This window comes from Lactuca serriola, chromosome 8 (genome assembly GCF_051521515.1).
Source record: "Lactuca serriola cultivar US96UC23 chromosome 8, Lser_US96UC23_V15, whole genome shotgun sequence".
Taxonomy (NCBI): domain Eukaryota; kingdom Viridiplantae; phylum Streptophyta; class Magnoliopsida; order Asterales; family Asteraceae; genus Lactuca; species Lactuca serriola.
Genome location: NC_136415.1, coordinates 10599425 through 10671513, shown reverse-complemented (window position 1 = coordinate 10671513; position 72089 = coordinate 10599425). Strand labels below are relative to the sequence as shown.

The 72089-nt window shown below is 34.9% G+C and overlaps 6 protein-coding genes and 1 long non-coding RNA gene across 8 annotated transcripts; 5 read left to right on the top strand and 2 right to left on the bottom strand.

The window, feature by feature from the left end:
- Nucleotides 1-17264: 17264 nt before the first annotated feature.
- On the top strand, nt 17265-21792 carry MSH3 (homolog of DNA mismatch repair protein MSH3). Its single transcript, XM_079012789.1, has 10 exons — nt 17265-18434; nt 18532-18705; nt 18785-19048; nt 19207-19428; nt 19522-19773; nt 19876-20007; nt 20087-20347; nt 20469-20540; nt 20606-21232; nt 21310-21792. The coding sequence occupies exons 1-10, from the start codon at nt 17397-17399 to the stop codon at nt 21523-21525; spliced, it is 3258 nt and encodes a 1085-aa protein (XP_078868915.1). The 5' UTR covers nt 17265-17396; the 3' UTR covers nt 21526-21792.
- Nucleotides 21793-22198: 406 nt separating this feature from the next.
- LOC145065730 (uncharacterized) lies at nt 22199-23363 on the bottom strand. The gene is made up of 2 exons (XM_079012790.1): nt 23077-23363; nt 22199-22458 (listed from the first exon to the last, which is right to left on the bottom strand). Exons 1-2 carry the CDS (start codon nt 23266-23268, stop codon nt 22384-22386), a joined length of 267 nt encoding a protein of 88 aa, XP_078868916.1. The 5' UTR covers nt 23269-23363; the 3' UTR covers nt 22199-22383.
- Nucleotides 23364-40362: 16999 nt separating this feature from the next.
- On the top strand, nt 40363-42455 carry LOC145070108 (uncharacterized). Its single transcript, XR_013689833.1, has 3 exons — nt 40363-40536; nt 40878-40946; nt 41644-42455. It is a non-coding gene; the product is annotated as an uncharacterized LOC145070108 (long non-coding RNA).
- A 556-nt stretch (nt 42456-43011) lies between these two features.
- Nucleotides 43012-44654, top strand: LOC145068861 (membrane steroid-binding protein 2-like). Its single transcript, XM_079015833.1, has 2 exons — nt 43012-43388; nt 44156-44654. Exons 1-2 carry the CDS (start codon nt 43075-43077, stop codon nt 44484-44486), a joined length of 645 nt encoding a protein of 214 aa, XP_078871959.1. The 5' UTR covers nt 43012-43074; the 3' UTR covers nt 44487-44654.
- A 10744-nt stretch (nt 44655-55398) lies between these two features.
- Nucleotides 55399-56606, top strand: LOC145069049 (chromosome transmission fidelity-like protein). Its single transcript, XM_079016018.1, has 3 exons — nt 55399-55680; nt 55968-56193; nt 56323-56606. The coding sequence occupies exons 1-3, from the start codon at nt 55531-55533 to the stop codon at nt 56388-56390; spliced, it is 444 nt and encodes a 147-aa protein (XP_078872144.1). The 5' UTR covers nt 55399-55530; the 3' UTR covers nt 56391-56606.
- Nucleotides 56607-63700: 7094 nt separating this feature from the next.
- On the top strand, nt 63701-65829 carry LOC145069802 (protein phosphatase inhibitor 2-like). 2 transcript variants are annotated; one of them, XM_079016749.1, is made up of 5 exons: nt 63701-63879; nt 64641-64711; nt 64805-64926; nt 65017-65208; nt 65298-65829. In XM_079016749.1, exons 2-5 carry the CDS (start codon nt 64707-64709, stop codon nt 65465-65467), a joined length of 489 nt encoding a protein of 162 aa, XP_078872875.1. In that variant the 5' UTR covers nt 63701-63879; nt 64641-64706; the 3' UTR covers nt 65468-65829. The 2 variants fall into 2 exon arrangements, with proteins under 2 accessions (XP_078872875.1, XP_078872876.1); XM_079016750.1 differs by lacking the exon at nt 63701-63879 and having other exon boundaries at nt 63893-64711.
- A 1710-nt stretch (nt 65830-67539) lies between these two features.
- On the bottom strand, nt 67540-68390 carry LOC145066630 (hypersensitive-induced response protein 1-like). The gene is made up of 4 exons (XM_079013917.1): nt 68223-68390; nt 68104-68154; nt 67919-68015; nt 67540-67841 (listed from the first exon to the last, which is right to left on the bottom strand). Exons 1-4 carry the CDS (start codon nt 68388-68390, stop codon nt 67540-67542), a joined length of 618 nt encoding a protein of 205 aa, XP_078870043.1.
- Between the last annotated feature and the right edge of the window lie 3699 nt (nt 68391-72089).

The following is a 72089-nucleotide window of genomic DNA, read 5'->3' as shown; positions in this document are numbered from 1 at the left end:
TAGCCTCTAAACTTACGTTATCGAAATGTTGACTTTATTTGATTTTCATTGACTTGAAATAACTGGTTGTTACATGGACCGGGGTAGCAGCAGCAGTAGTCGATTCAACACCTTTTCCTTTCAATCCACTTTCTGCGGTTCTCGGCAAGCCTTGAAGCTTACTCAAGGTGACTTCCTCTTTGCTCAAATGATAAGTCATCTTGAACTGATCATAGCAAAGAGGCAATGTGAAGGGTCCAAGTTGTGGTTTGGGCTAGGCTTTTGGATGTATAGGTCATTTGTACTTTGAGTCTTGTAATATAAGTGTTTTTGTGTGTTTACGGCCAAGAGTGTGTTTACGGCCATAAACAAGTTTACGACCGTAAACCTGTTTACGGCCAAGTCCAGTTTGCGGTCATGTCTATTCCCCTATATATAGGTTCAGTCTGTGTCTGTTAGTTGTTGTTGATGATCCATAGAGTTTACGGCCATTGTCAGAGTTGTACCAGACGTTTTCTAAATAAAAAAGTGTGCAAGATTTGATTCATTCTTCTTCTACTAATTTCTCATCTTATTTTATTGTTAGATTGCTTAATCACTGGTTAAGATCCTGTTTCTAGGACCTTACAATTGGTATCAGAACAAGTCCGGTGTCAAAACATCTTTCAATCACGTTTTCGGTCAAAGGATTTCAGTTTCATCATTCCTCGAGACTGCATTTGGTGTTTTCGTGACATTAAGGGATCAGATCTGCTTACAATTCGTATTTTCATCAAGTTCTGGGCATTTACGGTCAAGTGTTTACGGTCGTAAACTCCCATTCACGACCGTAAATAGGCAATCTTCATTGATCGTATACAGTCAATCTTCATTGACTGTAAACAGGCAATCTCCCTTAACCGTAAACTCTGGTAGACCGTAAACTATCCTCAACCGTAAACTCCTTCCAACCGTAAACTCAACCGTTGACCGTAAATGTTGATCGTAAATGTTGAACGTAATCGTGTGACCGCAAACTATTTTTTTTGCATTTTAGTTTATTTTTCAAGTCATCTTCAATTAAAAAAAATTAAAAAAATGGATTCTCAAGGTCAAGTACTTCATCATGAATTGGATTCCATCATGGGAACAACTACTCGTATTCCCCGATTGTTATCTGTAAAAGGGTTCTCAGAATGGAAATACAGAATCGAGAAATACATCAAAATGAAAGATTTCAAGGTTTGGAGAAGCATTCTCAAAGGACCAGTCAGAATCACTACGAATCTTCCAACTGGACAAGTAATTGACAAGTTATACGCTGATTACACTGATGAGGATTTCGAAAAGGTTGAAGAACAAGAAAGAGCACTGGCTACTTTGACTATGGCTTTATTGCCCGATATTGCTCAAGGTTTCAGAGAATATACTTCAGCCAAAGCATTGTGGGAAGCTTTGATTGAGGTCTACGAGGGAAATGAAGATATGAAGGAAAGCTGTCAGGATACGTTAAGACAAAAATTCAACATGTTTAATTATGTCGTTGGAGAAACCCTGGAAGCTCAGTTGCAGCGATTTACTGCTCTCACTACTGAGATGAGCACACAGCTGGGATTTACTTGGCTAAGTCTGAGATAAACAAAAAGTTGTTGAATTCACTTCTGAAGTCGTGGGATATGAATATAGCTGTTATCAAGAAGACAAAAGATCTCAATCGTCTTAGTCTTGCTGAAACAATGGCAATCATCAAAGCATGTGATCTTGATGACAAGCAACGCGAGATTAATCATGTGAATTCCTACTCTACTGCAAATCTTGGGATTTCTTCGAACAACGCCTTTTCATCCTTTACCTCCTCTCCAAGTCAAGCTTTTGTTGTTCAACAACCTCAGAATCAAACCTTTATTACTCCATCTGTTGCAACATTTGTTGCCTCAACATTTGTTTCTCATCCACAAAGTCAGTCTTTTGTTGTCCCTCAAGTTGTTTCCTCCTCAAATGCACCAGTTATGGTTCCTGCTCCCCGTTCCAAAGAAAACGATGAAAACTTAGCTCTTGCCACTGGACTTGTCAATTGCTACAATGCTTTTGTAGCTGGAGAGCTTCCACCTCAACTCTCATTTGCTGACCTGGATTAAATTCATCCAGAGAATGCGGAGGAAATGGACATTACTTGGCAGATAACTATGGCAGTGTTCATGGCAAAGCAATTTGCTAAGAAGACAGGAAAGAATAATTGGGGAATGAATGCGGATAAGAAAGTAGGGTTTAACAAGGGAAAGTTGCGTTGCTACAACTGTCACGAGTCGGTTCATTTTGCTCATGAGTGTCCCAAACCAGACAAAAGAGTAGGTAGTGATCGAACAATGGTTCCAGTGGGAAATGGTCGCGGAAATGTTGCTGTCAACAGTGAGACTGCTAATCTAGCAGTGGTTGCTCAGTCCTTTGACTGGGAGGACCAGATTCAGGCACTGAATATTTCAGGACCTAAAAATGCTCACTTGGCTCAAATCAATGATACTCTTGTAGAAGAAGCTGAAGTTGATCCTGAAGAAGAGATGATGGAGTTGTCGTTTCCTTTCATGGTATCTTCTACTACAAAACCTGAAAAGAATGAGGTAAGTCAGTCTTCTTGTTATCAAAAATGTATTGATAAAGTTAAAAGTCTTCTTGAGCATATATAATTATTACGTAGAGAGAACGAGGACTTGAGATATGAAGGGTATCAACTTAGAAAAAGACAGAAACCCCTGAAGGCTGAATTAGAAGCAAAAACCAAAGACTTTAGAAAACTTCAGGAAGAGTATAGTACTAAGAGTGTGCATTATAGATATGTGTTGAACAACTTGCTGAGGTAACTGCTGGGCTTGACACATTGAAAAACAAATTTGAAAATGCAGATTTCGCTTTTAGAAAATTTGATGTGTCAAGTGAAGTAGTCGCATCCATGATAGAAACTAATTTGCAATTCAAAAATAATCAGTCAAAGGGTTTAGGATATGATAAAGTGTCTCCTCCTTTTAATCATACTTATACTAATAATCCTTTAACAAAAGAGGAAATTGACAGAGTGTCATTTCTGAAATATGGATTTGTGTTAGGAGGTAGTATTAATGTTGAAAATACTAATGTTTCTACTTCCCATGCAGATCAATCCTTAAGTCACTCAAATCAAGAAGCAGAAGGATGTGTTTCTAAAAATAAAAATGTTTCTGAACCTGATGTTTTGGTTTCAAAAAATGACTCTTTTGTTTCTAATGTTAAAATCAATGATACTTCTTGTGATACTTCTGCATCGGATTATGTTGATTCTATTTTTTTGACATATTTGATGATTTGTTTGATAATTATGATGTTCCTGAATTTGATGTTCCTGTTTAAAGCACATCCACTTCACCAATCACACAACCGGATTCATCCTCACCTATCACACAATCTGATTCTTGCACATGTTCTTGTGGAAAAAGTAAGGGTGTCAGTAAAGAAAGTAAATCAGACAAAGGCAGTACCAGTTACAATAACAATAAGCAAATTTCCTTTAACTGTGGTACTGCCGGTCACATCGCTAGGAATTGTCCCAATAGGGCATTTGTGCATTTTTCGTCTCAAAGAGGAGAGAACGAGTCTCGAGGAAGGTCTTTAACTAGAAAGTCCTCGAGATCTCATCCTCGAGATGATGATCGGAAGGCTAATCAAAACAAGAAAAGGGCAGTTTTTCAAAATAACAAACAGGTTTTCAATAACAAAGTCACAAACCGTTTGCCAAAATAGAGCTCGGCTAAGCCAAGGTCGGTTTCGTCAAAGAGTGAATCTGGATCTTCAACCACTTCTGGTAGAAAATCTGAATGCTCAAAGCAAACTGAAAAGAAAAATGCTTCAAAATCACCCATGATTTTTGAGAAACCTAAATACCAGTGGGTGCCCAAATTAACTTCCAACCAATCATCGTTATCCTCCAAAACTGTTTTACATGATGATTCAAAATCAAAAGGATTAAAAGATAAATCAGTTAATGTTAAGGGTCCATCCAGAAAGAAATAACATGGTTCCCAAAATCTAAATGATCCCGCTCATTTTGCAGGGACAGTTGCGGAGGAATGTCGTCAGTCCATCGTATGTCGACAGCAGTTGTTCCCGGCATATGACAAGAGACATCTCTCAATTGACTGACATTCAGACTTTTAATGGGCGATTCATTTCCTTTGCGGGCGGTGAAGGCGGAAAAATCACTCAGAGAGGAACTGTAACAAACGGAGTGCTAAGTTTCGAGAACGTCAACTATGCTCCCGAGTTAAAGCACAACTTGTTAAACGTATCTCAGATTTGCGACACGGGTTATTCAACGCATTTTACTGATAAAGAGTGTCTGATCTTAAAGTCAGGCATTGTCATCCCGGATGAGTGGATTCTTGTTAAATCAAAGCGGGATGGAAATTCTTATATTATAGACATGAATAGCAACATTCCTGAGCAAAGTCACCTGCCTCTTTTCAAAAGTCTCAAAAAAAATGCTATGTTGTGGCACCGACGACTCGGTCATGCGAACGCTAAGAATCTGAATCGTCTTGCTAAAAACAAAATGGTACATGTCCTGCCTGTCAGAGACTTCATAACATTTGAAAAATGTGTGTCATGTGCCCAAGGAAAGCATCACAGGAAACCACACATGCCAAAGCCAATCAATTCAATTAGTCAGGTGCTCCAATTGTTGCACATGGATTTATTTGGTATGGTCAATGTCCAAAGCATCAATAGAAATTCATACTGTCTAGTTATGATTGATGACTTCTCGCATTTCACGTGGGTTTTCTTCTTAAACAACAAAGTCGGGGTATTTGATCTGATCAAGAAATTCATCGTAATGATTAAGAACCAAACAAATAACCGGGTGAAGGCGCTTCGAACTGATAATGGAACATAATTCAAGAATGCAGTTCTTGATCGCTTTTGCGCAGAAAAGGGAATTGTGCATCAATACAGTTCAGTTTGCACGCCTCAGCAAAACGGTGTTGCTGAACGGAGAAATCGAACGTTGTAAGACGCTGCAAGGACGATGCTGTGTGATTCAAAGTTACCAGTTTTATTTTGGGCTAAGGCGATCAACACTGCTTGCTATGTTCAAAATCGTGTTTTGATCAACAAAGCCCAGATGAAGACTCCATACGAAATTCTATACGGTCACAAGCCATCTGTCATCCATTTCCGCACATTTGGCTACCCTTGTACCCTTTAGTCACCTAGAGTCCAACCCGAAGTTTAATGCCAAAGCTGATGACTGCTATTTTTTGGGCTATGCTGCTCGCACTGCGTACAGGGTCTACAACAAAAGAACAAAGCAAATTGTAGAATCCTTTTATGTGCGCTGGCTGGAGGAGAATGAAACAGATGCTAGAGTGGGTCCTGATTGGCTGTTTGATTACACATCTTTGTTTAAATCATTCAATATGTGTTCTGATAGTTTATCTGGTTCTACCTCTAGTTCGAAGATTATACCTGAAGATGAAGACGAAGACGTTGTTTACAGACAACCGATAGTTTCTTCTGCGATTCCCTCGATGGAGTCATCTGTTCCAATTACTAGTCCAGAATCTCCAAGCCAACAACATGCTCCTGATGCTAATGCCACTCCTCTTACTCCTGATGAAAGAGAGTTCATGTCATGAGATGCTTCCGCTGTTACTCAAACTTTTATGGAACTTCTCTTTCCCGAGCAGATTGATAATGAGTTTGTGGCAGATCCTTCTACCGAGACAGGTTCATCTGAAGTGGATCATTTGGAAAATGATGGAGTTATAAACATTCACAATCTTCCTATTTCATTCAATGACATCAGCCAAGAGATACCTTCACGCATTCAACGCGATCATCTGATCGATAATGTCATTGGCCAGCTAGGTGATGGTGTTAAAACAAGAAGCTAGAGTGGAGATGTTAATACATGTCTCTATTCTTGCTTTATCTCTCAAATAGATCCAAAGAACGTTGAAATGGCTTTGAATGAGCCCAGTTGGGTAAATGCAATGCACGTAGAGTTAAATCAATTTGAAAAACTTGGGGTTTGGAAGCTGGTTGAACTTCCTAAAGGAAAAAAGTCTCTTGACACACGATGGGTATACCGCAATAAGCAAGATGATTCTGGAGTCATAGTACGTAATAAGGCACGATTGGTAGTTCGTGGGTTTAGACAGATCGAGGGTCTTGACTACACTGAGGTTTATGCTCTGGTGGCTCGCTTGGAGGCTATCCGTATCTTCCTTGCATACGCTTCCTACATGAACTTCACTGTTTATCAGATGGATGTCAAGACAGCCTTCTTGTATGGCAAAGTGAAGGAAGAAATCTATGTTGATCAACCCCCTGGGTTTGTTAACTCGAAGCTTCTAAATCATGTCTACAAGTTGGACAAGGCGTTGTATGGGTTACATCTCCTCGAGCATGGTATGCAACTCTTACAAAGCACTTGCTCGAACATGGATATTCTCGCGGCACTATCGATCAAACTTTTTTCATCAAGCATGTGGTTAATGATCAGATTCTAGTCCAGATCTACGTTGACAACATTATCTTCGGGTCTACAAGTCTACAGCTTTGCACAAAGTTCGAAGGAGTGATGAAAAAGCGGTTCGAGATGACTCGTTAGGTGAAATGACCATGTTTTTGGGGGCTTCAGGTCCAACAAAGATCAACCGGAATCCTGATCCATCAAGTAAAGTATGTGGTCGATATACTTGAGAAGTTCGGGTTTCAAGACACTAAACCTGCTTTGACACCAATGGCCAAGAGACCCCTTCTGACTCCAGATACTGATGGCGAATCCGTAGATCAAACTCATTATAGATCAATGATCGGTTTGTTGATGTATCTAACTGCAAGCCGACCAGACATCATGTTTGCAGTTTGTCAATGCGCACGCTATCAGGCTAATCCTAAACTTTCACATCTTATTGTTGTCAAAAGAATCTTTTGATACCTCAAAGGCAGCCCAAAATTGGGTCTTTGGTATCTGAAAAATTATGATTTGATTTATATGCATTTGCTGACAATAATTATGGAGGTTGTGAGCTTGACAGGAAATCTACGTCTAGGGGGTGTCAATTCCGTGGTGACCGGCTAGTGTCTTGGCAGTGCAAGAAACAGCACACCGTCTCAACCTCAACAGCAAAAGCGAAATATGTTTCTGCCTCTGCATGTTGTTCTCAAGTTATATGGATCCAACATCAGCTGTTGGATTACGATTTGAATTACTTAGAAACCCCTATATTTTGTGATAATGAGGTTGCGATTAAGATTGCTAAAAATCAAGTCCAGCATTCGAAAACCAAGCACATTGACATCAAAATTCATTTCATCAAATATTGTTATGAGCGTTCTCTCATTCGGCTGGAACAGGTTCCCATTGCTAATAATGTGGTGGACCTGTTCACAAAGCCGTTTAACACAGCTCGATTCGATGTTCTTGTGAGCCTTTCGAAAATGCTACGTTTTGAGGACTAATTTTTGCTTTAGGTTAGTTTAAATTTGCGCATTTTAATTTCATTATCACCCATGCACAAATTTAGGGGGAGAAAATAAACAAAAACCCAAACAAAAATTAGAAATTTAAAAAAATCCAAAAATAGTGTTATTTTTGTTTTATTTTTTTCAGAAAATATTCCAAAAACATTCGAAAATCAAAAAATCAAAAATATGTTGTTAACAGTTTTTGTTTGTAGGTGATGGTTTGGGAAGTGATATAATCATGTGATAAGACAATCTGAAACTGTGTAAGGTGCCAAAGTCGAATTGTCTAAGCTCTGTGTTCGATGCGCTGGTAGGCACGAAAGTTTTAAAATGGACTTGACTAGGATCAGATGAACTTAAGGAATCTAGAGACCTGACAAATCTTGACCTAGATAGTTCCATTTAGCCTGACAATACGATGCTTGGGTAGGTTGAGCAGAGAGATATACATGAAAATCTGCGGATACATTAAATGATCTATATCTAGAACTGTGGATTAACTTTTCCTCGATGTGCGGACTATGTCCTTAATTCTAGTATTGACGGGACAACTGGAGAATTCCGATAAGTTAGGTCTGTAGAAAATTATTTTATTTCTTTTTATCTGTTAGTCATATGTTGCTTCCTCTACTGATTGGAAGAGATCTTACCTGGAATGCAACATATGCAACTCTATTTCTCTGCATCTTCTATCTATGCAATTCTTTCTACCTGTTATCCATATGTTGTCTCCTTTGCGTGATTTGCAATCTGACCTGGTACACAGCATATGCAACTTTCTACTTTTCAATCCCTCTAAACTCTAGTTAGTCATATGTTTCACTCTCTCCGTGATTGGAAGAGATCCAACTTGAGTGTATAACATATGCATTCTAAGTCTAACTTCTTCCTTAATAATTGTCTGCTCATCTGATGTAAGGAGTATTCTGGAAGAACTTGATTACTAGGGTATATCAGGAAATGGGAAACGCGTTCTAATACAATTAAAATTGAACATTTTATAGATTGTCTGTAGATCTCGCTGTTCAATTTAGGTGGACAACAATACATTTGGTCGTCGTCAACTGAATGGTCTTTTAGGAATATTATCTAAGTTCATAAGATCTAATGACTTTTCATTTATAGTATATCCTAAATTTGTCACATCCTTTCGTGTTTAAGTGGACCACAATACCGGCCATCGACCAGACATGGACATGAAGACAGAAGTATCGATAAGTGGATTATGGTTGTCTAACAACTTTGATCCCAATATCACAAAATTGTTTTTAGTGTTAGAAAGAGGTGAAATTAGTTTTAAATTTCCGTTAAATTTTAATTTCATTTCAATTTTAATTTTACTTTTATTTTTATATTTTATCTTATTTTTATTTTTATTTTTATTTTTATTTTTATTTTTATTCTATTTTTGTCCTCAAAATGTTTTATTTTTATAAAGGTTTTCGGGTATTGGACTTTATCCTTGTGGATTACGGCCTATTAATTTTTTGGACCAAGCATATAAAGAAGAAACAGCTGTGAACCCTAGTTTACTTCTCCTTTTCAAAATCATGGCCGCAAACTCTCCAGATTCTCTCTCTCTCTAAATTTTTTTTGTGAAAATTAGTGAAATTGATCCGATAGCTTCAAAGGTATGATGATTCTGACCAGGAATATGCTATTTTCGCATCAAATCAACATGTTTTCAATGTTTAATCGATGAAAAATCAACTATCGGCGTTTACGGCCAGGCAGTTTACGGCCAAGCTATTTACGGCCGTGAACTCCCTTTTGGTCGATAAAATTGATTTTTCTTCGTGTGTTTCACTTAAAAGCTAATTTGAACTCCAAACATGAGTAAAACATTAATTTTAAATGTTTAAATATATTGTTTTCTCATTTGGCTTGTTTTAGTGCAGATTGATATGGAAGAGCTCAAGTTTGCTAACAATCACAACCTGGCTATCCTCTTGGCTGATCCTCCAGCTACTCACGGAGAATTCAAGTCGATGATTCATGGACTGCAAGAGTGTTGCTTGTCTACTACTCTGACCATTAATCCATACATCTATCAAAGCTTGATCAAGGAATTCTGGAGGTCAGCAAAGGTGAAGAAAGGAAATGATGGAGTTGTTTCTGTTGAGGCTTCAGTCAAAAATTGCAAAATCATCATCACTGAACAGTTCATCAGAAGTACGCTCAAAATTGACGACCAATCAACCTTCTCCTTTGAGATCGAGATTTCCCAAGTTGAAGAATTTCTTGTCAAAAGGGGATATGAAGGTGTCTTCCTTCCAACTATAAAGAAGTTGTTGCCACCGTTCTAGAGATTCTTAGCTCATGTCTTCGTGAGCTGCATTTCCAGAAGAAAGTCTGGCGCAGATGAAATTTCTCTAAGAAACACTGGTGCCATCATCGCTTTGGTTGCGGGACTGAATTACAACTTCTCAAAGTTCATCCTCGAAGAACTGATTTCAAACATCAAAGGAAAAACTAGGGACAAGTTCTTGTTGTACCCTAGGTTCATTCAAGTGTTCATTTATGAACAATTTCCCGATATGGCTAAAGATGGAGAAGTCATCGACATGAAGTTTCTTGGGCTGAACACCGTCGGGTTAATGAAGCAAAACAGAAAGGGAAAAATTACTTTTCAGGGAAAGTTTCCCTTGGCGAAGTTTGGTTTGTTTGCTGATTCTTGTGAGGCATCTGAGTCTCATGTTACATCTGACCGTGTGACCTCTGAAGATGATATCTTTTCTGAAGACGATGTTATTCCGATTTCCGATCACAAAGATGTTGAAGCTACTCTGGTTGCGATGGTAGCTGAAGAGTATGAATTACACTCTGTAAATGTTGAGAGTGATTTCAACAAGTGACAATCAGAGGATGCGACAGAGACCGAAGAAAATGATTCCTTTGAGGATTTGGATCTTTTGGGCTTTGACAAGGATGATATTCCCTTGAATCTTGGAGGCAATGCAAAATTCTTGTCAAATGATGATCTTGACTCTTTCTTTGACACTATCCATGATGTTGCTCATCCAGCAACAAAGATAAGGGAGTCAGAAGACGTTCTTGAGACTACGCCTCCTTCTCCAAAACAAATGGATGAAACTTCAACTCCTATGGAGACATCTTTAGAGATTCCTCCCTCTGAGAATGGACCTCCTACTATTGAGCCAACAGTGAGTGAACCACTGACAACTCAGACTTCCTCGCCTTCATTGAAGAGGAGAAGACTTGATCCTAGACCGGGTGTTCTTGTGCCAGAACTATCTCAAGGATTGTCAACTCCACCAATATCTACTTCTATTGCTACTTCACCTACTCCATCCCATGAAGGACCGAGAACCTTTTATGAAGCTGGTGGTTCATCAGTTCCTTCGGGATCACCTTCTCTTAGGCCCTATCATGATGTTGCCTCTGATAGGCTTGCTCTACATTTGGCCCACGAACAAAGCTCGGTGCCTTCCTCCCGAGCTAAGGGAATTTTTATTGAGGAAGGCCACTCAAAAGAGGATGATCCCACCATAACTGGACTTCAAAAGGAAATCAGCGTGCTTAATCAGAAGAATATTGAGCTTCATATCCGGGTGGCTGATCTTGAAGCAGAAAAGGCCCAACTTAAAATTTAGCTTGCAGATCTTGAAACGAATAAAACTCTAAAAACTCAGCAAATTTCGGATCTGCAAACCCATCTGGGATCCTTGACTGCAAGTTATTTTGATCTTAAGAACAAGCTAGCAGAAGAATTTGGCGACAAATTCAATTCTTCAGTTCAACATCTCAACGATGGCCAGTCTTCTGATCAACAAGTTTAAGACCCTCTGTTGACCCGCCCACTCAAAGAAGAACTACGATTGTCGATCGCTTCAATAAGGAACCAGCTCAAGCACCAAGCGTTGTTGCACTCAAGCGTGCCAAGTTAGCAGCTTCTGACAAGAAAAGACAACTTCTTTTCAAGAAATCCTCTGATCAGAATGCTCCTGGAAATAAACCCACTATCACCGTCACTGGTCTTGAAAAGAAGAAACTTGGACACAGGTACGGTGACAGAACAGGAAGCAGTTACCCATGATTTTGGAAGCTGGATGAAGGTTTATGGCCACCAAGAACTAGTGTGTGTTCTTGGTGAAAGATGAAGATCTAACCAAATATGAAATTTAGGGAATGAGAACATGGATTCATCACCAGTTAAAGCTACGTAGCAACAAATTAAGGTAGAAAACACTTACATCTTTGGGGATCTAGGTGAGAAACTTGATGAAGCTAGAGAGAGAATCCGAATTCTTGGCTTGGAGAGGTGAAAATGTGTTGAAAAATGATTGAGTATCACTTATATAAGTGAGAGTGTACGGCCATGAGGGGGTGTACGGCCGTACACCCATGTGTACGGTAGTACACTCCTCATGAAGGAGTGTTTGGCCCGAAATGCAACTTTATGACTTTAGTAGCACATCCCTTAACCTCAACCTTAATTTTACTAAGCTTAGGACACTCAAACAGACCCCAAACAACGCTGAAAGGTAGCTAAAATGAGTCTAACTTGGATTGAATTGAATGTTGTACAAGATAGGAATTTCGGGTTGTCACATTATCTATCCCGAAGATGATCCTTAGGATAGGTCCCTTGAAATTAGATGTTAGAGACAGAAAGTGAGGATATCGGGAAGGGGTAATCAGGTTGATGATTTAATAATAATAAATAAATATTTAACTATTGTGGGTTGAAAACCATATGTGCTCACCAGGCCCCCAAGCCTGACTCACTCAGTTTTTTTTATATTACAGGTAGTGGCACAAGAGCACGGGTGTGATGATATGATGAAAGATTCATGGATGCCTATAGGCCAGTAGTTTAGACTAAGGGGTTGTTTGATAGTTGTTGACTGAGTAAGATCTGACTGAGTCAGAGCCTGATTGGGTCAGAAGCTCTAACTGTAGATGCTTCTGACTGAAATCATACTGTTTGATCATGCATCTGACTGAATGTGTTGAATGCTGAAAATGACCATTTTACCCTTCTATCTTGTTTTGTTTTGTGCTAAATAAATTTTCTCAATTTGATCCAAAAAATTGAACAAATAATGTAAATTTATAAAGAATTGAAGAAAAAAGTTATCAACTATCTCATTACCAAAACCTTCAAAAAATAATCAATGACAACATTACCACTAATCTAGGGAACATGATGCATAAATAGTGATTTTGTTTTCATTAAACTGATGTATTCTTGAACTATTTCCTTGTACCAGTCATCAAATTTCATTATCCCAGTCTCCTGAGCTGTTATCCTTCATTGAAATTAATCAATAAGTTGCATAAAGTAAAAAAGATTCATTCAGAAACCATTAAACATTTAAAACCAAAATTAAAGTCAAATAGATCTACAATTCCAAAAGTCATAAATTTATAGCTTACATTGTACAATCAACAAAGAGGCTCAAAACAGAAAACCTAAAATTCAAGGAAAGGGTATCAAACATATTCACTGAGAATTATCGTATTCACTCTATCGACTAGATGCTTAAAATCAATTAGATGGAGAAATCACACACATGAAACCAATCAACAACCAAAAATCAACTCTGACGACCAAAAAATTACAAGAAATCGATTTAGATAAGGAAAAAAAGCTTGAAGAAAATTGACCTTACCTAATGAAGACGATGGTGTAGTGACGACGTGAAGCTGCTATGGAATACTGGAGGAAGTCGACGTCGCTAAAGCAGTGGCGAAAGTGAAGCTGCGATAGAGGTCTAGCATTAGAGAGGACGAAGTCGGAGGAGGTTGCCGGCGAGGTGGAGCTGGAAAGGAGGAAAAGGTTGAGGCCGGAGGTACGAGGAGGATCTGGAAGAAATCGTAACGGGGGTAAGTAAGAAATCATGTGTAGGGCTAGATAGAGAAGGCCAAATGTGGGTAAGTTTTCAATCAACCATGTTTTTTTAAAGGATCGAGATAGTTGTTTTTATGGGCTGAGTCAAACGTGTGGCCTAGGTCAGAAGCATATCAAACACCCTGACCGGACCGAGTCAGACCAAAACATTTGACAGGACCCTGTCAGCACCAAATCAAACAGCCCCTAAGTAGTGTAAGGTATGTATTATTTCATTTATGCTTATGTACTGTATCGACAATGACATATTGACATCTCAAGGTTTTAATATAAATACGTTTATTGGAAAATGTTTTAATAATATCATTATCATGTTTTTGGGAACATATTCCGCAATATTATTCTTTTAAGGAAACTTTGATTTCAAAATAAGCATAAATAAATCGGTCTTTTCTGACCGTGAAATTGGGGATGTCACATAAAATCAAAATGAAGACTTCGTTAAATCAAAATCCAAACTCCATAAAGTGAGAAATAAATCACAAAATTTATCAATTGTGGTACATATTTTGTGCAAAAAGAAATAAATCACAAAAGTTATCATCTTCTACAACTAGTATCCATCATACCATAAAGAATTAATCAAAACTATTAAATCAAGGGTGATATATACTAGTAAATTAATACAAGCAAGTTTTTATTATCATTGTATATATGTCATTAGGATACAAACAACTAACGACCTCTTCTTCATCATCTCGCTATCACATTGCTTGAGATAAAACATATTGTAACAAAATAAAACAAGGACCTGCTAAATATATCAACAAGATGACGTTCCATGTGATGCTTCCCACTTGATGAGAATATATTTCCAATAAACATTTGGAAACTAAAGCGCTGGCAAATTGATAGATATTTGAGAACTAAAAATACAATAGTTTAAGAAAAAATCATGCTACCGGGCAAGAGATGGGCCAGAAGACAAAATTGCACACAATGAAATTCGAACTCCCACATTACCCAAAAATAATTGATCAAAAATCAGAACTTACCATCTTCGGTGTTGCTAAGTGCTAAGGAGTAAATGATGAGGTATGTCGCTACCTTGCTACAACAGTGAGGATGTTATGACGCTAGCAAGAGAAAAGAGCGATGAGATCGACATCGTGAATAACGAGAACAGGGGAAGCCGGATGGAAGCTGGAAGTATAACTCGCTTTTAGGGTCAGAGTCATCAAGGGTTTTGTGATGCTGGAGGAGTGGTGGCGGAAGATAACAAATATTCGGAGAGGGATAGGAGCAGGATGGAGGCAAGGCGGCATAAAGTTTTCTGTGGTCTTGAGTGGTTGTGTGGAGTTGATGGGATTTGTTGATTGTTTTAAAGAGGGAAAAAACTAAATTAGATCAATTTCCGTAATTTTAGGAGAGTATTTGTGGAAGTTATATTTCTTTTAAATGAAATTACCAAATTATTCTTATTAATTTAATAAATGATTTATTTTTTCTTGAATTCTTATTGGTTCATTCATCCACACAATACTTAGTTAGAATACTTGAACCTCTTTGTTTCTCTCTCTCTCTCTCTCTCTCTATATATATATATATATATATATATATATATATATATATATATATATATATATATATATATATATATCATTAGAAAGGTATCGACAATGCGGTCGATATAAGACTAATATTGAATACTTTTGACATTAATTTAGTACAAATATCGTTAAATCTATTTAAAATAATATTATAAATGGTCGTTTGGTCGTTTAAGTAACTATAAATGGTGCTTTTTGAAAAAATCAACTACTATAAATATGAGGGTGTAGACTCTCATATTTCTTGCACCAAGTCTCTTTCAAAAGCTTTTCTCTTCTCACCCCCGAGCATTTCGTTCCCTCGTGATTCGCCTTCTATTTCTATAGTTTTAGTATAGTAAGTTGAGCGTTGAAGCGCTGCAATAATCTTTTTAAAAGAAAGATTCAGTGACACAGTTCTGACCACGAAGTTCTAAGTTTTCGCTAGAAAACCCTGTCATTTTAGAGGAAAAACTAAGTCGTTAGTAGCAAATCTTTGGAGCGCCACAGAGCCCCGAGAAATAGATTTTTCGGTATCGAAGTTTTGCTCGCGTAATGTCCGATTTTTTGTCCAATAATTTGTAAGTTAAGCTATACTTCTCGTGCTTTAAGTATAAATTACATTTATGTTTATAATCTTTATTATGAATTTATAATTATGATTTATCAGTAATACCAGTTGTCATATTGATTAATCTACTTACAAGAATGATGACAATATAAGATTAGTGAGGTGTTTAAATTGGATTAAAACTTGTACCATTGCATAACCATTTGTGATTTTGTTTTTTTTTTCTTTTTCGATTTTCATGCAATAACCATATTAAATAAGGAAAATATCATTTTAACCCTACAAATTTTTTTTTGTTTGTTTTAAATAGTCACTTTTTTTTTTGCACTTTAGAGGAACTAAGTCTATTTTACAGGTTAAATAAATCTTTTAACCTTTTATAACATGTAACTAAGAAGTATATAATATTTTGTTAATGTAGAAGACCAAGTATGATAACATTTGGCTGAGGTGGAATGCCATGTGCATTACAAAAACACGTCCTACTAAAATATGAAGAACTTAGGCTTTTTGTGCTCAAGACCTCGCAAGTGTTCCTCGATCGTCCCACCGTCGTACATCCAAATTCATTCTTTATTTTTTAACCGACAATTTAATCTACTCCTAAACTAACAACACCTATGTCACCTATGTCCAGGACTTAAACCCTCGACTTCAAAGAGATAGGACACCACCTGATACCTTAGGTTAAAGTCCTTTGGTATCCAATTTCATTCTCATCTTCAAATAATTCCCCTGTTACTTTCGCAGGTCAAAAACCACGATTCTTTTCCTTGATTTCTCAATCTACTGAAGTGTTGCTGCTAATTTCCTATTCCGCCGATTTTCCTAGTTTGATTTCTCTCACATTACCACGACCCCGTTTCAATCTCAATCTGAAACCCACTTGGAGTTCGTTGAACGTATTGGATATAGAGATTAAACATGTCCGTTTGTTTGCCCCACATTTGGTGAAAACAAACGGGAGTGTCGCCCTTGCAATTTAAGAGAACACCAAAACATTACCGATCATGATTATGGAATTGAAGCTCGAAACGAACGAGTTGCAAAACGAAATGCGTCATGGAATGGTTCGAATCGAATTAGATTGCGATAAACAACAATAAAGAGGGAACCGACGGAGGAGGATTACTATGTGATGGAGACACTTGCGGTGGTAGCGATAGGTGTCGGAGTGTTTGTACTATGCTCAATAGAAGCATAAAGACTTGAACCTAAACTATCCATTCGAAATATTTCTATGGACAGGGACATATCGGTTAGAATCTTTGATGATGCGTAATTGGAGTTGACTCATCCACAGTTTCACTATTTATTTTAGAATAAATCTACCCTAATAAATGAAAATGATTTTGCCACATGTCCTTTTCTCATAAAATTAGTCACATGTCATTTTGTTATAATTTGAGATATATTTATTTTCCACTTGTCATTACTTTAATTTTCATTTTCAATATATCATTAATTTAGTTTCCATAAATTAAACCTACCATAATGACTATTAATTTCAAATTTTAAATTTAAACTTTAAATTTTAAATTTCAAATTTAATTTCAAATAAATTTACAGTTTAAACCTTTATGTTTAACATTTTGTTATAATTAACCCGTTTAGTACACACTAAACACATAATTTTAATTTATTTATTTTTTGCATGTTTTTTTTTTCTCATAATTTGTATTTATTTCAATTTCAAATTCAAATAAAATTTCTATTTAATCGTTCGTACTTAACATTTTGTTTTAATCAACCCGTATAATATACGGGTTTCACAACTAGTGCTATTATATCTGACTAAATTACGAAGAAATTTGGTTATTTTACTAAATTTCTTTTGGTTTCCACTTTCCACCCATGGAGCGAGATTCAGAAAACGAAAAGCGCGCCAATACGTTCACATAACCGCCCTCACTCCAAAATCCTCAAACAAAAAATCCGATATCGCCGTCGCACCGCCACCGTCATGGGAAAGCAAAAACAACAAGCTATTTCCCGTTTCTTCGCCCCCAAACCAAAGCCATCTTCTTCCACAACGTCAACTTCGCCTCCATCGTCACCGCCGCCGTCGCAATCACCTCTACCGAATTCATCAACACCTCCCCCTAAAATCTCCGCCACCGTCACATATTCTCCTCTTAAACGCCTTCGTACCTCCCAGCTCATATCCCCGATCAAAAAACCCTCCAAAACCCCCCGATTATCCCCCAATCCCGACCTTGCGGAATCTTCTCGAACTAAACAATCTCCACCCAGTGAAAACCCTAAACCCTCTTTGTCGAATCCCACTCTTCACGAAAAGTTTCTTAGCAAACTTCTAGAACCTTCTGAAGAAGATACAGCTAATGTTCTTACTGCAGATGCTAAGGCTCCATTAAACCCCAAATACACCCCATTGGAGCAGCAGGTAGTAGAGCTTAAAGCTAAGTACAAAGACGTTCTTTTAATGATTGAAGTTGGTTACAAGTTTCGTTTCTTCGGTGAAGACGCTGAGAATGCCGCTAGGGTTTTGGGAATCTACGCACACATGGATCACAATTTCTTAACAGCTAGTATACCCACTTACCGATTAAACGTCCATGTGAGGAGACTAGTAAGCGCAGGGTACAAAGTGGGCGTTGTTAAACAGACCGAAACCGCAACAATCAAGGCTCACGGGTCAAATAAAATGGGTCCATTTTGTCGTGGATTATCAGCATTGTACACAAAGGCCACACTTGAAGCATCTGAAGATGTGGGTGGAGGAGGAGAAGAAGGGTGTGGATCATGTAATAACTATTTAGTTACTGTCGTTGAAAATGTAAATGTTGGCGACGACAAGGGGAATAATGAAAGTGGAGTTGATGTGAAAATTGGGATTGTTGCTGTTGAAATTTCAACTGGAGATGTTATTTTTGGAGAATTTGACGATAACTTGCTAAGAACTGGGCTTGAGGCTAAGATATTGAGCTTGTCTCCTGCTGAACTGCTTCTTGTTGATCCCCTCTCTAAGCTAACAGAGAAGGTAGTTGATTACTTGATTTCAACTCAATAAAACTTTTACACTTGTGTAAATATTGAATAAAATTGTTTGCTAATTGAATCTCTGTTTTCATATTTAGTTTTTAGTAGCATACGCGGGGCCCGCTTCAAATGTCCGGGTGGAACGTGCCTCTAGAGACCGCTATACAAATGGTGGTGCACTTGCTGAAGTATTGTCATCTTTTGATAAAATAGGTGATAGCCTTCTAAATGATACTCAAAAGGAAAAAACAAAATGTCATCATGCAACTGAGGTGTGTGATTCTTGTTATCTCTTACTATGATGTACATGTGTTACTTTTTTTTTTAAATCTAATCCCTTTTTATGTGTAGGCGATTATGGGTATGCCTGATTTAGCTGTTCAAGCATTAGCATTGACCATTGACCATCTGAAACAATTTGGTTTTGAGAGGATTTTGTGTTTAGGAGCTTCATTTCGCCCTTTTTCCAATGATTTGGAGATGACACTTTCAGCCAATGCAATGCAGCAATTAGAGGTTTTGAAGAACAACTCTAATGGATCTGAATCTGGCTCATTGTTTAGCTGTATGAATCACACTCTTACTACATTTGGCTCAAGGCTTCTCAGACACTGGGTATACTTTAATCTATCTTATTAATCATTAGGTCATTTTGTTGTAACTGTTAAAAAGGTGTCATTTTGTGTTATAGCTATTTGTTATAATCATCATTATTGCTTTTTCTAAGGAATCTAATGTTTGCTAATTGGGCCCCACGCCACCTCATGATCCAGGTGAGTCATCCTTTATGTGACAAAAGAATGATCAGTGCACGTCTGGATGCTATTTCTGAGATTCTTGAATCAATGGGTTTTTCTAAAAAATTTAATGATGGAAGACACACTGATGTCAATCTTCATCAACTTCTTAGTTTAGTTCTTACTAATTTAGGAAAGTTACCTGATATTCAACGTGGAATTACTAGAATCTTCCATCGAACTGCCACAGCATCAGAGGTAATAATGAGTTGTTACTTTCCAACTTAATGAGCTTAATGGGTTAAGCACTTAATCTAGACAGTTAGTTATACATGACTGTTTCCTATACAGTTCATAGCAGTTATTCAAGCCATCTTAGTGTCTGGAAAACAACTTCAGAAGCTTCAAGTTGAAGAAGAGAATGAAGTCAACCATGTTGAAAAGACCATTCAGTCCCTGTTGCTAAAAAAGTTGATTCTGACGGCATCATCATCCAGCATAATTTCAACATCAGCAAGGCTGCTGTCTGCCTTGAATACAGAAGCTGCTGAACAGCGTGACATATCCAATCTGTTTGTTGTTTCTGAAGGACAATTTCAAGAGGTAATTACAAATAAAGTTATATATATATATATATATATATATATATGATCTCTAATTTATCTTCATTTAGTTATTTATAAGTGTTTTATAACTGATTACCAGATTGCTACAGCAAGGAATAAAGTGAAACAAGAAAAAGATAAGTTAGATTTATTAATTAATATATACCGCAAACAACTGAAAAATCAGAAATTGGAATTCATGAGTGTGTCTGGGACGACACATTTGATAGAGGTAATTTATATTTTTTTATAAATTATAATTTTGAATTATCTATAAATATATATCTTTTTACTGAGCTTTACCTTCACAGTTACCAGTAAATGTAAAGGTGCCTTCGAACTGGGTGAAGGTTAACAGTACTAAAAAGGCAATACGCTATCATGCACCGGAGGTATTAACAGCTTTAGACCATTTATCATTAGCAAACGAGGAGCTTGCTATCGTGTGCCGTTCCACTTGGCAGAAATTTCTAGAAGAATTCACAGGATTCTATCAAGACTTTCAGAGTGCTGTTCAAGCACTAGCATCCTTAGATTGCTTACATTCTCTTGCTCTACTTGCAAGAAAAAAGGTTTCTTTCTTTTAATGTTATAAATTTGAGAATGAATTACATTTTTGGTCCCTTAGTGTAACTGATGTTTGCGTTTTTGGTCCCTTATTTTGACCAATTCAACCTGCTTTTGATCTATTAGGATTACACTCGCCCTGTTTTTGTTGATGATAATGAACCTGTTCAAATCTGTATATCATCAGGTCGTCATCCGGTATGTAACATCATTTTTTTTATTTTTTAAATACATATTTATTACCATGAAATGAATATAAACAGGTTATGGAGACAATGTTAGAAGATAATTTTGTTCCAAACGATACAAATTTACATTCAGAAGGAGAGTATTGTCAAATTGTGACGGGACCAAATATGGGTGGAAAGAGTTGTTATATACGACAGGTGGCACTGATTGCCATCATGGCACAAGTGGGTTGTTATGTACCTGCCACGTCAGCAAAGCTCCATGTATTAGATGGGATCTACACACGAATGGGAGCTTCTGATAGCATCCAACAGGGAAGGAGCACGTTTCTAGAAGAGTTAGGTGAAGCTTCTAATATACTTCATGCCTGCACAAACCGTTCTTTAGTGATTCTTGATGAGCTTGGGAGAGGCACTAGCACGCATGATGGTGTAGCCATTGCTTATGCTACACTGCAGTATCTTCTAGAACAAAAGAGATCCATGGTGTTGTTTGTGACTCATTATCCAGAAATAGTTAATATGACAAAAGGGTTTGGTGGGCGTGTGGGGTCTTACCATGTTTCATATCTGACATCATCATCGCAAAAAGACGAATCTAACCCTTCTGATTGCGACTATGAAGATGTTGTTTATCTTTATAAGCTTGTCCGTGGTGTTTCGGAAAGGAGCTTTGGGTTTAAAGTTGCACAGCTTGCACAGGTCAGTTTGACTTTTGAGTTTTGAATTTTGACTTTTTGAGATAGTCAAAGTTAATCTTTTGTTTTGTTGTGTTGCAGATACCTTTGTCGTGTATAAATCGAGGGAGTGAGATGGCAGTGAAATTGGAGGAGGTGGTGAGGGACAGATGTAAAAGCAGGTTGGCAATGGCAGATAAGAATTTACAAGAAATATTTTCAAATTTGAATTTGGCGTTTTTGGAAGATGTTGATCCTGTAAAAAGCTTTGAGTGTTTGAAGCATGCAAGAAGCCTTGCACTTGAATTGAGAAATTAGTAAAAAGAGTTTTTCATTTTGTTTCTGCTTATAATGTTCTTGTAAGGCGCTAGTTCTATGGTGGTTGAGATGATGATGTAACTTAAACTTGGTGTGAGAGTGATCAGATATGTATTTATCTAGTCAAAAACGTCTTTTACCAGGTATAATCACCTTCTATTTGTAACAGGAACAATGTGTTCCTGTTGCTTGAATCGGAATCTGTTACATGTTTGGTTTGGTTGGTGGAAAATGGAATACATTTTAATCATATTTCTTTGTTTTTTATTTTCTATTTGGTTTGTAAATTCATCAGTTAAATTGGAATGTAAACTATGTTAGTCAGTGATACTGTTTTTGTCATAAATTTCATTAAATACTATGAAGATGGCCAAAAGACGTGCAATCACTTGTCATATATTAAGAAAAAGATAAATCAAGAAATAAATATCGATTTTATGAAGCTAATTCTTTCTTGGCTATTAAAGGCATCGATTAGATTAGAGATGGACACAAATGGATAAGGTCAACTCTTATCAAGTGCAAGTCAACAAAGGGATCAAGATCCAATTTGTAGGCTTACAGTGATCTAGTTAATGCTGTATGTTTGTGTGGTCTCAAGTACAAAGTATTCGATTGTTTTGTTTGACTTTTAGGAGAAAAAGAAATTGGTGATTTGTGAGACAAAAAAAAGGAGCAAGAAAATTACAAGTCTTTCTTATTGAATTTAACATTATGCACCAAAACAACAGCAAATTTTTATCTTCAGTAACACAAATATAAAAGCATAACTCCCACAATGTTCAAGAAAAAGGCAACAACATTTTGCCTAACAAAAACTTGTAATGTTCGATGTTCTGATGAAGAAACTAATACAACTCAATAGTCTTTGTTCCCAAAGTTCTTGCACCATATCTGTGATGGAACTGGTCGAACAGGCATATGTGGTCGTTGCTGCAATATCATTCATTATACACACAACGCAGAATCAGAGTATGCAGATATAACAGAGATTAGATGAGACCAAAATGCAACTCCTTTGGTTAAGTATCACATAAACTGAAAGTTGACATCTTGCATTATACAGAAGTACAGAACTAAAAAGTAAGAACCTAGAGTGTAACTGTGAACATGGACAGACTACCATGGTAACATCACAATGATGCAAACCCATATAAATCGGATTTGAATACAAAAGATCAGACTAGGGTGAAGGAGGTGAACCTTTAATGAATAGGTCTTCTTAGTTAAATCGTTGTCTATGGAGCTATTATGATTAGGGCTCTGCTACCACAGGGGACTAGATAGATAGCCAACAGCAAAACCCAGACGGATCAAAGATGAACAAAGTTTGAAATGATGAATCCTAAAAAAATTTACTACCAAGAAATTCACTATAACCACGCAAGCTGGAACTGAGGCCCATGAAATTTCAAACCCTAATTTTTTTACAACAAAGTCAAGGTAAGCCTAAATCCAGATCTCCCACATTGTAAGTACTGAATTTCTATAAAAAGTATGAGAGAAACATGCGAGAGTAGAGAGATAGATGATCGGTATATAGAAACAGACCTCAAGCTCCGCAGATTTCATGGCGATGGGGATGCAAACGAGGAAAATACCAGCCATGGCGATCGCTGTGTTGCGCTTCCAGTGCAAGGGGCGACAGTTCGGACCACCGCTCATAGTCCACACCTTGGTCCTGAAATCCCCTCCGCCATGGCCGTGGGCTGCGTCGCCGTGATGTTCTCCTCCTCCACCCATTTTCTCTCGTCAACCACTTCGATCGAACTTCTGACGAACAAGCAAAAATGGTTTAGTTGGTTTGGTGCCCTATTGGCTATCGGTACATTTTGGGGATAGGCCCTCCACTTCACTGCACAGCGAGCCCATTTGCGACGTTAGTTTATATTTGGTATTTCAATTTTAATTTCTCATTTGTTGAAATTAATTAAAAAACACTATAATACATTAACACTAAAACTATTTCAATCTCATAAAATATAAAATAGGGTAAGACTATAAGTGGGATGTAAGAAATAGATACTCGATTAGTAAACTAGGGATAAGCATAAGTCGGTATCCATCCTAATTATCTTGAACCGAAATTGACGGTTCCTAAAATATTGAAACTGAAACCAGAACCGGAACCAACGAGTAGATGTTTCAATACAAGGTACCTGATTTGTTAAATTTGTTTAATTTTTAAAACTTATAAAAATATATCTATTGTAAGTTTACAAGAAAATTATCGATAACATCAATACATAATTCGCTAAGTATTAAAAATAAGGATTAGAAAATATGAATAACTTGAATAACATTGACAAAAATATGTACAAGTTTCTTAATACCTATAAGTAAACATCATTAATTTCATGTATCTTAAATTCATACTTTTGATATAAAAAATTCATATAATTGAAGTCCATAGCTAAATAAATATTTCTATGAGTTAGAATTTAACTTAAACATAATAGTATATCATGTCTAAACAAATATTTCTATGAGTTAGAATTTAACTTATATTATGCCTACTATCTACAAATTCATTTTGAACCTAGATAGTTTAAATTCAAAATGAAAATTACACATGGACATTTAAAGGTTCAAAACAAATTATACAAAATTCTAGAATTTTAAATGATGTTATTCAATATACTGTATAAAGTATGCGATTGTGATATATATATATATATATATATATATATATATACACACACACACACACACACACCAGGTCTAACGGGTAGTGGTTCTGTAAAAATAAGAACCAAATTGGAACCGTTTAAGGCAGTTCTGATTCCAAAAACGGATATCTAGTTCTATTGCTCATCCCTAAGAAAAAACTGCTTTGGACGATGATCTCCGACATAAAACAACTAAGATATATAATTAAATAAAAGTTGTCTTAATCGAGAGTACACACCAAAATATATCATGAATATGATAGGTAAGCCCATTGTATAGAATAAAACAGAAGTTAAACATTCGTATGTGACCGAAAAGAAAAAAAAAATTACATGCAATAAAGTTTTGGGTAAATATAGCAAAGACAAGCAATGTAAATATTGTACAAATATGTAGACATTGAGAGGATAAACTACACATAAAACCTGAAACGAAAAAACTGGCACTAGAGATTGACATTAACTAATATGGTATATATGCGTGCTAGCATGTATCATATCGGATAGACACAACCCCGTATGTCTTTATATGTTGGAGTTTACCATCTTTCCCAAAATTTATTTTCGGCCACTTGCTTCTAGCTCTAGCATAGCCCAAACTTTGGTGTTATCTCCTCCTCTCGCCTCTCATCCTCTTGCAAAGGAACCCTTTTATATAGAATGAGGTTCCAACACACATATACACACACAAACATATATATATATATATATATATATATATATATATATATATATATAAGATTATTTCGCAGCAATATTATACAATTATCTAACATCGGCCCTCTTGGTGATAAATATTCACTACTATATAATTTCCAGTAACTACTTCTCTTGGTGCTGAATTAGAAGTGTGAACTCAAGAATACTGATGAATTGATTTAACCACAAAGTTATATACATTTGATCGATCAAATAAATCTCTTGGATCATAGTAAAAAATGGAAATGACTTGGTGATGATTTAGGGTTATTTGTGGTAAATTCTTTACACGATTCAAATAAAGCAAACATGCACACTTAAGATAATTATTTTTACTATTGGGACAATTGGGCTCCAATAAAGTGTTTTTTTGTTAGAGGGCATCGATAAATATAATACAATCCAATGATGTATTGTGTAAGGAAAGGTGTGAGTATTTCATCTAGGCAATGCATAAAATAAGGATGTATGGAATGTTGGATTAGTGTCTCAGCCCGTAACTATATTTGGTAAGTACTTGACCTGGTTGTGCATCGTCTTTTTGAGTTGCCTTCACCAAAGTAACATGATAGGATGATTTATCAAGTGAGAGGTTATTATGGTTTATTAATAAATTATATGAATAATATATTAAAGGAGAAATCATATAGTTTAATTAATATTAGACAATAATTAATTATGTGGCTAAAAGACATTAATTAAATAGCGGGGACTTTAAACTGTCAAACGTGTGATAGTTGAATATTGGGCTGAGAAGGCTTATGGACTAGGCATGGACGAAATTAGGGATGTGTCCATCCTAATTTCGGCCATAGAGGCCCTATTCCAGAAGCTTCCTTGGATTGCTTAAGGCCCAAGCTGTCCATTAGGGTTTTGACTGAAACCCTAGCAGCACAAGTATAAATAGACCCCTAGGGCATCAGATTCCGGCCACTGGAAACCCTAACAGTCTTCATTGTCGAAATTGTGCTCATACCCTCTCTCTCAATTAGCATCCTCTTGCTTGTGGTGTTTGTAAGCCATTAGAGGAGTGATATTTGTGACTCTAAGCTCCAAGACAAGAAGATTCAAGCCATTGTAGAAGAGGTAATCATCTAGATCTGATTTCTTATGTTAATTTTGAAATATGTATGCTAGATCTAGGGTTTATAAGTCTTGGATGAATTGCATGTACAATAAGAAACCTAGATCCAAGCAGTAGGGTTTGTATGAGCACATAGGATGTTCTTTTGGCTCAAACCCATCATGGAAGAACTATTAGACCATCTGCTTGTTAAATGTAGTTTTGCACAAAAAACATGGAGTCATATTGCCTCATGGTGTGGTTTGGAACCTTTATACCCTAATAGAATGTCACACCTCGCTAAAGCGGAAACACGAGGCGTGTCAGTACAAAGGGTCTCATAACAAAGTTAAAAGACAACATCAACCATAGTATTAAAAAGTATTACAACTTACAATGTGTTTGAACATATTTTAAAAGAAATTACAATGCAATTGAAATACAACCCATGCGAATGCTCCTAAAAGTGATGTGTCCCTAAGTGTTATCTTATAGACGAGTTCCTGAAAAAGCATGTAAAATGAGCGGTCAACTACCGAGATAGTTGGTGAGTACTCACAATTTAAAAATAATATTTGTTTCATGAATCATAATAAAAGTTTTAATAGAGGTTTCCATAAATAAAAGTACATTGCTAAAAGGTGTAAATAAGTTTGCATAAACAAAGTTCGTTGTCATCATGAGAAATAAAGTATGTTGCCAAAATGAGATGCAAAGTTCATATTCTCGTGGGATATAAAGTTCGTTGCTAAAACTAGTAAACAAGTTTCGTTGCTAAAATGAGTATACAAGTTTCATTGATAAAATAAGTATACACGTTTCATCGCTAAAATGAGTATACTAGTTTCGTTGATAAAATGAGTATACAAGTTTCGTTGCTAAAATGAGTATATGATTTTCGTTGCTAAAATGAGTATACAAGTTTCGTCGTTAAAATGCGATGTAAGATACGTATGTGCATCAAGTTTCCATTCATAAGTTCACAACCCAAGCCTAATGACCAAATCGTGCCCTATTGACTACTATGTGTATTGCAAACATGGAGAATAAAATGATAAAATGCACTTAAGCGAATTGTACGAGTGATGAGTTGTCTACCTCCTGATAGCGATATCTATAATAACCATAGCTCAAAAGAGTTAATGAGTTGTGTCGAATGATTCCATGGACTTAACCGCGATACAATCCTCATGAAATAAAGCAACATACACATACATACAAAACATAGCAACCAAGTTTCATACGATTCAAAATAAATACAACGAACATAAATAGTTTAGGACATGCTTTTCCACCCCAAAACATTTAAAAACCGAAAATAGGGGGAGTCGTGAATACTCACAATGCATTGAGATGATGCAAATGATGCCTTGATCTAAGTTCCACTTGTACCACTACCGAATCATACAATAATATTACACACTAATGAGTTTCTAATTGAAATCTAACACTAGTATACTTACTGTTACAATAGAATTATGTCGATATTGCGTCGAAATTTAATATTGTTAAGTTACAAACATTTTTCTGAAATGGTGAAGCTTTATAACTCATGTGATTAAGTGAATTTTGGATATTATTTTCCAGATTTTTGTAATATTAATTGGAGGTATTTCAATACATTTAAAGATGTTTTTAAACTCCTAAAATCCAAAAATATTATCAAACAGCTTCCAAAATTCATCAAAATTTACATTTTCGTTCCAATTACAGTAGAGGTCTTCCATCAATATTCCCTTGAATGATGATGTGATTAACTATTTTTCCAAAATTTTAAGTCTTCATTACAATATAAATTCGTGAAAACTAGTATCCAGATGATAAAAATTCTCAAACTTTTTATAATACTGCCATTAAACATACTTAAGCTGGGAAAAATATAACAATGGGTTTCTAAACAGTTTAACCCGATTTTATGATTTTTGTACATTTATTCTAACAAAAATAGAAATAAATAGAAGACAGTTTTCAAAATTGCCCAAACTTTTTGTAACACTGTTATCATACATGTAGAAGATGTGAAAAATATAAAAGATATTTTTCAATTAGTTTTACTATTTCCCTTGTTTTATTCTCTTGAATAATCATTAATTGGTGAATAATTATCAAACAGTTTAAGTAAATTACCAAAATTTTTGTAAACTTCATTTACAGTGTACATAATCCGGAAAAAAATACCAATGGTGATTTTTATATACTGTAATCCAATTTTATCGATTCAAGTGTATTTAATCTTAGAAAATAGAAGCAAAATAGCATACTGAATAGAAAAACCACCCAAAATTTTTATCTAGAGTTCTAACATATTATAAGATCTTCTGGTAAATTTTCATGAATTTTGGATTAATAGAACTATTTTTCTCATTATTAGTCAATTATAAATACAAAAATCGGGAAAATATGTATGCATTATGAAAAATTCTGAAAATATTTTTCTAAGTATTCCACATGAGGTAGGATCTAAGAAAAATATTATATAGCCTTTTCACATTCCCTAAAATGGTTTTATGATTTATTTTAATTAAACAAAAAGAAAATTTAAAACCATACCAAACAGTTACTAAAATCGATGAAACTTAGTGAGATGTCATCATTTACTTTAGGGGTCATTCACGAATTTACCTAGGATTTATAGACCTCAGAATATTTTCTTACAATAATAATAATTCGAGAAAAATGAATTACTTTTTTGAAATTATGTAGAACTTCTCATTTTGTTGGTGGAATTCTGGGAAAAATCGGATTTGATCGGAAAGGAAGTTTTAGATATTTATTTGAGAATAAATCATTCATGAACATATTTGAAAGCTTTTAACAACAAACTTTGATCATCAAGCATCTAAGCTTGAAGATCATCACATGCATGTCGTTTTGAAGGCCATTCATGATTTTGAAATGGTAAAAAATCGTTTTGGAAAGAAAACTTAGGGTGCATGTGGTGATTTTCCACCAAAACTTGTAGAAAAGTGCATTTCCATGATTTTGACTTAGGTTTAGGTCATAAGACTTCACCATCTACAACATGCATGTTGTTTTTGGATGAAATCCTACCACTATCATCATCAAAACCATGAGTGTGTGTGTGTGTATGTTTATGTGTTCATGATCTTTTATTAGAATGGAGTAGAAGATGGAGAAAATCCAAGAAAAATAGTAAACTTTGAAGGAATAATGAAGTAGAAATCGATTTTACCTTCAAGAACACCACAAGATGATGAAGATTTCAAGTTTTAGGTGTGTTCTTGGGTTCTATTTTCTGGAAATTTCGTGGTTTACAGGGTGGAGAAGGGAGAAATGGAGTTGTGAAGGTAGAGAGAAATGAGAGAGAATGAAGGAGAAGGTGGAGTGTGAGAGAGAAGAAAAATGATTATGTGTATGTTGGGAAGAGAAGGAGTGTCTTGGGAGAGGGGAGGACGAAATCTTGGGTGAGTGAGGCTTCCTCTCTCTTGTTTCTTTTATAAAAATTCAAATCTTTTATAAAAATATCCAACTTTTTATAAAATGTGCACCTTAACCTAGTTTTATGCATAAAACTCTTGATTTTTGACTTATAAATCAAGGGTAAATGCTAATAACTTAATTTTTATTTTCCTTGATTGTATTTCATACTAATTATTATGATAAGATAATATTATAAGGTTCTTAATTATTTTTATAGGATTTTTAAGGTTAAAGTTTATAAATATGAGTTTTTATGGCTTTTAGGGTTTTGGAGTTTAATACATCTTTGGATATCAAAATAAATTGAATCTTTGAGACTTCAAATTATTTTTGTGTTTCCTAACTCTTATTCAAGTTAGAAATAATGTTTGTAATTTATTTTTATTGGTTTATTGACATTATATGTAGTGATTCTGAGATTCACGGGAAATTAAAGAATCAAGTATACTAGTCTTAGTTTTCAACTTTGACTTAAGTTCCAACAAGACTCAGACCTAATTTCTACTACTAGGTCAAATTCATGATGTGTGTATATGATTCATGAAAAGGTGTCCAAGTCAAGGAATGACCTGAATTTGAATAGTTGTTACAGTTAAAGTAACTATAGAAGTCACGTATCAATGTGGAATCTAAGTACACTATCCTTCAATTCTACTTGTTTCCCAGTTTCTAGTAGGTTATAACTTAGTTTCTAGTTACTAGGTCTAGTATGTGTCGTTTCTACACGTGCAACTAAGTTTATCGATTCTTGACCGACACGAATTTTGACGGTTTTCACATAAAATTATAGAAACTTATCTAGGTATTATTCCTTGCCTCATGTCGGTTCATTTAGCGAACTAGGAATGATGTGAATTTTAACAAACTCACAATGTCATCTTGGGTGACCAATAAAATAAAGGCAAACACAATTTTATGGGTCAATAATAGAGGCGATTAAAACTCATTAGATTGGAGTGTTTAGGCGGATTTCCCCTGTTTCAATTTAGAATTGACTTTGTAACATGCATGCTAACTAATTATAACAAATTGATCTCTTGGTGGTGGTATTTTTTAAAGACGGGGGGGGGGGGGGGGGGGGGTCATATATGGTTTATTTTAGCTTTGGTGCTATATTTTTATCGTGGATATGTGTGTGTTTGGTGTGGGTCTTGAAATCTTTTTAATAGGATTAGTACCTATGTTAGTTTTTTTTTATCCGTGAAAGAATATACCTTTTTGCTTGTTGACTACAATCCTTCATAATATTAATTACATGTGGGTGGATAGTTTTCAGGGTGTTTGAGTTTTCTTTCTTGTATGTATATACTAGTATTTAATTTAACCGAAATGGAAAATTTTAGTGAATTTAGTGCAATGCAAATTACTACGATACTAATTGAGCGATACACGAAAAGTACATGGCTTTTAGCTTGTAAAATTCACGACATAAGATTGATGTTTTGAGTGTTCTTATAAGTATGATGTTGTGTTGATAACCCAAACAAAATACATTTATATTTGGTGTGTAGAAGTCTAAAGAAATGTGCCATAATTTTTTTGGGATCAGTTGGCTCCATTACTTGTTTGGTTTCATTAGTAGTTATCATTTTGGCGGGCTCTTGGATGTTTGTAAAAAATAACAATTTTAACGGTTGCTTAAGTATGTTGTCAACTTTGGTGACCCTACAAACTACAATGTTATTATGGTATTTGGTGACCCTACAAACTGCAATGTTATTATGGTATGTAAAGGATAGACGATTAGTTGAATTTCCTGGCGGTGTATCAAGTTTGAACCAAGATTATTGCACATTAATACTTGTTGTGGTTGTACTTTAGTTATGCATACAGTTGTTGCCTATTTAAAATTACTCTAAAAAATGGCCTCCTAAGTATGTTGCTTTGATGTGTTTGATAAAACTCTAGAACCATGTCATACTTTGTTCTATACATTATACGTTACCTTGTTTTTCTCTTGTTTGTTAATGCTTCCTAGTTCTTTGTTGGTTATTTTAATCAAATATACAAATTTATGCCTTTCATACATGTGAACTTCTTGATTGACCTGTAACACCTAGTTTTAGGGTGTTTCCATTATTAGGATAATGGGTCGTAAATGGATCGATTAATGGTATTGGGCTTCAAGGGAGTAGGGTTTATATCCTATTTGATGTTGATAATGTTGGTGTTGGATTAGGTGTCTAAGCCCATAACTATAATTGGTATATACTTTAATTAATAGAAGCACAATTCTTTTGGGTTGCCTTCACTCTTGCAACTTGACAGGATGACTTTTGGAGAGAATTTGCATTTATTATTTGGAATAATAAATTGATATAAATGATTTATTAATATATTATGAGAATGATACATTAATTAGAAATTAGGTTATTTAATTAATATTTAATCAGATATTAATTTGAAATTAATTTTGGGATTAAATGAATTAATTAGAAGTACATGGGCTATTTTGCAATTAATTGATAGTTGTGAAATAGGGCTCTTGGACTCCTTAGATAGGAGTGGATGAAAATTATAGGGAGGCCCTATTAGTTTTCTTCCAAGGCTTCTAGATGAGGAGTCCATGAGCTGCTTAGGCCTTAAGCAGGAAATTAGGGTTTCCACCTGCAAACCCTAGCTTTGGGACTAAGCAACCTCAAGTATAAAAGGAGCCTAACCCTTGTGATTTTCGGCCACTTGCTTCTAACCCTAGCATAGCCGAAACTTTGTTGTTATCTCCTCCTCTATCTTCTCATCCTCTTGCAAAGAGTGTTTGTAAACTGTTAGAGGTGTCACATTTGAGGCACTTGCTCTCAGAGTTCAAGATCTACAAGGATTAATTGTTATTTCTACACAACAATTAAGGTATGTATCTAAACCTTAGTATTAGGTTAATTTCAATTATTATAGATGCATATTAGGGTTTCTCTTTGTATTCAAGTTTACATGTTCAATTAGTGAAAACCTAGATCCAAAACATTAGGGTTGCATGAACACATATGATTTGTAGTTATGCTCAAAACACATCAGTTGGGTTAAGTGATTAAAGCCCTCAAATTGTGCTTTGAAGAAAAATGGTAAAATGGGAAAATTATATATCGGGCTTCTTGCACAACTTATGGTTTTAGTTTGACATGTATTAAACCAAAAGTAATTAGATGGGGTTTTGGGGCTCGTTAATACTTTTCCGTGCATATAAAGATCGCCTAAAACGGAGTTGAAACGAATAAGTTATGATTGTTTAAAGTTGGAATGAAATTGGGTGAAAATCTGTCATCACGAGGTGAGGAGCATATCCACATGACGTGAGGAGTTTGTCACAAGGTGATAATCAAGTTGTCATGAGGTGAGCGTTGGGTAGCCCAAGCCCACAAATTTTTAGGGTTTTCTTGGTATTTAAAGGGTGGTTCCATGTTTCGGGGGTATTTTTCCATCCTCCATCACATATAAGGCCTCTTTAGAGAAACCCTAGCCTACCTTTTCACCACTTTGAGCCTCCCCTCTCCTCTCTCATTAATTTTGGAGACGTGACGATCAGCTGATGTTGAATTTGACCTTTGACCTTGACTGTTGACTTTGATGATGGTGGATTTCTGGTCAATTTAAGGGTTTTAGGGTGTAGACTGAGAATGTACTTTATTATTTGTTAGGTGTCTCGTAGTATCGGTCAATACTGTGTGAGAGCTGCTGTGTTTAGCTGATATATGCGAAATGAGTTTTCTCACAATATTAGTTATGCCATAGTGTGTGTGCATGTTGACTCGCTGGGTCTTATTTGCTGATTGTTGTTATGTATTACTGAGCTGTTGATAGCTCCAAGGTGTTTTGTTAGTCCATTGAGACTGTTAATAGTCCCAATAGTTGTTGATAACCCACAGGGCGTGCTGTTAGCCCAATGAGACTGCTGATAGTCCCTAGGGTTGCTGATAACTCATAGTTAGTTATTTGGGCTATGTTGTATGTGATATTTTGGGGAAGTTACTAAGCTTCGTGCTTATAGTTTTGGATTAAATATTTTTCACGTACTTATCGAATTGCAAAGGCGTGATTGTACACATACATCAATAGTTTTACAATTCGATATTTCACATTGTCTTCTTTATAACTGTGATTTTTAAATAATGGTTTATGAACAAGTGATTTGACCTGAATGTAACTTTATTAAAAATGAGTGTTTATTCTATTTAAAAATGAAAAAAATTATTGGAAAGAAGTTAGGACGTTACATGATCATTGGAAGGAAGATTAACACTTATACCAACCGACGCTTTAGTTTTCGGATGGATACAATGGAAACATGTATGCATGGATTTAACATGGTTTTCCCATATTTTGGAATTGTAGAGTGAGATTTTCACTATAGAGCATGATGCTTTAAAAGCTGTCTCATGCAAAATGATCAAATATGAGAAAATATGCATTGAAAATTAACAAATGTTTATATCTTTCGTGCAGGGGTGAGCAAAACCACACCGCAACTAAAATTAACCGCAAAAACCGCATAAACCGCAACCGTAATAGAAACCGATGGTGAGGTTTTCTGTTTTCAAAAACCGCAAATTTGTGGTACGGTGCGGTTATTAAGTTTTAAAAACTGCAAAAAGACTGCACCGCACCGCATTTATTATATACAACTTTTTTATTTATTAATTCTTAATTCTTAATATATTAAATATTAAAAATAAGACAATTTTCATGAATGAAATATGAATAAAATACTAGAAGACAAAAGTATGGTTTTTTGTTATGTTTAACTTTGAAAAATGATGAAATTAGACAATTTAAAGAAACTTATTGTTAATTACTACTACCTCCGTCCCAAATTGATAGTCCACTTTTGACTTTTGAAGTCTTTTTTCTTCAATTTTGACCTTAATTAATTTTGTTTTTGATAGATAATACTTCATGCAAAATATATGAATGGATTGCATTTTAAATGTTTTTTCATTGCTGTAAGTTTTATCAAGTAATATATGTAACGTCTGCAGATCCGGGCTAGTCAATTTAGAGGCAATAGGGGTCGAAAACGACTTTTCGACAAAAAGATTATTTAGAATAAATAATCTTAACCAAGTTGTAGAATATGTCACAGGGTTTCCGTACATATAAAGAACACCGAAATCCGAGTTATAACGAAGAAGTTATGACCCGTCGAAGTTTCGCGTCGGAACCGGCACGGCGCCGGGAAGCGTAAATAGTAAATTTATGATAGAGCGAGATTTAGATTTAGCGCTCTAAACGAAAGTCGTAGAATATGTTAAGCTAAGAACTTCGATAAAAAGAACGCCCAAATCTGACTTCGTATGAAGAAGTTACGATTTTTCGAAGTTTCGGATTAGCAGTGTACAGTCCGAAATTCGAATATTAGATCGAGCGATTTTTAGCCGACACAACCTAAACGAGAATTGAAGATCTCATTATTAGTAGCATAACAATAAAAAGACAGACGAAAATGGACATCGGATGAAGAAGTATGAGATTATAACGGACCAATCCTGTCCCGGCCTGTTAAAAATATAACTTTAAAAATAAATTCAAAATTAGCCGAAGGAGTCCAAACGAAAGTTGTAGAGTGCGTCTCCACCTACGCATGGATATAAAGAACGTCAAAAACGGAGTTCGTATGAACGAGTTACAAATTATAATAGCATATTTACGTATTAAAATAAAGTATAAATCATATATACGTACACATATATATACTTATGTATATATCATTAGAAAGGTATCGACGATGCGGTCATTATAAGACTAATGTTGAGTTCTTTCGACATTAGTTTAGTACAAATATCTTTAAATCTATTTAAAATAGTATTATAAAAGGGTGTTTAGTTGTTTATATAACTATAAGGTCATTAAGTAATTATGGGGGGTAGTTTTTGTAAATTCAATTACTATAAATAAGAGGCTTGGGCTCTCATATTTCTTGCACCATTCTCTTGATTCAAGAGTCTTTCTCTCCTTATCCCCCGAGCATTTCGGTCCCTCGTGATTCGACTTCTCTTTCTGTAGTTTTAGTATAGTAAGGTGAGCGCTGAAGCGCTGCACGAATCTTTCTTAGAAAGATTCAGCGACGAAGTTCTGCTCCTACAGAGCCCGACTCCTAGCTAAAATCCCCTTGTAAGTAAGTTATGCTTACCCTATTTTAAATATAGTTTATATTTAAAATTAGTATTGTTATTATAATAAATATTTGAGCTATTATTATGACTTATATAAGTGTCGTTATAATATCTTTTTAACTACTCGCGGTACGGGGAATCTGGTTTAAAGGGCCGCATAGGGTTGTTGGATTTCAGAAGTGCTATATGCCAAAATGGTCCTGCCCTCCGCTGTTTTATGTCTGGCCCCTGTCTGTACATAGTGGTTGGAAAGTATTGTTTAAACGCTTATATAATAATAATAATAAGACTAATAATTAGTCACGGTAAATATTAGACTAAAATCTAGTGGTAATAATACTAGGTTTCGTCGAAGGAAATTATTTTAAAGTAAACGAAGCGCTGTCCGAGTACCGAGCCACCACCTTCTCAAGTGAGTGCATAGTTACTTTCATCTTACACATAGATATGAAGTATTTTATATAAACTACGTGCTATGTGTGCACATTATCTGAATACTTGCTGTCTATGCTGGTTGAACGTTTTATACATGTTTTAAAGGACTTAAACTGTATACGTATTTTATATATACGAAAATGTTGGATATGAGATGGGTAGATGAATGATGAGAGATAGAAGATGACGTGAGTATACATTGGCAGCTACAGACTTAGTGCCTATGGGACAAACACCGGTAGCTATGGACTTAGTACCTTTTAGACGTTGGTAGCTATGGATTTAGTACCTGTAGGAATTGGTAGCTATGGACTTAGTACCTGTTGAACATTGGTAGCTATGGACTTAGTACCTATTAGATAAAGACTGATAGCTATGGATTTAGTACCCGATGAATAGACTATAGCAGCTATGGAATTAGTGCTTTATGAACGAACATTGGCAGCTATGGATTTAGTGCCAGTCCCATAACCCTGGAAGTAAGGGACTTCGGAATAAACGAATGCAGGATAGATGACTCTTAGGTTAAATCCTTAAATAGTAAAGAAGATAATGGGGATGGGTAATTGGGTTGATTGTTTGATTGAACATAATAATTATATTATTGTGGGTTGAAAACCCTATGTACTCACCAGGTTTCCCAACCTGACCCACTCAGTTTATGTATATCACAGGTGACGAAGTGAAGTGACATTACACTGAGAGATTTAAAAGAGATGTAGATCACTAGTGTAAATCATTGTAAGTCTGTTTATGCTTATGTTTCGGTATTAACGATGACATCCCAAACATTTTAAAATGAAATAAATACGTTTCTTCGAAAATGTTCTAATAACGTATTTACCATGTTTTTTTGGGAACAAATTCCGCAACCTTTTTGTAAAATGAAGTACTCTGATTTTTATAAAGCATAAACAAAATCGGTCTTTTCTGGCCGTGATTTTGGGGATGTCACAGTTGGTATCAGAGCATTAGTTTAAGCGAACTAGGAATATGAATTTATTTCTAGACTTAAACTTAGAATGCTAAGCGATGATTGTGAGGTGTGAGCACTAGCTTATTTTAGGAATTGTGCCTAAAATGCTTTGATGTGCTAAATGCTTTGTGCATGATATGTTGTTAATTGTTCGGATCTATGGTCTGTTGCCGACCGGATCTGGAAACCTTATGTGTTTAGGATTCTAAACGTACGACTACGGTATTAGAACTAGCATGTAAATGTTTCGGAGTGATAAGGATGATTTAAACGTCAAGTAAAGGTCTAAATTCACCTTATTCGGTGTATAGATCGAGATGGTAAGGACCCGTAGCGGAAACGTAAATGCAAATGGGAACAGGAACCAACCCCCAGTGGTTCAGCAAATACCTGTTGTAGAAGAAGTTGCGCCTGAGCCAGTCACCATGGCTGGAGTTCAAGCCATGATTCGGGCTATGTTGGCTGAACAAAGGGAAGAAATGAGACGGATGTTGAATAGGGACGAACTTACTATGCCCATTGAGCAACCCGAACTGATTCCCGAGCAATCTGAGGAAGGGAACTACAGCCGCCAAGTGAGTCAAGTTGGGACTCAAGGTGAGCAAAGGGATGGCCCAGAAGGGAGAAACAACAAGGATGGGCGGATGTACAAGAACTTCTTGGGTGCGAAACCAGCAAGCCTCTCAGGAAGCCCAAAGCCAGTTGAGGTTATGGATTGGATCTCTGAGATGGAGATGGTGTTTGAGAGCTGCAGCTGTAATGAGAAACAGAAGACTGTCTTTGCAGTAAGACATCTGAAAACTAGAGTCTTGAGCTGGTGGAAGCTATTGGCAGATACGATGCCACGAGGAGAAGCCTTAAGGATGTCGTGGGAAGAGTTTTTGGAACAGTTGAAAATGCAGTACTGCTCGGAGGTAGATCTGATAGACCTAAACAACGAGTTTCAGAACCTGAAGAAAGGGAAGATGAGTGTTGATGAGTATGCCACCGCATTTACCGAGAGGATGAAGCTATTTCCCTACTTGGTGCCTACTGAACTCTCCAAGATTGATAGGTTTGCTAACGGACTGCCCACTGACTTTGGTCCAATGGTCAAAATGGCAACTACCTTAAAAGCAGCTATTAGGGCAGCTAAGAACGTAGAGGCCCAGATAAGAGAAAAGGGTCTAGAAAAAGATAAGGCAGGAGAGAAGCGGAAGTTTGAGGGATCTTCGAGGTCGAACAAGGAAAGAAAATTCTCAAAACTCGGAGGAGCAGATGGAGGTGAAACAAGATGGTGTGATAAATGCAAGAAGAAGCATGGTGGGAAGTGCAACGAAGAAGTGACTTGTTACAAGTGTGGGAGGACGGGTCACTATTCCAAAGACTGCACACATAATGACAAAGTATGCTACGGATGTGGAGGCAAGGGGCACATGTCCAGAGACTGCCCAAGGAAAAATAAAGCAGCAAGACCAGAAACGCCACCAAGGCCAAGGGCATTTCACATGATCCTCGATGAAGCAGAGAACCATGCGAGGAATCAAGAATGAGGACTTCTTACCCGAAGATCGGATTATGCAGTAGCCATAGTTTCGTATGATGTAGCCTAGTAGAGGCATAGTCTAGGGTGAACTTGAACACCTATGTAATCATTTCAAGAATTAATATAAAACCTTCGTTTTGTTATATGATGTGTTGAATGATTGTATGATTTGCTGCATGGTGACTTGGGAAACTGCGAGACAATACTTGGGACGAGTATGAGTAGGTGTGAATGGTAGTAGAGGCCTATACTACCGGAAGCACAGGACTCACACTTGGATCAGGGAAAGTCACAAGGTTACCAAGAAGCTAGTAATTGATTTCGTTTTATTCAAGTGTGTTGTTACCATCGTTTCGGTAATAACTAAGAAGATTGTTGATATTCCGACCCTAGTGGTCATATCGAATCGAGTCCGACTACGATGAGTATGTTGTATGGCTTAGAGGACCAAGTTTGATGTAGCGTCCGACTTAAACCAAACGGTTGAAATCAAAGCGATCAATAGAAGTATCGCACTCGTTGTTAAAGAAGTTGGTGGCTAGAAATGCCTAATGTTAAAGTGTGATTATATCACATTAAAACATGAAGGAAGGCATAGTCTGTTTTAGAATTTAACTCTAAGAGACCTAAGTCTAAGTGTTGCAACATACGATGATAGGTCATTAGAATATGACACATCGATCTATAGTAGTAATAAAAGAACTTATCTCAAGTCCGTATCCAGCAAGGATCGAGATTGTGACTTGAAGGTCATAATTTGGAGTCTAACCTGAGGTAGAGAGCAGGTGCACGATCGAGTACTCTTACAGTCAATGAGTTTAAGAGATAGAATTGAAGGAATGTAGAAGTTATAATTATTACCTAGGATGAAGAGATGACGTATGGAGTCATTATATGACCCTGTTTCGTTGATGATTCCGGGACGTAATCATCCAAAGGGGGAGATAATTGTAACGCCTGCAGATCCGGGCTAGTCAATTTAGAGGCAATAGGGGTCGAAAACGACTTTTCGACAAAAAGATTATTTAGAATAAATAATCTTAACCAAGTTGTAGAATATGTCACAGGGTTTCCGTACATATAAAGAACGCCGAAATCCGAGTTATAACGAAGAAGTTATGACCCGTCGAAGTTTCGCGTCGGAACCGGCACGGCGCCGGGAAGCGTAAATAGTAAATTTATGATAGAGCGAGATTTAGATTTAGCGCTCTAAACGAAAGTCGTAGAATATGTTAAGCTAAGAACTTCGATAAAAAGAACGCCCAAATCTGACTTCGTATGAAGAAGTTACGATTTTTCGAAGTTTCGGATTAGCAGTGTACAGTCCGAAATTCGAATATTAGATCGAGCGATTTTTAGCCGACACAACCTAAACGAGAATTGAAGATCTCATTATTAGTAGCATAACAATAAAAAGACAGACGGAAATGGACATCGGATGAAGAAGTATGAGATTATAACGGACCAATCCTGTCCCGGCCTGTTAAAAATATAACTTTAAAAATAAATTCAAAATTAGCCGAAGGAGTCTAAACGAAAGTTGTAGAGTGCGTCTCCACCTACGCATGGATATAAAGAACGTCAAAAACGGAGTTCGTATGAACGAGTTACAAATTATAATAGCATATTTACGTATTAAAATAAAGTATAAATCATATATACGTACACATATATATACATATGTATATATCATTAGAAAGATATCGACGATGCGGTCATTATAAGACTAATGTTGAGTTCTTTCAACATTAGTTTAGTACAAATATCTTTAAATCTATTTAAAATAGTATTATAAAGGGGTGTTTAGTTGTTTATATAACTATAAGGTCATTAAGTAATTATGGGGGGTAGTTTTTGTAAATTCAATTACTATAAATAAGAGGCTTGGGCTCTCATATTTCTTGCACCATTCTCTTGATTCAAGAGTCTTTCTCTCCTTATCCCCCGAGCATTTCGGTCCCTCGTGATTCGACTTCTCTTTCTGTAGTTTTAGTATAGTAAGGTGAGCGCTGAAGCGCTGCACGAATCTTTCTTAGAAAGATTCAGCGACGAAGTTCTGCCCCTACAGAGCCCGACTCCTAGCTAAAATCCCCTTGTAAGTAAGTTATGCTTACCCTATTTTAAATATAGTTTATATTTAAAATTAGTATTGTTATTATAATAAATATTTGAGCTATTATTATGACTTATATAAGTGTCGTTATAATATCTTTTTAACTACTCGCGGTACGGGGAATCTGGTTTAAAGGGCCGCATAGGGTTGTTGGATTTCAGAAGTGCTATATGCCAAAATGGTCCTGCCCTCCGCTGTTTTATGTTTGGCCCCTGTCTGTACATAGTGGTTGGAAAGTATTGTTTAAACGCTTATATAATAATAATAATAAGACTAATAATTAGTCACGGTAAATATTAGACTAAAATCTAGTGGTAATAATACTAGGTTTCGTCGAAGGAAATTATTTTAAAGTAAACGAAGCGCTGTCCGAGTACCGAGCCACCACCTTCTCAAGTGAGTGCATAGTTACTTTCATCTTACACATAGATATGAAGTATTTTATATAAACTACGTGCTATGTGTGCACATTATCTGAATACTTGCTGTCTATGCTGGTTGAACGTTTTATACATGTTTTAAAGGACTTAAACTGTATACGTATTTTATATATACGAAAATGTTGGGTATGAGATGGGTAGATGAATGATGAGAGATAGAAGATGACGTGAGTATACATTGGCAGCTACAGACTTAGTGCCTATGCGACAAACACCGGTAGCTATGGACTTAGTACCTTTTAGACGTTGGTAGCTATGGATTTAGTACCTGTAGGAATTGGTAGCTATGGACTTAGTACCTGTTGAACATTGGTAGCTATGGACTTAGTACCTATTAGATAAAGACTGGTAGCTATGGATTTAGTACCCGATGAATAGACTATAGCAGCTATGGAATTAGTGCTTTATGAACGAACATTGGCAGCTATGGATTTAGTGCCAGTCCCATAACCCTGGAAGTAAGGGACTTCGGAATAAACGAATGCAGGATAGATGACTCTTAGGTTAAATCCTTAAAGAGTAAAGAAGATAATGGGGATGGGTAATTGGGTTGATTGTTTGATTGAACATAATAATTATATTATTGTGGGTTGAAAACCCTATGTACTCACCAGGTTTCCCAACCTGACCCACTCAGTTTATGTATATCACAGGTGACGAAGTGAAGTGACATTACACTGAGAGATTTAAAAGAGATGTAGATCACTAGTGTAAATCATTGTAAGTCTGTTTATGCTTATGTTTCGGTATTAACGATGACATCCCAAACATTTTAAAATGAAATAAATACGTTTCTTCGAAAATGTTCTAATAACGTATTTACCATGTTTTTCTGGGAACAAATTCCGCAACCTTTTTGTAAAATGAAGTACTCTGATTTTTATAAAGCATAAACAAAATCGGTCTTTTCTGGCCGTGATTTTGGGGATGTCACAATATATAACATAAATAAAACTATTTAAGGTCAACGTTGAAGAAAAAAGACTTCTAAAATCAAAAGTGGACTATCAATTTGGGACGGAGGGAGTATTAGTTTGACGTTTTTAAGATATTAATTGTTTGTGATTTAAGTTAATTATCTTATTCATTATGGTTTCTTTTATTATTAAAGTAATATGTTTGAACTCTTAAAACCGTTTGAGCTCTAAACTGTGGTTAAAAACCACACAAAATAACCGCACAAAATCCATGCGGTTAATAACCGCAACACAGAAAAAACAAAACCGCACCGTAAAAATAACTGTCTAACCGCACCGCAAAAATAACCACACCAAACAGTTTTGAAAATGGATTAACCGCATTTGCGGTTAGTGGTGAGGTTTTAGCTAATAACCACACCGAACCACACCGCGCTCACCCCTAATTTCGTGTTTAATACTTTTGGTTCATTGTGTCAGATGTTGTGGAGCTCCTTAATAAAATCAAACGAGTCATACATATTAATATTATGACCCAAAATCTATGAATGTAGTTTTTTTTTAAATAGTTTGGTCATCCAAAAAAAAGTTAGTAATGAAGTTTGTGTCCATTTACCAGTTACATCTATAAAATTTTATTATATGTTAAAGAAAATAAATAAAAAAACTAAAAATGAGTTAACTTTTATAATTTTAGACAACTTTAACGTTTAATTATTTAAGGAGTAAATTACTGAAATCGTCTCTGTGGTTTGGTCAAAATTGCACGTTTGATCGCTAACTTTTTTTTTGCACTCGAATCGTCCCTGTAGTTTGATTTTGTTGCGTTTTTCGTCCCGGTTGTTTGATTTTGTTGCATTTTTCGTCCCTTACATACATAAAGTTAGGGACCAAACATGCAATTTTTACCAAACCATAGGGACGAAAAAGGCAACAAAATCAAACTACAGAAACGATCCGAGTGCAAAAAAAAAGTTAGGGACCAAACATGCAATTTTGACCAAAACGATGTCAGTAATTTACTCTTATTTTTAACAAAATATATAATATATTTTTTTAACTATAAAAATTTATTTATAATTCGTAAGCATATATATACTCGCAACAAGAAAAGATATTTCTGACTGTGAGCCACACATCTATCTTTTTCCACAAGAATCGTCAATCATGGCTGTTGAATTGTTGGAGACTCTGAAAGAAGCCATAACCGCATACACCGGACTCTCTCCTAATGCTTTCTTCACTGTACTCGCTGCCGGTGTTGCCATCTATTATGTCGTCTCCGTTTTGTTCGGAGGATCCTCCGATCATCAACCACAACATAGGCCCAGGTCTTTCGAAGAAGAAGTACAGCCTCTCCCGCCACCGGTTCAACTCGGCGAGATTTCCGAGGAGGAGCTGAAAGCCTACGACGGCAACGATCCCGAAAAGCCTCTTCTTATGGCCATCAAGGGTCAGATCTACGATGTCTCACAAAGCAGGTATATCATCTGAATCTTGTTCTGACTTTTCTATATTCGATTTCTAGGTTTTTTAATTGGATTTTGGATCGTGAAAGAAACTTTATGAAGACTACTTTGGAACATGTTTAACTCCCCCTTTTTGATTTTATTCATGCTTCACCTTTTGGGAGAAAAGCATATTTCGTATGAGATTACCATCTCTCCTCTTCTGACTAACACTTACAAATTTAGCTCTACTCCAAAGTACTTACGTCGATCCAGTATACTAATAATTAGGGTTTTAACCATGATTTTAGGTGAAATTTACGCGTCTCGCTTATTAAATCATAAAATCAAAAATTGGTTTTATCAGGATTCTGGTAACGGATCCGTAATTAGGGTTTTAAGTTACCCCTTCCGTTTTATTCTCGTTGAAATCAAAAGATGCACAACCACCCAATCTATTTTGTATCCATGGATCTATGTTTCTTTTTCTTTGCCCTTCAATTACGTTATAGATGTTCTTCATAGTTCTCTACATGAGTAGGTGTCTACACTCTCTGGATCTCCTTCCCCTTTGCACATTGATTTGTATGAACTGGATCCAAATTCTTCTAAAAGACAAGATTCCTGGATGGATGATGAATGATCTTGGCGTACTTGTTTAGGTACTTCTAGTAGTTACACCAGATTCCAGAATGATGTTTAGTTCCACCTACTCTTTTTTATTAATCGTACAATTGAGTAGATATTCACCTACCATGTGTTGCAGTGTCACAATCTCCATGATTCGTGGTTTTTTTCAGGATGTTCTATGGGCCAGGTGGGCCATACGCACTGTTTGCAGGAAAAGATGCTAGCAGAGCTCTTGCAAAAATGTCATTTGAAGATAAAGATTTGAATGGTGATCTCACCGGTCTTGGTGCATTTGAGCTTGATGCATTGCAAGATTGGGAATATAAGTTCATGAGCAAGTATGTTAAGGTTGGATCCATTAAGAACTCAGAAGCTCCACCCGCTGAGTCAACTGCAACTGACTCAGCAGCTGGACCCACTGAGTCAACTGTAGCAGAACCTGTACATGTTTCAGAGCCCACAGAAGAAGATAAAGAGGCTAAGGAAGTGAAAGATGAGTGAAGTTTTTTTATGATGGGGGTGAGGTAGGGTTTGGGTGCTCTATGAATTTATAGTTGTAACTTCTATAATTAAGTATAGATTAATGACTTAAGATGATCCTACTTATTCCAAATTGGTTGTGTTTCAATAATGTGGAGTTTATGAAGAATCATGGTCCTTCTATGCTAATTTCAATCTTGGATCAGTCTTATACATTTGATGTCATCCAAATCTGTATGTTTTATGAAAACTAAACTAGCGTTTCAATTAAAGTTACCAATATATATGGACTAAACCTAGCAAATACAAGTATATATAAATGAACCGAATTGGTTTGTAAAAATTTTTATTAGACAGATGCTATGGTGCATTTGGATTCAAGACCTAGCAAACTTGTAGCAAGTTCAAATTCAAATGACTAAAGTCTCTAAATGATATAACTTGCATTAATATATACAAAGATAATATTTTGTTTAATTATAAAAAACACATCATAATCTATCATATTTTTGTAAATGATTCAATTATTCGATTCGTTTATGGGTTATTGTTATTGTAGCACCACAGACTATTGATTTCGTCTTTAGTTGGTCATTGAAATTATTTTTGAGTATTATGGGTCCCTAAAATTATATATGACTTATTAAATAAGACATCAGCTATGTTTAACCTTGGTTGAGCGGTTGTGGTTCTTAGGTAGATGTGATTACGGGTCTTACTCTTATCCACGCAAGAGCCACTTAGGCTTAGCTTATTATTAAAGAGGGATCACAAACCCAAACCCATGAAGCCTTGGTAAATACACAACTGTCTCTTTGTTCCATTTTACCCCACGGGTTAAAATTGAAGACCCTAAATTAACCCACCAAAATGTCTTTTCCATGTAGTCGAAGCTCATGGATGAACAATGATTTAGAGATTTGTGTAAACCCAACTATTGAAATACGTTAGTCGATGTTTTTGTTTTCATAGAGCGAACGAAAGGATGTTATGGAGCTTCGACAATCCCCCTCGAATGGTTTTCATTTGTCCATATCATTGTTAAGTTGAGAAAAAGTGTTTTTGATGTATTGATTTGTTGTTTTGTCCATACGATAAAACCCCGGTTTTGTGTTTTTGCTCTATAGTGTCGCATAAAGCATTGCAATAACTTTGAATGGCTTGATGAACCACTACTTGATGAGCACTACAAGAACATGATAAGGAAGGTGAAGTTTGAGCTTAACACCATGGAAGAGTCAGGGTCTTGATATGACCATATTAAACGATATATTTTATGCAATTATCCTAATGTATTTGAGTAAAAATGTTATATTTTAAGATATATGATACTTAATACACTTTGAAATGTTCAATTACAGTTAAAATGGGAGTTGACATGCAAAAGGAGGAGAAAGGAGCTAAAAAGACACAAAAAAGATGTTGCTGGACAGCTTGACCCTTCCTCGGTGTTTTGACCATAACTCCAATTGACGAGATTCAAAATGTTCTGAAAACTATATACAATTTTGGATGACTTTTGTGTTTTGAGAAAATGTCGATTCCCACTCAACACGATGTGGTAAATGGAAACTTCGCGATCGTTGAGCTGACTTGGAGAATACGAGATATTCATGAAGATCACGACGTGGTGGCTATCAACCATGCCGTGGTGACATTAAAAGCTATAAATAGAGCCTAAAATTACCCTTAATAACATATCTTGAACCCTAATTCGTTCCTTATGATTATAAACCTCAGAGAAGCCATTTTGAGGGTCTAGAAGGCGGCCAAACGGCCGTTAAACTGATATGGAACGAAGATCTAAAAGATTCGAGAGCGGATTCATGTCGAGAATCATTCGTTTGCTTTTATGATCATGATTATTATTCCAATTGTGTTCCTACTGTTTTTACTTTCTGAATTTAGGTGTTAAAACTTGTTGCTTTTGTTTGGAGTAGACAAAACTCGAATTTATGTGTTGATTTCAATGATTTGGATTTTATTAGTTTGGTTATTAATTGTGTTTGATTGATCATCACCTATCATGTTAAAATTATGATTTTTATTGTCTATAGCCAAGTTATGTTTATTTAAGATGACCAATTTAATTACATTAACTTGAATTTTAATTAGTTTATTGATGCAGTATAGATTATACTTATCTAACTTCAAATTTATAAAGCTAACTACTTATCTACTAATGTACCTATAGGCAGTGTACTTATTCAATTTATAGTATAGTAAAGTAACTTGGGTATCGAACACAGGGAACGATTTCGTTATACTAAAATAATGACTAAAAATTAATCCAAAAACAATATATAAAGAAGGGGTTTTATCTGATTTTGCAAGTTCAGATTAACTTAAATCACTAAACTAAGAACGGTTGTTATCAAGGTATTAAAATCACTTTCGTTTAGTTTTGAATCCACATTTTTCCTATAGTTACTTCTTATTTATGAATTAAAAAAGTTTGTTACTACAATAGATTTTATTAGCAGTCTTGATTAGATCTCCTAATTTTTTTTATCAATTCATGTGTAAAGTTCCAAAATTCAAGACATATATATATATATATATATATATATATATATATATATATATATATATATATATATATATATATATATATATATATATACTCCCTCCATCCCAAAATTATAGTCCATCTTTCCTTTTTGGTTTGTCCCAAAATAATAGTCCACTTCTAAAAATAAATAATATTTTTACCAAAATACCCCTCATAATTACTTAACCAACTAAGCATTTAATGGAACATTAAATGCAAAGTAAGGACAAAATTGTCATTTTATTATATAAAGTCAGTGATAATTAATGCTTTGTTAATCTGTGTGTTTTTTGTCTGTGAACAATAATATTGGGACGGAGGGAGTATCTATCTATCTATCTATCTATATATATATATATATATATATATATATATATATATATATATATAAAAATCGTTAATACATATCTTTCCCATAAAACCAAGGTAAACAAGTTTTAGCTAAACACCATCAAATCAGAGTAATTCACAAAATGCGAAAACATGTGGTGTGTGCTCTGCAATCATCCTGAGCCCTTCCATTTGAAAATCGGAGTACCTCAAACATAAACAGAAAACCGTAAGCAAAAATCTTAGTGAGTTCCCTAAAATACCATACAACATACAACCACAAGTTATCATGCAACATACATATAGTTGTCATGGGCTCCCCCCATGGTCTTTACCTGGAATGCCATAGGCTCCCCCCCCCCCCCCCCCATCGTCTGATATCCAAATGCCACGGGCTCTCCCCGGGGTCTTCCATGCAAGTATCATAGAGACAACTAGCATACCACATAACATGTAATGGGCCGACATTGGTGGCTTCGACCCATGGATATAGTAAGAAGACTCACCTCTCACTGCTAGATCATACAACTTCACCCTTGACTGCTGGCCGACAGATCTCTGAACTATCAATAACAAAAAAACACCCAATTAAAAATTGGGTCCCAACTCATAACCGCAACTTCATGACTGGGAAAAAGGACCATTTTACCCCGAACCTAGCCTTGTCCATATTTATGACCCAACTACAATCTGAAAGGCCCAAAGGCCCACAAATCAACCATTAGCCCAATTTTCCAAATTGGGCCCAAACCCCATACATGGCCTTGCCTTAAGGCCTAACTATTCTCTCTAGGCCCAAAACCAAAGGGTCCACAAAGGCACACTAATGGCCTAATTTTCCAAATTGGGCCCAATCCCATATAGGCCTTACCCTAAGCCTATACTTCCCTTGATTACAATTCAGATTACCATAATTACCCCTTGGGAAAAACTTGCTTAAAGTCATAAATTAAAAGTCAAAGTCAACGGTCCAAGTTGACCCAACTCGCCGAGTTGTCCTTCAATTCGTCGAGTTTCTCCTCCCATTGAACAGATCGGGAAAACTCCCATCAACTCGCCGAGTTGACCATAAATTCAACCTCTTAATGCATTAAGCTATTTCCATCGAAACCAAGGACTCCCAATCTCATATCTCTTCCAAAATGATGTCTAGAAGGGTAAAGTTTCCAACTTTACCCTTAAGAACCATCCATAAAGAGCCAAACTCAAACCCTAGGCTCATTAAAGTGAGTCTTAATCCATTAAGCTCTTAAACTATCACAACATAACCCCAAAACACAAATCTAAAGTCCAAAGGTTGGAAACTCACGTAAAGTTTCCAACTTTATGTCCATGTAAGCTAGAAATGCTCTCTAGAGCTTAATAGAGACTTCGTGAGGGGCTTATTACCTGAATAGGACAAAGAAACTAATAAAGTTTGCAACTTTAAGTCAAGAGGAGTCATGAAGGGGTCAGATCTAACTTATTAACCCCTGGAAACCTCAACACCTTGGACAACCCAACCAAAATCCCAAAATCATGCTAAAACTTCAAACAAAGAGATCTAGATGAATACAAGGCAAGATGTCGACTTTATACCTTAAAAGAACTATAACAAATGGAGAGCTTCTGGATCCAAAGCCTTCCTTCCAAACCAAGCACCTTCAATCTTCAAGCCCCTTCCAAAGAACACCAAAAACCCACTCTCCAAGCTCACCACTAGCTCACACACTTAACCTTGAAGGATAACACACGGAATTAGGGTTCTCTAGACAAGGAGGCTGGTAAAGAGGCCAACCAAGAGAGTTAAGGTCTTTAAATATGGTGTCAAACCCTAAAATTAGGGTTTCATTCACAGCCGCCAACTCGTCGAGTTGGGACTCCCTGATTCGTCGAGTTGAAATATTAAAACCCGCGGACACAAAATGCTTGACACTACGAGTTGGAGCTCCCCAACTCGTCGAGTTCCCACAAAAACTCCAATATTTTTGGAGAAATGAATAATACATGGACCAAGTGTTACAAATCTCCCCCACTTGAATCAGACCTCGTCCTCGAAGTTACTCCTTACAAACACTCATCTCAAAACAAACAGTCCTGAGGAACACAAACGAAAATTTTGCGAATAGAACAACTTTCTCAAAACAACCGAAACCCAAACGAAACTTCCATTCCGAAGGAACTAATCAAACCTTCAGCTATTGCAAACCGCTTCTATCTTTCTGAGACCCGCAATCTACAATGACCTGACTACCCGACAGACCGCCCACGCTAAAACAAGCCATGCCAACTCTCAACTAATAACAAACGAATCCTAACCCTTCCAATTTTGATCATACAACGACCTATCCAGCCTCAATGAAACTAGCCTCAAAAATAGTTCTTCAAACCCGACGAATAACGGTTTCTCAACCTTTTGAATAACACATAATCCTATCTCGCCTAAATTTCGAAATCTACAGTCTCAATTGTGAGACTCCTTGTCAGATCTCTCACACCGAACCGATACCATGCCAACCTCCTAAAGATTCGAACCAACAACACTTTAAAGGGAACAAGGTCATAGACCATATACAACTACAAAACACTTATACTCGGCAGAAGGCTCAGATAATCCATCGAGTAGAAGATTCATCCCTACAATGGTTAGACTCAGATGAGAGCTGCGTACCAGGGTCAAATCAATTACTCTGAGATTATTTAATCCCACTGTGAGTGACTTAACATTTCCCAAACGCCCAGATACTTCACACATAAAAACCTAAATCACTAATATTGCCCGAAACACTGATACTGCTTTCCACAATCCACCGAGACCTCCCTGGTCCCAAATTCTCTGCCAATTATCTGAAATACCGGGTTTCTTCCCGGTTGTTGAGCCAAAAAGGCTCCCACACAGTCGTCCCTCACGGCTCCTGAAAGAAAGCCTCACAGGCAATAACTACTCAAACCATCTCGTCATCAACCCGATACTAGGTTGAATGCTACAAACCAACTGTAGTCTTACCTCATACTTGGTCTCCCACGACCTACCATATTCTGATTCCAAACACGCTGAGGCCCTCTCACATGTATAACCAACCCAAAACACAACACAACGGCACAAATGATATCAAAACTAAACCCATTCATTACCCTCGAACCCTACGATTGATGCCCTTGGCATAAAGATACCTCAATTTATGTTTCATTGAATCGAAATCCTGATCAACACACGTGCGATACATGACTCGAGATCTTACCCAAAATCAATTCAATACTCCACTCGCAACCTGAAATTCACAAACCTGCACTTGCATTTCCCACCATAACCTTCTGATTCCCGACATCCCTCACCTGACCGATAAATAATTACTACTAAACCAACGCTGAGACTACCAGTCTCGCACCTGGTCTAACCACCAGGTTCCCAAGACTCCAAATAACAAGGCTTCCTACCCTCAACCCTTCTGCGTCACACACTGATCCCTACATGATCCTGCAACTCAAAGATCCAATACCTTGAATCAACTGTTTCTACCATGACTCGCCTGATCTACCATAAACACACGGGCATCGCCTAAGGGCCCCAACCATCAAGGGCCACTTTAACCCGACCCCGCCTCGGACTCCGATGATCCTCAACCCAGAACAGAGAATAATTGCTCGACAACACTGGCCGGCATGCCTAAGGCACAGACTAATTCCTCTTCCATGTTCGTAACCAAACATAATAATAGTTTACCTCAAGCTAGGGTTGGGAATCGGTTCGGTTTTTCGGTTTCCTTGGTTTGATTTTTTTTTTGGTCCAATTCGAAAACCGAACCAAATTGGATTCAACTTCTCTTTGAAAACCGAGGAAACCAAATATGAACTTAAAAAAATTTCAAACATAAATTAAAATGTTTTTAACATAGAAACCTAAAGTTGCAAATAGAAATATCTAAAGTTTCATACAAAATGATCCAAAAAGTAAATGAGTTAAAATGATTTTTACTTTATAATTAATACTTTTATTTAATATAAAATATAAAATATATTTTTTTAATTAATTAATTTATGAAATGCGGTTTTTTCGGTTCAGTTTGGTTCAAAAATCATGAGACCGAAAGTCAAACCAAAAACCAAATTCATAATTCGGTTTGGTCTCGAACCAAATCGAAAACCAAATTTGAATATGGTTCGGGTTGAAATTGATTTCGGTTCGATTTGGTTTTTGGGTTTTTCGGTTTCGGACCAAATAATTCCCACCCCAACCTCGAGCTAATGAATGCTCCGATCTCATCGTAGTCTTACAACCTTTCCAACCAACCAAAAGTTCGGTTACACAATAACCCATGAATAACAGAGGACTAAACCAAAGATAGCGCTTACTCAAAGAAATTCTAGACACATAAGCATTGATATCAACTGAAGAATGCGCAAAAGATAATATGCTCGCAAAATCACCTGCTGGAACACGAGACACTAAAATGACCGCTTCTCCCTACTGGGCTCTTGCCCTACTCCCACAACTACTAGAGATATGCAAAATAGTTGGAGCAGGTGCACTCACTTCTCCTCCCTTCCTCCTCGGACAAACGACCCTCTTATGGCCCACTGGGTCGCAGAGACAAATATAACGGGCTTGCCCCCCGAGGATAATCCCTGCTGACATGATCAATCCCGATACGCTCGAAGCAACCCAGGCCCGTGGAACAACAAACTCCATCGTGTACTTTCCCGCACACGATGCATTGACCCTGGTCCTGCTGACCTTCCAACCCTGATCGAAAGCCTAATATCTATTATCAAGAATCTCCACTATATGCCCTGACCTGATCGGGAAATCATCTCCTGACGTAGCATCAATAGCATCATCATCCACCTTACGACCAACCTCTTCCCATCAATCCTACACCCTGACCTTCAATAGGCAGGAACATATCTGACCTTCGCCTCCTCAGGCAAACACTTGTCCTGAATGTGTTAGCCATAACTACTAACCATCTCCTACTGGGTCCCTTTCCCTATAGAATGCAGGAGCTCCACAAGCACAAAATTCACGGGATGAAAAGAGTGCGAGCCCCAACGGTAACCATAACCTCATCACATAACGCTCCAATATACTCATCCAAGATCTCCAAAAACCCTTCATTTCCTAGGCCAAAAATCACATGAATCCTCACCAAAATACCGTGTGTAATCTCCGACGAGATAAATTCCCACATCTGCTCGCTAATCCGCTCGATACCTTTATTTGAGCCGAAACCAAAACCTAAACCTCCTTCTTGGAAGCTCTTTACCAAACTGAAATACAATCATGTAGATGATCACAACATACTCAATAATCCCATCCCCCAAATTACTTAGATTCCCCAAGTTTCTAATTAGTTTATCTAGTTAGTTTAGTTGTTGATTAATTGAACTTTTATAATAAAAACCCCTTTTCATTGCTTTCATTTATTTAATGTAACCTATAATCAAATATTCTAATATTAATTCACTATCGTTCCCCTTGAGTTCGACACCCTTATTTATCAAAACTATACTATAATCAATCAGATTCACTGCCTATAAAGTATGGTTTAGATGCGATAGACTAGGAATTATAAATAAAAAACTAGTGCATTAAAATAACACATCAGGTATGATGAGAAGGTTTATAAGAAACTAAAGGAGGTTGAAACAATGAGGATTGAGGATCATGTGAAGGAGGTTTTGAAGCCGAAATCATAAGCGAATACATTTAAGGCTAGACTAATATAGGCTCAAACGATTGTGTTTATCCTTGTCTATGATATATGTTGCATTGTGTTGAATATTTGGATGTGAGGAGTTAATTAGGGTTGAAATGTTCAGTTTTGGGATGGGTTAAGTTTATTTTGTAATGATCCCTGATGTGAGGGGCAATATATGGGTCGAAATACTTAGTTGATGGTTGGTAGTTTTGTAGCAGTTATATGTTGGTGTCCCCTTGGTTTGGCTGTGAAAAAAAATCATTTTTGTATATCAAAAACTTAGCTTTTAACATGGTTCATGCATGAAGTGTTCGAGGAATGATACACCCTAAATTGAGTAAAATCCATACCAGTGAACTCGTGGTAAGTAAATAAGAAGTTCTTACCATTAGAATAGGTGAAAGGATTTATAATGTAGAATACTTCTTTGATGTTCATATCAACTTTGAGATAAAAAAAGCATTTGGATTAACATATGATATTCTGCATACAAGCTTTTTATCATTAGAAACGTGTAAGCAATTAAATTTATGAAAAGAGGTTCAAAACCTACAATTACTGACAACTCCAAAAAAGCCCTAGCTGGATGTTTCCTTTTTTTTTCCTTTAAAAATATTTGTGTATATAAATGAGGCCGATTCGAAATCAATAGTTTTTAACGTCTAAACACTTTTTTTCAAGATTAGGGTTTGTTTGTTTTGCACTTACCCGAACCGGTCAGAGCTGAATGCTGACTCGGTCAATAGTCAGACCGTTTGATGGGCCTCCAAAACTGTTGACTCGGTCATTAATAGTTGACCAATGGGTTGACTCGGTCCCCCACAAAAAGAATGTTGTCTGGAAAAAAACCCCATCGTCCTATTTGTGCCTCTATGCCCTACTTCCTTAATCCCACTTCAGGATTTCCATTCCCTCCACCAGGTTTGTAAGTTTTTTATAAGTTTTATTATCTATATTATTTATATAATAAGTTTTTTCAATCATCTACATATAAATATTACCTTTGTGATACCACATACACCAACACCTATGGATGTATGGCTCCCTACCACAATATTAAGTATTGGTTAACCGATTTTCAAAGAAACAGAGCTTTAACTAAGAAAGAAAAGTTCAATCATGCTCATGCAAAACTTAGAAATATCATTGAATGTGCATATGGTGTGTTGAAGGCGTGATTTCCAATTTTAAAACAAATGACTTCTTATCATTTTCCAGTGCAAAGAGACATAGTCATTGTTTTTGTTGCGGTCCATAATTTTATAAGGCAAATACAATATTCAAGATGACTTGTTTACGAAATTTGAACAAAACACTATGGTTACTCCTAATATGGAAGGTGGAGGAAGTGAGGGCCAAAACATACAAGACATAGAATGGGGTTCAGAAGATATTGAGTATATAACTACTTTGTGTGACTAAATTGCTAATCGGTTACTTTTAAATGGCTAACGTTAAATTTGTATGCAATTTATTATGTACCTTTTGATTTTGTATGACAATTTGTATTTGGATTTTGTATGACACTTTGTATTTGTATTTTAAATGATATATGTTTAATTTGGATTTTATGTGATAGTTTGTATTTTTATAATTATTTTATCCAACACAATTTACGATATAAAGGTAAAATGATCATTTTCATGATTCAACACAATCAGTCAAATAAATAATCAAACATAAACTCAGTCAAATATAGACTCAGTTATCATTTCTAACCTAATCAACTTTCAGTCAACAACTATCAAACGACTCTTTAATTATATACCTACATGTGGCCAGGAGAATGGTTGAAAATCTTAATGAATATTAATGACAGCCACGTAAGTGTTGTTACCAAGTAATCGCATCAATTATCTAGAAATGTATTTATTGACGGTTTTTTTTTGGCTAGTGACCATGATACTCAAAATTAACTTCAATGACCAATTAAAGAAGAAATCAATATTTGTGGTGTTAAGATAATAATGACCCTTCAATTGTGTTGGGAACTTGTAAAATTTGATGGGTGTTGGGGTTCCTGCCCGAAAAGACGGAAGATCTTAATTGCTTTATGTTATGGGTTCTTATGGTGTGCGTGGAAGATAAGGAACGAACGGAGGTTCAACGGCACTTGTTGTTCGCAATCAAAATTGGCGGATAATGTTGTTTCTTTAGTGTTTGGTTGGGTGAAATTCAGAGGAAGCTTTGATTGAGTGAAATTCAAAGGAAGCTTTGATAATTGTAAACGGAAAGATCGGTGTATTTCCCCTTTTAATGTTTTGTAATTAGTTTATTTGTCCTTGCCTTTTCCTTTTTGGTTTTGGGCTTTTTAATAATATTTTCGCGGTTTAAAAAAAAAAATCAGGGTATATACTCAAATAGCACTTCATCTATAGAAGGGGTTAGGGCTCTTCAGTTTCCCGCCAAATTTAGTCCCAAATCGGTCGAACGCACTCCAAAGCCTTAGAAAACCCTAAAATCTACATTTTCTAATTCACATTAACCAGTAAGGCACGAGAGAGATATGGAAATTAAATTGAAGTGCAGCTGCGGCGAAGCGAGTTGCCCTGAGTGGGCAATCATCGAATTGCAAGGTGTTGTTGAAGTTCAACCAGCCTTCCAAGAACGCTTGCGAAATCTCCAAATTGGTATTCTTTGCCGCCCTTCTTCTCAGGTAAATTAATGTGCGCGTATGTAAACATCTTCAAGTTGTCTAATTACTTGACGATTAATTGCTTAAAAGTTACCAATTTTACCTTCGATACAAACATTATGTCGTTGATTCCCCTGCACCAAGCATCACGTTCAATTTTGATTTTCTTCTATTTAGAAATTGAGAATGGACTTCTTCTGTGAGGTTTATAGATCGGCGAAATCTCAAAAGGGTCTGTGAAGTGGTTTGATCTTTAATCATTTGGTTAATTACCACAAATTCTGATCTTACTCTCTTAACTGGTTCAGGAAAATTATACCTTTACTGTTGGTTATCATGAATTGTCTGGGTCAAAGATCCCAATGAAGAAACCATTACTGGTATTGAAGAAGAAGATAATAAAATCGGATATGGAAATAGACCAGAAAGATGATGATGATGATGATCTGAATTCATCACGGGTGGAACTAGAAGTTATTGGTATCATTCGTCAAAGAATTTTATTCAAGACCAGACCTAAAGCTCTTATCACCAGTAAGTTATAGATTCATAAAGTTTTGCTTAAACTTTTGAAGCATATTATTGAAGCATGATATGGTTAAATTTCCTGATTGTAAAATTGTAATCTTTGTAACCATTGAAGAATCATATTCCTTGTTACAGAACCACAATCTCCTGTGAAGAAGAAGAAAGCAACTGCATCAGTTGCCATTGTTGAAAAGCAAACTTGACTTGAATGAAGAATCTCGGACAAATATTTGTATGCGATGCTGTTCAAGAAAAGTGTGTTTTGATCATAGTTGTAATATGGTCAAATGCCTGCAAAATAACTCAAGTCCAATGTTTGTTCTATGCTTGTAATCTAATACATGACATCTTTGAAACTGAGTTATATTTATCAATCATTATCTTATCTTTCTCTTAAGGAGAATATATTTTAATTGGAACTAATGTGATTTAGACTGTTGACTATAGTAATTCTTGGTGTCATGAATAGCCTAAAAGCTGAATCTCTGTGAAATGAATATGGTTTTCTAAAAATAGAAGGCCATCTGAACACTGGCTAATGGGTTGGATGAACTTAAGAACTAAAGAGTGTTCTTAGCTTAAAGCTGAAGCATTTATCAAACACTCAGTGTAGGGTCTATTTGAAAATAACGTTTACTCGATTTTAAAATAAAGTTCGTCTCAAATAAGTAGTGGAATGGTCCAAAATATCACATACTAGAGTCTAATTTCTCAAATTGCTTTTTGAAATACAAGGGATAAATATGTCAATATCAAAGACAAAACTAGATAAAATAATGTCTATTATTTCCTGGCTTACTCTATTATTTCTCCAAGTGACTTCTTGTCTCATGTTCACTGTCTATTTTTTTTATTACTCTATTGTAATTCGACCTACGTCCTAGACGAGACTTGAACTTTTGATCTCAAAGAGAGAGGACATCATCTGATATCGTTTGATTAGAAGCACTTGAACCATCCACCTCATGTTCACTATTTGTTATTACAAACATTTGCTATTTGAGTCACATATCCAAAGTAGTATGCTAGGTTAAGAACCATGTAGAATTGAGGTTTTATAATAGGGATAATGTTGAAATTGGTATTCAAACTACCATTCAGCTATTCATTAAGTCACTGTGTGATCATCATCAACATCATCATCATCTTCACCAACACTAGAACCATCATCATCATCATCATAATTATTTTATGATTTTCTAAAGTCCTTTTAATTTGTTTGTTTTTAGTACATTACATCCTTATGATTTACCATAACATCTCTCTCTCTCTCTCTCTCTCTCTCTCTATATATATATATATATATATATATATATATATATATATATATATATATATATATATATATATATATATAACATTTCTTTAACTTTTTAGGTTTCTTAAGTTTTGTAATTTCTTTTCGTTTTTCCACATTTTTTTTCAAAACTTCCATATTTTACAATTCTATTTTTTTACTTTGTTTTTATAGTATTTTTTTTCAACAATTCTTGTTTACAGCTTCATTTTTTTCTAACAATCCATTTATATAACTTCACTTTTACATGTTTTTTTTAATAATTTCACTTTTTTACTCTTTTATATATGTTTTTCACAACTTTGACTTGTATAACTTTACAAGTTTCCACACTTCATGCTTGAGCCATCAAGTGAGCACAATCTTATAGGGAAAAAAGATAATCATTTGATGGATCAAGGAAATGGTGTGATAACATGTAAAGTCATGTAACACAAAGTTGTAAAAAAACATATAAAAATGAAATTTTAAAAATTATCGGTATGTCTTCTAAAATGATAAAATGAAAAAAAATTAGAAAATGTGAATTTTAAGATAAAAAATATTAGGTTAAACATAAAAAAAATCAAAACATAAAATATTTTATAATATCATCCTGTAACCTTATAGATAAAATTATAAAAATTACGGATCTTCTAACCCTTTTATACATAAGTATATAAGTCTAAAGATATCTATACTCTAGAGAATATATAGATAAATAAATTACCTCATAAATACCTTACACCATCTTTAATATTATTTTATTTTAAAAATACAAAATAATACTAAGGCCATCCACATCAGTATAATGTAATTAATCTTTCAATTGTGTCACTTTAGCTTTCCAATGACTACTCACATATGTACGATAACACTTATCTTTCAAAAGTGGTCCCCACTACCACATCAACAATTATTTTATATATATATATATATATATATATATATATATATATATATATATATATATATATATATATATATATGGGAAAAGTGAATATACCTGTTAGGTGCAATTTGTGCATCTTTTTGCACACCTTTTAGTCCCATTTCATGCATTTATTTAGCATAATTGTCCTTCATTTGTTTTGCATTTCATCATATTTCATGTTAGTCTCTAGAACAATCTTATTTGCACATTTTCATGTCTTTTTCAGGTAAATCGGAGGTTGGAGCACGCTTTAGGAAGTGTCGGGAAGCATTGGTGAAGATTTCGGGATGATCGGGCGAAGAGTGAAAAAGTTGGAAAAATCAAGTTTGGATTCAGAGTCAGAGGGGAACACGGACCGTGTCAGATTTACTCTATGTCCAACACGGGCTATATTGACCAAAATGTGAGCTGTTGACCATGCTGAACACGGGTCGTGTCAAATTTACTCTATGTCCAACACGGGCCGTGTTCGACCCAGAAACCAACTTTTGGCAGTTTTTCCTATCTTTCATATTACGGGTTAAGGGTCATTTTTACACACACACAACATATCAGAGCACATTTTGAGAGGGGATTTCGAAGGTTTTTGCAAGGATTTGATCATTTATCATTTGGAAACATTATTTCTCTTATTTGTAAGTTGTAATTGCACATTATTTCCATCGTTTATTCTTGTGATCTTGTTCTAGCCATATGTGTCTAGAACCCTAGTTTCTCCAATTTCATGTTTTGACTTCTTGGTAATGACTTCAATCATATGACATGATGTTTGTTCTTAATTCCTATCTAATGAATTTGATTTTGCTTCAATCGAATGTTTGATTCTAATTGTGATTCTTATTGGCCATTTGAATTAGGATTAGGTCATTCAAGTTATCTCTTTTACAAAATCCGTATTTGTTTTGTGAAATTGAACAAGTAATAAGCATTAAATTAATCTCTATTGAATGAATTTAGTGTAAATCTTATTCATACACTTTTACACTCCCGAGCTTATGAGGAGTATTGGGTGTTGTTGGGAACATTCACATAAAGCTTCATGCAATCTTATAATCTAATTCTAAGAGCTTGTTTAGATTAGGTTAATAATGTTAGGGTTAATCAAAGAGCTTGTTTTGGTTAATTAATGTGGTGAATGGGAAGTGTTAGAGCTTATTAGCACTTTCTAGTACCAACTTAGATAGAATTGAACGAATATTGTGTCATCTTTGAGTCACATTGCTAAGTTGTCATACATGAAGTTGGAGTTCTTACAAAATCTGAATCTAATTCACTCATTTAGCTGATTGCGTGTGTTTTTAATTTGTTTGTTTAGTCATTGCACTCTAACCCCCCCCCCCCCCCCCCTTTTTTTTTTTTTTTTTTTTACTGTTGGTGACCATAGTACCTTGTGCAAAGAGATATATACTAATTATCCCGTGTCTCTGTGGATCGACCCTGCTTGTCTTGTACTACCTTTTAGTGCAATATAGTGGGATTCTTTTGGAGTATATCGTACCCCTTTATTTGTTGGGTTTGACACGCCTAACAATACCCTTAAGGGTATATAAACATAGGTACCCTATACACAAAACTGCTTAGTTTTGATTAGTGAATTAATTAAACATAAACTTAATTATTAAATATTTAAATAGTTTACCCAATCATAAATTTAAATAGCTTTAGACGATATAAAATACGTCAAAGTATATCTTGTTTATTGTCTTTTATTTGTTTGTAGATTATAATATAGAAATTAGTTTTAATATTTTTAATTTTTAAAATACAAATAAATAGATAAATTATAGAATTATAGTATAATATGGTAACCAATCATCCTATTAAATTTAAATCTTTTATCTAGTTAATAAAATAATTATAAAATAGATAATCTAATAATAGTATTTTAATCGACCAATTACTTAAGTAGTTACGAAACGAAATAATGTTTTAAAGATGTCTAATATATTAACTAGTAAATTAGTAAATAAAAATCACGATGGTACTTTAATCAATTAAACAAGTGATTTAATTAAATAATTGAAAAACATTGTAATATAATTATATATAGCAAGTAGCAAGTTGATGAGTGGAGGGACCATTTTTGCATTTGAAAGTCGTTCTATATTTGCAGGAACTTGCTGAGTTGGATTTGCCATGTCATGTTCAGCATCTACATCCGTCTTGCAAACCCCTTTCAAAACCAAATTGAATGCCATATAGGATGAGCCATCTTTCACACTTTGCAAGGCTTGTAAAGGCAAACTCTATGGCCCACATGGATTTTTAAAATTTAATATAAGGGATATCTTTGATTTTCTAAATATTTTATGAAGACTATTTTGATGTTAAATTGAAAAGCAAACCAATTAAAGCTTGATCACACGAGAAATATTGTATATATATACTGTCCAATTAAATATAAAAAATATCATATTAAAATTATATATACAAAAAAAGAATACGAGTGATATTTTTATGTAAATATAATATTTTTCTATTGGAACTTTTGTTACGTTAGTTATTTTATTTTTATTTGGTAAATTCATCTTATAAAAAAAATTAGTACTCTGTTAAATATATGGCTTTTTTTATTATTTATTATTTATTATTTTTTACTTCAAAAACCTATATATATATATATATATATATATATATATATATATATATATATATATATATATATATATATATATATATATAAAATATTTTTTGAGGTGACACTTTTGGAAGAGTACTGGTATTGTTGTCGTGAGATGTAATTGCAAAGACACAATTAAAAAATGAGTGACATTGCAGTAACGCGAAAGACCTAAAAGCATATGCATTGCGTCTTTCAGAATTAGAATTTAGACTCAAACAAAACCAACTAAGCCTTGAGGACACCTTCTAATGCATCTTTCAGTTTAATTTGCAATGCCATCTTTCAATTTTCTATCAACCACGTTGACATGGTCTTTCAATATATGACAGTCTTGTAAAAAGAATTAATATTGATTGCTTATTGTATTATATTTAATATAACATATGTTTACTTAACTTTTTATTAGCGTATTCAATTGTATAACTATTAAAAATGATTAATAGCTAGAAATGGAAATTATAATTAATATGATAAACGTGCATAGTAACTTCAAAAGAAATTGTGTATAACAAATATCATTATATCGAAATATAAACTGATAACCTAATATTTAATATTATAATAATGTTTTTCATTTTAATATTTTATTTATTTAATTATCTTTACTATTAATATATATATATATATATATATATATATATATATATATATATATATATATAAAAGTTTAGGCTCTATGAAAAACAGAAAAACCCTAAAAATCAAAAACAGAAAAACCCTAAAAATCATAAAAATGCATAAAAAAAAATACTTAAAGATCACAAAAAAAAATTGAATTTTTTTTATAAAAAATTGTAGGTTTTTGTTAAAATTCGCTGAAAAAAAATTTAAAAAATCAATTTTTTTTTTGTAAAAATTTGTTTTTTACAAAAAAAATTTCACCGATTTTGTATAAAAAGCTGCGATTTTTTCAAAAAAAAGTTTTGTGATCTCTATGTATTTTTTTTATGCATTTTTATGATTTTTAGGGTTTTTAGGTTTTACAAATAACCCTTCCCTATATATATATATATATATATATATATATATATATATATATATATATATATATATATCAAGTAATAGTTGATGTGGCTGTGTGGACTATTTTTGAAAGAGGAGTGTTATTGTATTTATGTGAATAGTCATTGCAAAGTTAATGTGTCACAATTGAAATATTGATGACATTGCACTGATGTAGATGACCTAAGAGTGATTAATTTCTGACAATATTTTATTTTTTATTTTGTTTTTAAAATTTTTAATACTAAAAAGAAAATATCAAATATATTCATTTCTCATGATTTTTAATTTTTTTAGTAATACACCATTTAGTTTATAAAATTGTCTAAAATCTATTTATATATTAACTTTAAAATTTATATATTAAATAAATATAACCAACCAAATAATTCGTATAAAATAACTTAAATTAATTATGCTACTAATAAAAACCGTTTTATTAAGTAAAATAATTTCATTTATAACATATTAAAATAAATATACACTCATTTATAAAAAAATCCCTATTATAATAAATAAACAAGTTTATTTTTCTATTGACAAGTGTCTCAATATTAAAAATCCTTATTAATGTCAACTTGTTAATTATCCATTTTATTATTTAAAATTTAAATTTCCCACTCTAATTACATTAAATTAATAATTGATTCTTCATTTCAAATTTTAAATTTCATACTCCTAATTACATTAAATTAATAACATTAGAATAAAAAATAAAATAAAATAAATATATATTATAATGTGATATAAGTTCATATATTTATTTAAATCAACGATTATGATTTTATATAACTAAAAAATATCTCTTAATTAATAATTTATTTGAAATAATTGGTTAATAATTTTAAGTTTACTATGATATTTTAGTTAATTATATAATCGTGATTTTTACGGATTATAAACTAGTATATTATAGATTCAAACTTGAAAGAACAAATATATGAAGCGAAGTAAACGTAACTCTAAATTTAAAGTTTACTATTTATAACTCTATAATTAACATAAAAATAGAATTAAGTTGAAGTGACCTACTTTATTTTTACACCAAAAATAGGGTAACTATATTTATATATGCGAGTTGCAAATGTTTCGGGGCATATAATGTTATCGTTTGCACCTTACATGAAATATGCTTATTTGGGTTGTAATGATGTAGGGTATGACTAGGCCGATCCAACCGTACATAACCGACTTTCAAGATAAAACCGAGACACCGCAACTATCACCCTATCACATTTTGGTTTTTCGGTAGCTGTCATACGATGCACCGAAGAGCGCATTTTGGTTCGACACTGTGGCCGGGCATCGTACCAATCAATATAATTCCGCCGTCTGTCTAACAAAACCTACAAATGAGGAAATATGCCTACGATATGAGACATTCAATACTAACCGTTGTACCATTAAAGATACAATGTACTAACTTCAACTAATTTCTATATTACGTGCTAATTCAACTAATCGTTACATTTTTGTGATTACAGACTTGTCGGAACCGGTATTTCTTCGTCCCTAACCAACGAAGTAACATGAGTTTGTTATTGAAAATTTGATTTTTATTGAAATTCAAGTTTATTATCAATATAACATTATATGAGATGATATCACTTCTTATAAACACTCTATCGTTAACATTTTTATTAAAATTATATTTCGTTTACTATTTATACTTACATTTTCCAAACAAAACTCGCGAGGAAGATATGAAGCAAGGCAAATGGATAATGATTTTAATGGGCCAAGCCGTATGAAATAGGAAACAGCACCACGCATCTTTTTATTGAACAACCATCAGCCGCCGCCGACCGACGATCTTCACGGCACCGGTTCAACGACGTTATCGCTTTCTTATCGGAGGTAAAATGAACTGATTCTATCTCCTGTATGCCGATTTTTTGACCTAATCGACTCATAAGTTTATCCTTTGATTTTTATTCGTTCGGTCTTTGATGGCAATCATTTGTGTATGATGGTTTCTCTTCCGAACTATCTCTTATAAGTTTTGTATAACGTCGGTTCTGGTTGACTGGTTTTGTTTCTTATGAATTTGAGCTATCTGTTATTGGCCCCAATTCATAAATCCCGTATATGTTGTTAGGTTTCCGGGGTTTATATATTTGAATGATTTGATGAGTGGCTCTCGAATACATGTTCAGGTTTCCGAGTTTTGATTTCATTTTTCTCCGGCTGTGCTCCGGCCACCTGCAATAGTAGGTTAGAACGATTGGATGAACTCCCCTTCCTCATCCGAGGGTTAAATATGTTAGAATAGTCTCCATTGCTTGTCGATTACAAGTTCTAACAAAATCATTTCTGTTTCTCGTCACTTCCATAGTTGTATGTCATCAAGTTTTGCTAACTATGATCTTAAATAATTGCTTATGTATTTGTTCACATAGCAATGTACAATTGTTTGCTACAAGCTTCTGCTTGCTATGGGCTTTGAAATGCAATAGGTTTATAAGCTTATAATGCAGTTACAGCCTGTTAACGAATTTGAACTTTGAATAAAGGCAAGATTATTCTAAGAGTCATGTCTACACATAGAGGCACTATGTGGTTTCACATTCACTGATTGATTTCCAAGTACTTCCAACATCGTTTTTGTTTTGCATCAGCAATCAGGGGGTTATTCAGACAACTCATTTTTAATCTTACAATTCAGAAGCTCAAGTACAACAGATATGAGGTAAAATTGACATGAGCATATATCTATTCCTTTATGAGTACACCCATACTAAAACAATATTAATATTGATTTTTTTTATTGTTGTTTAAAAAGCCGTAGGAGAGGTGTTAGATGGGATGAAGCCAACCTTGGTGAAATTGAAGCAAATAAACCTGTAAGACAGAAAATCACAGAACCCAAAACTCCATATCATCCTATGATGCATGATACTGATGGTATTATACATATCCCACATTCCATTAAATTTAAATTAATTATTAATTTGTTATGTAATTTAATTCAAAAACGTTGTTAACTTGTTGTAGGATCTGTATCTCCTATTGGGGGCTCTGGTAGTTTCCTTGAAGGAGATGATAACAGCAACATGAGACTGAATGCTGAAGCAATTCGTTCAGCACTGAATGAGATGGCATCTTCTAGTAGCAACAGTAACTCCCATTCTGGATGGACATCTTCAGATGATGAAGATGAAACAGATGCCATGGATCATGATCTAGGTTCTTCCTACTTCCTTCATCTTCATCCTTTTTTTATTTTATTTTTTTATTCAAATTAAAATTAAACTCATGATATGATGAGGGTTCAGGTGGGAAGAGTGCAAGAAGCTTTAGGGAGAAAAGAAAGGCTCACTATGATGAATATCGCAAAGTGAAAGAGTTACAGAAGAAGGAATCAGTGAAGAAGGATGATGAAAAGCAATCCATTGTTGATGGTGTGGGAGATATAAATATCACGGAATCTTCTAATCATGCGTAGCAATACCATTCTTCTCCATATCAAACTTCTACTTTTCTCGATGCAAATTTCTTGTGTTTTTTTTATAGAGCAAATATAATGCTTTTAGAATATTGGGATAAATGAAAAGGCATGCAAATTTTCTTGTTTTTATAAAACCATATAGATTGTAGTGTTGTGTACACCAATGAATATGATAAGGCATGTGAGATGATTATGGAAAGGTGACTAGTAAAGTGTCGCAAGAAAGAGGTACTATGGTGTGCATGGGAATGGGATAGAGTGGTACTTGAGGCTTTGTGAGTTGTAAATCTTTTGTAAAGTGTTGCTAAACTCTTATGTTTAAAATTAGTGTTTCCAAGGTAAATTTGGGACTGTTGAAATTGATCCATTGCATGCTAGTTTACTTTATGCTTAAGACGTGATGATTATAGATTGGTGATACATAGCTTCCTAGGATGGTTTATTATTATTATGTTTTGCTGTTGTCCAGGTCTAGAATGAACACATTGTACTCAGAGTTTTATTTATTTATTTATTTATTTATTTATTTTAATGAAGGGAAGAGGATGGAAGGGGAGGGATAAATAATAATTAAGGGGTTTAGTTGAGTTGGAGGGGGGATGGAATGGAAGGGTGAGATTTAAGTCTTTTTTTGTCTTCCCCTCTTACCCTTCTAAAAGTGGGCTGGTAAAAAATACACATATATTTCCCCTTCCCTTCCATCCCTTAAAAAAAAAAAACCTGACATTTCTCCTCTAAATTACTTCCCTTCCTTTACATTTCACTTCCTAAATAAACTCAAGAAGAAGGTAGAAATAAACCATCAACTGGTTTAGTTGAATAAAAAAGTGAGCATTGGAAAGTAATTATATAATAGGAAAGGAGGTATGAAGCTCACAAGAAGTGATGGCTAAACCTAGTGGAATTAAAGATAATGAAACCAAGGCGAGTTCTTGGCTATTTTGTAAGACTAGGTGCACATTTGGTCGAGTCTGAATGCTTGATTGTACATTGCCTTATTGTTATGTATGATGGTTGATTTTTAATTTTTAATTTTTAATTTTTTAATAATTACAATCGCATGTGATGTTTGTATTATGGTTTGTCGGCGTTGGAAATATGTTAGGGTTAGGAGATCTGATGGCAGAACAACTAGGAGGAAAAGGGTTAGAAATATGTCGGCGTTGGAGGGTGTTAGGGTTCCGGCCAAATGCAAGTAACCAAAGGCGACGGAGGGTGATGGTAGGTGGTTTGTTGTTATGAAGGTCTTGGTTGTAATTATGGATCGGAGGTTGAAGAAGATGAGCAGTGAACGGTTTTAATGGTGGCTGGAGAAGATGACCGAAATTCGTTGAAAAACACAATTTTGGCCAGAGACTCGCCAAAGCTGTCAAATATGCCGAAAACCTACTGTAGCAGATCATAATGATGTTTTTTTTTTTTTTTTTTTTTAGCAGAGCAAATAAGTTCAATAGAAAAATATGAATACAAAAAAAACTCAGTGACTAAATAAATGATATGCTTTATAAATATTTATGTAGATGATGATAAATGTTTACATATTACAGAAAATAATAGAAATGTTTTTTGTATTGGAAAATATTGAAGGTTTTTTTTTTTTTTTTTTTTTTTTTTGATGTAACAAAATAAATAAAGCTTTATAAGAATTTAACAAATTGTGAATGTTCATATGCATAAATTTTAAAAATTGTAGATAGTTTTTTTCTTGACATTTTAAAGTCATTTAATATATAATTGAAATGACAAAATACGTGACAACATATCTTTACCTATTTAATTTTTTGTATAAAGTAAAATTACTTTTTGCTAATTAATTTAAAAATTACTTTGGTTTTAGAGTAAATTACAAGGTTTGTTTTTATATATATTAGAGAAGGATCCTGTTTTGCGGGGTTGGATTTTGGTTGTAGTTAGTGAAGTAGTTAGGGCAAATAGAAAAAGACATTGCTATTCTTTCACATTAACCAAAATCATGTTAATTCTAAAACTGGATAAGAATTTTCAAACTATAATATGCCTAAATAAGAAAAGTTTGAAACTGTAATTACGTAAATTGGAAGATTTTGATACTACAATGCCATAACATGAGGAATGAACACTGTAGATGATTTGGATGCAACACCGATTTCTCTCATGGTGTCAAAATACTGAGTCACTAAAACCATATCCATCACATCTTTAGCTGTTGTCCCAGGAACATTAACTGAAAACCCCAACACACTGTCTCTTAAACCATCCACAATTGTTTGTCTCTGTCGTGCAATACCCAATCCAGACAAATACTTTGACTCAGCCTCTCCTTCAGCCCTCTTTATCTGAACTATCTTCTTTGCCTCACCTTTCTCAATACCTGCCAACCTCATCCATGTAGCTATATATAGGCATACAAATTAAACAATTAATTAATTGATCTCAAAGATTGCACATAATTAATGATGAAAACTTTACCTATTTTGATCTCATTCATTGCTTTCTTCATACGTTCATATGGTTCTATATCGACATTTAATGTTTGAACAATCTCAAACCCATATGCAGGCATTGCCTATAGCCAACATCCATGACATCAAAAGCGTCACAATCAATGGGGTGCATGAACATCTAATGACTGTGTAATCATTCAATCATGTTACCTTTTCAAGTTCACAATCAACAGCGTTGGCAATTTCCATGAAACAAATAACCTAACATCAATTAAAAAGTAAGATACGCCAAAAAAATAACGAAGAATAAGAAACAAATCCTCAATTACTTTTGATAAAGTCAAATTACCATATGGTGGGGGGTTGGCAATAGTACCCGATTGTTGAGGGTGGTATAACCCTGGGAATTGCATATGACAAGATTGTCCCGCTGCATTTAATGAAGCGTGTGCAATGTGTGAAGGTATATACGTGTCATTTGGCATTTGTGCTGCCATGTTGTAGTATAATGCCGATTGTAGACTTGGCATGTCCCTTGGATTCATCCAATGTTAAGATGTCTCTGCATGGAATGTAATCAGTCATTACATTCCATTGTATGATTGTAAACTACTCTTTATGTGAATGTTACTATAAATGGTAAAAACCAATAAACCATGGAAATATGTAATATCCAATGAAAAATGAAATTAAAATTGAAAAAAAAAAATGCAAAGTGGAGAAACGAAAGAGATGAGCGGTTGTGGAGAGTAAGATCAGTTATTTGCAAGAAATCTCCCAAACTGATAAAATCTCTCAATCCCAATTTCGTTCTTCTCGATCCCAAGATTGTTATTGTACTGTATGTTAGCTTCTAGTATCCACCCAACTACCAATTTTTGCACACATATGATATTAAAAAAAATCAACAAAAAACAACGGTGGGAATGAAGTTGAATGAACTAACCTTATCAAGATCGAGAGTTGGGTGTGGATTTGGATTCAGAGACTCAAGCACCTTCACCATATCTTCAATTTCTGATTTTTTTTCGCACATGGAATTCCAAAAATGCCTCGATTGTATCCTATTACAGATATTCAAAACGAACAAAAAGCACCCTAATAAGGATTCTAATTGTCTACCAATAAAATCATATTGTTACTCACCTTCCGCAGCTTTATTAATGTCTGATTTTAGTCAAGTGATTGTTGAATAATCTAGTGGAGACTCTTTACTTGGTGTCTCTTTGTCTCAACCGGCGCCTACTACATTTTTATAAGTTTACTTGTTATCTTGTATAGTGGAGACCCTCCATTTTGAATCAAACCATCTACATTTTTATTTACCCATAAATCCAAAAAATACATTAAAATAATATTTTTTGGTCAATTAAGCCATGACATAATAATATGTAAAAATGAAATCATTTGTACTAGATACTTTAATTTTGGTCATGACCAATTTGGTCATTTTGGTCAAAATAACCATTTTAGTCATTTTCCAATATCAAGCTAGCTAAATAAAATAAAAATAACATTTTTGTTAGTCAAACCATGTTAAAAGAAAACATTTTAACCAATTTGGTAATTGTAACAATTTAAATCTAATTTTACCATTTCGGTCAAAATGACAATTTTAGTCATGTTACTCATATCCAACAGCTAAAACATAATAAAAATATTTTTTTGGGTAAGTCAACCATGGAATAGTAGGTAAAAAGAAAGTATTTTAACCATTTTGGTCATTCTAACCATTTAAGTAAAAGTTTTCCATTTTTGTGATTTTACTCGTTTGAAGTTAGGTAAAACTTAGGCCTGACAATCATGTCGTGTTCGGGTTAGCGGGTCAAAATATACCAACCCGAACACGACCCATTTAACTATACATGTCACGGGTTAGCGGGTCATGGGTTGACGAGTTGGGAACATAAACCCATATATGATCCGTCAACCTACTTATATATACGCGTTCACCGGTTTGCGGGTTCATGAGTCAGATTTGGGTTCATGTGTTCGTTGGTCAGATTCCATAAATAAAATTGATAATTAAAAACATAAAAATGAAAATTAAAAACATTCATGGAAACATGTTCAAACTAAAACATTAATACAAACATAGATAAATTCAAACTAAAACATTAATACAAACATGTTCAAACTAATGTAAAAACCACAAATTCCCATATTTTCTCCTAAAAAACAAAGTCAATTCTCCAACACAGTTTTCTTCTTTATGATGAATTTCAACATTAAAGTAGAAACAATTGGCAAGGTTAAAACACACTAAGTAAAATTGTAAAATTGTAAAATTGTATAGTAGTGTATAATACTTAATACATATATATATATATATATATATATATATATATATATATATATATATATATATATAAATTCTAAACGGGTTGGCCGGTCAACCCGTATATTTTTTGAGAAACCCATATATGACCTGTTTAATAAACAACTTGACGGGTTGGCGGGTTGAAAAACTCAACCCAAACCCATTTATTTTGTTTCATGTTGCGGGTCGTGTCGAGAATTGCCACACCTAGTAAAACTGATTCCAGGTAAAAGCCATTGGAAATCTCATTTTAGGATCAAAAGTTGTTTCAAGAACAACTTCTTTTGATATAATATCTCCCTCCATTGAATACATGTGCAATTTACCATCTTGCTCTCCCACAATGGCTTCATTTCCATCAGGAGCAGTTGCACATGTACTCACAATAAACCCAAAGTCAACATTTGCCAACATTTGTGTAGCTTTCAATTATCATCCTCATAATCCTTATTTGATATATAATTCTTTGAATCTTTTCAATGCATCAACAACTAACAATTTAGGTAACTTTACATAACTAAATTAAGAAAATAAGGAAATCGAATATAAGGTCTAAACATATCTACCATTTTATTAGATTTATATGTACAACGGTATTGACTTCATGATTCTTTCCATTTATGACCTTTTTGTAAATAAATTTGTATAAAATCTGTGAAAAATGGAATCAAGGGCATAAATGTCCATTTTAGACCTGCATATGATATTGTATGTGAAAGGGAAATGTAACTACATTAATGGAAACTGAAATTTACCTAATTACCCATTTTGTTAGTAACCGTTAGGTTAACAAATGACACAATTACATATGGATTCCAATGATAAACATCAAACTATGCACAAACATACGAAAGTACATTGCTATTTCTTCAGGTAAATTATTAGAAAACTTAATTGGTGAAAACAAAAACTCAACATTGTTAAAGCCTTTTGTCAAGCACTTGCAAGGGAAAGAAATACAAGTTGAAAAGATAACTAAATTTCATGGAGAAAAGCAGTAAAACAAACTTCTAGGACAATTTTTTGAGAAGCGAAGCAAATTATTAAACATACCTAAAGAATCAGCAGCAAGTTGTTTTTTATCAGTAAGACTGTATGACATCAAAAAAAACATTAGAACTTTGACAGAGACATAGTGTAGGTTCTGTAACATCCATAAATTTTTACACCAAATTTAAACTTTTTCGATCATAGATAAAAATCAAATAGCATTGTTTACAAAAATGTTTTCAAATCAATATCCATCAGAGTGTCCCAAAATCATAACATAAGGATGAGGAGCGGTACGGTCACGCCTTCGCCTTGCCATGATCTCCTGAAGTACCTGAAACAATAAACTGAAACTGTAAGTCCAAGGGCTTAGTGAGCTACCCCCACAATACCAATACCACACCGATAATGCCATATCAGTAACAATCAATCAGTCAACATGCATATTGGGCCATCGGCCTGACTGGACCGACCTACTGGCCCTACAGTCTATCTGAATCTATCCCGAGCCTTCGGCATGACTGGTCCGCCACGTGGGCCTGCAGTCTCCCCGGACCGCTCATAGGGTATGTTGGCCTTCAGCACAAAGCAGGACCGCCTCAACCCAACCAACAAGCAAATAACCATGTGCGCATAACTACCATATACTGGCATATACAAACATCAAACATATCTATCACACTAATCATCAATCATAGAATTCTCTCGTAACTAGAGTACCGACCTAGCAGGTCACTAACATACCAATCCTTACGGATCATAAGAGCATAACATACTGTCTACCTTGATTCCGATCTAGCAGATCACAACCACATGTAGCATACCATAACATTAACAACTAAAGGGACGACCTTGGTGCCATAGACCCTATCGATATGGTGAGGAT

Bases quoted from the DNA above. Each gene is read 5' to 3' on its own strand.
- MSH3 (XM_079012789.1), top strand. From the start codon at position 17,397: ATGGGAAAGCAAAAACAACAAGCTATTTCCCGTTTCTTCGCCCCCAAA. The intron at 20,348-20,468 runs GTTTCTTTCTTT...TTGATCTATTAG, and splicing joins CTCTACTTGCAAGAAAAAAG to GATTACACTCGCCCTGTTTT. The intron at 21,233-21,309 runs GTCAGTTTGACT...GTTGTGTTGCAG, and splicing joins AAGTTGCACAGCTTGCACAG to ATACCTTTGTCGTGTATAAA.
- LOC145068861 (XM_079015833.1), top strand. From the start codon at position 43,075: ATGGCTGTTGAATTGTTGGAGACTCTGAAAGAAGCCATAACCGCATAC. The intron at 43,389-44,155 runs GTATATCATCTG...GGTTTTTTTCAG, and splicing joins TACGATGTCTCACAAAGCAG to GATGTTCTATGGGCCAGGTG.
- LOC145065730 (XM_079012790.1), bottom strand. From the start codon at position 23,268: ATGGGTGGAGGAGGAGAACATCACGGCGACGCAGCCCACGGCCATGGC. The intron at 22,459-23,076 runs GTCTGTTTCTAT...ATGATATTGCAG, and splicing joins TGAAATCTGCGGAGCTTGAG to CAACGACCACATATGCCTGT.
- LOC145069049 (XM_079016018.1), top strand. From the start codon at position 55,531: ATGGAAATTAAATTGAAGTGCAGCTGCGGCGAAGCGAGTTGCCCTGAG. The intron at 55,681-55,967 runs GTAAATTAATGT...TAACTGGTTCAG, and splicing joins TTTGCCGCCCTTCTTCTCAG to GAAAATTATACCTTTACTGT. The intron at 56,194-56,322 runs GTAAGTTATAGA...TCCTTGTTACAG, and splicing joins ACCTAAAGCTCTTATCACCA to AACCACAATCTCCTGTGAAG.
- LOC145066630 (XM_079013917.1), bottom strand. From the start codon at position 68,390: ATGGCAGCACAAATGCCAAATGACACGTATATACCTTCACACATTGCA. The intron at 68,155-68,222 runs GTAATTGAGGAT...AATTGATGTTAG, and splicing joins GTAATTTGACTTTATCAAAA to GTTATTTGTTTCATGGAAAT. The intron at 68,016-68,103 runs GTAACATGATTG...TGTTGGCTATAG, and splicing joins TTGATTGTGAACTTGAAAAG to GCAATGCCTGCATATGGGTT.
- LOC145069802 (XM_079016749.1), top strand. The intron at 64,927-65,016 runs GTATTATACATA...AACTTGTTGTAG, and splicing joins TATGATGCATGATACTGATG to GATCTGTATCTCCTATTGGG. The intron at 65,209-65,297 runs GTTCTTCCTACT...ATGAGGGTTCAG, and splicing joins TGCCATGGATCATGATCTAG to GTGGGAAGAGTGCAAGAAGC.